At 40.1% G+C, this 55,240-nt stretch overlaps 2 protein-coding genes across 3 annotated transcripts; both read left to right on the forward strand.

The window, feature by feature from the left end:
* Window positions 1-17,296: 17,296 nt before the first annotated feature.
* On the forward strand, window positions 17,297-35,601 carry SPO11 (SPO11, initiator of meiotic double stranded breaks). Of its 2 annotated transcripts, XM_026042081.1 has the most exons (15): window positions 17,297-17,338; window positions 17,428-17,455; window positions 23,224-23,350; window positions 25,383-25,496; window positions 27,633-27,721; window positions 27,951-28,017; window positions 28,245-28,353; window positions 28,807-28,893; window positions 30,720-30,756; window positions 30,979-31,088; window positions 32,026-32,125; window positions 33,275-33,312; window positions 34,361-34,437; window positions 34,641-34,752; window positions 35,443-35,601. In XM_026042081.1, exons 3-15 carry the CDS (start codon window positions 23,226-23,228, stop codon window positions 35,560-35,562), a joined length of 1,185 nt encoding a protein of 394 aa, XP_025897866.1. In that variant the 5' UTR covers window positions 17,297-17,338; window positions 17,428-17,455; window positions 23,224-23,225; the 3' UTR covers window positions 35,563-35,601. The 2 variants fall into 2 exon arrangements, with proteins under 2 accessions (XP_025897866.1, XP_025897865.1); XM_026042080.1 differs by lacking the exons at window positions 17,297-17,338; window positions 17,428-17,455 and having other exon boundaries at window positions 23,205-23,350.
* Window positions 35,602-36,892: 1,291 nt separating this feature from the next.
* RAE1 (ribonucleic acid export 1) lies at window positions 36,893-44,140 on the forward strand. The gene is made up of 11 exons (XM_026042140.1): window positions 36,893-36,982; window positions 37,056-37,160; window positions 37,993-38,085; window positions 39,050-39,136; window positions 39,919-40,005; window positions 40,263-40,334; window positions 40,774-40,881; window positions 41,566-41,672; window positions 41,754-41,829; window positions 42,349-42,543; window positions 42,865-44,140. The coding sequence occupies exons 1-11, from the start codon at window positions 36,893-36,895 to the stop codon at window positions 42,949-42,951; spliced, it is 1,107 nt and encodes a 368-aa protein (XP_025897925.1). The 3' UTR covers window positions 42,952-44,140.
* The last annotated feature ends 11,100 nt before the right edge of the window (window positions 44,141-55,240 follow it).

Here is a 55,240-nt window from a genome sequence, read left to right on the forward strand (position 1 = left end):
GGGCGCAGCCCGCGGCGGGGGAGGCGCGGCGGGAGCGGGGCCGCCTGCGCTTCCCTTTGCGTGGCTCGGGACCCTGGCAGCATCTCCCTCTCGCACCTTCCCCTTTTCTTCCACTTTCCTCCCCCTCTTCTCCACTTTTGCTGCCACTTTGTGGCACGCTCTCTTGCACTCGCAACTGTATAACAGCGGTGATTTTTTTGATTTTTTTTTTTAACTCTCTGCCCGTATCGCCAGTATCCCAAGCAGCAGAGGCCCCATCCCCGTGCTTCCACGTGGATACCCACTCAGTCCAAACCCAAAGCCATCCCAGACCAGGGACACAAGAGAGGGGGGCGCAGGGCGGGAGGGATTATGCGGACGCTGAGTCCAGCCCCACGTAACTGCAGCCCCCGTGTCCATACRTAGGTGTTCATTGACATTGAGACTTCCATACACACAGGAGGAAGGGACGAGAAGAGGGGAGGTCCGTCCTGTGTCTTTAGTAGATTTTTCCTCTGATGTTTTCACACCAGCACCTGATCCTCCATGTGTTCTGGAAAGTAATGTTTAGTGCTTTTTTAGCTCTTTGTACCTAAAATCCTTGTGTAAAAAGCAGGTGGGCTACAAGAGCTGCACGGGGTGATGTTAGTTGTGTGCACCTCCTAATAACAGGGAGACTGAGGCAGAGCGCTGAAATGAATCCCATAACTACTGAGAAATTGGTGGAACCAGCATTGAACTCGGAGCCCGCTCCTAAGGTTTGTTGGTGACCGGATCAAGCTCCAAGAGGATGGAGAAGAGGGAGATGTGCGGCCGCATCCAAGTTCGGAAGCACCAGGAGTTGCCACATTCCCTGGGTATTCAATGGGGGTGCCGAAATCCCCCCGGTGGAGGCCTTCCCACTTCTCCCCGCAGAAAGAGTAGTTGCAGTTTTGGATGTTTAGTTGCCTGAGTAGTTGTGTTTCGGATGCTCAGCTAATTCCAAGCTCCCTGACATCCTTCGTACTTCCTGAGGATCAGCACCAACCTGCTCCCGAGTAGGGAGGCATTTGCCTAAATTTCTCTCACCTTGGGTGCGGCCGCTGATCTGAATCCAGGCTGCTCCTGAAAAAGGTGGTTTTTCCTCCTCTGGCCCCAGTGCTGCCTCTTCTCTGTGACACTGATATCAGGACTTGTATCCACATGCATATCAGCAAGGTGAATCTGCTTTTAAACATGCGCGTGTATCTTCCTTCTTTTCCGTGTTTGTGTTTCCAGAGTTAGTTTTAGGCTGGATCAGCTCCACCAGAAGGGATGTAGCTGGAGCAAGGGAGGCTGCAAGAAGGGAGTACCTGGGCTGGGCCACCACAGGGCAATGGGGGTGGCTTCATTTGGCTTCATCACGGATAGTGAGGTTCAAAAGCCCCAAAGGCTGGACYGGGGGAGCCCTGAGCAAGTGCAGCAGGGGGATCAGCTGCCTGAATTACTGGTACCTGCATGTTGCAGCTGTAGGGCTCATTGCAGAAACCGCAGAAGGAAAGAAAACCTTGAAACTCTCTGATTGTACTCTTTTTTTCTTCCCCAAAAAGGGTCTTGTTCTATTTATTTCATTTTTGTTTGGTTAAGTGGTCTGGTTTTGGCCAAGATTAAGATACTTACTGATTTAATAAAGGATTTCTTTCACAGGAGAATGCTGTACCTGTATGCTGTGCTTTCAGTGGAATAGYTGAGGGAGTTTAATCTGTTTTAGCAGTGTTTTCTGTGGTGCTGTTTTTCCATCCTTAACATTTTTGAGGTTGTAACAGGTACAGGATTAAATAAATGTGTCATGGTTGGTAAGAGGGGTACCTTAGCCTGCATGTATTCTTCAAACACCCTGTTCCAAAAACACRTCTATGTGTGTGAGATGAGAAAGGGGAATCTTTTTTTGGGTGCCAGTTTTGTGGCTATGGATTTCAGCCTACTTTGGTACGCACCAAAGAGCAGCATTTACTCTGCTGCATACAGTAAGGGATGCTGCTGCTCACACTACTCGGATACCCAGATCTGAGCTTGAATTTCAAATATCCTCTAACTAACTGGATTGTCTTCTTTTTTTTTTCTTTTTTTCTTCTTTTTTTTTTTTTAATAAATATATTTAAGGAACTCCTTTCCTGCATTCTGCATAATGCAGGTCCTGCTTCCCGGAAGGTCAGCCCCACACCCGTTACTGAAGTATCGACACCCACATGTCACCATCCTCTTTTTCCTGCTCCTTCCCGGATCAGTTAAGAAACCAGTTTGTCCTCCTGCTCCTCTCTGCTCCTCTGATCTCTCTTTCTCTTCTTGAGCARGAAAACCATATGCTTGTGATGAAGTAATCCCTGTTTGTTGGCACTTGCTGCTTCAGATAATTTCTATAAAAACAAACTCCCATTGGAAATGCTTTTCTTGAGTTTCTGTGAGAGCCACATTACCCATTGAGCAATTTTTTGTTCTCTTTGAGCTTTGCGTGTATGCACTTATCTGATTTTTGTACCAACTACCACCATTGTTTTTGTCTGTGTTGAAATCGTGTTTGAAAGTGGGCGTTTTGGAAATAAAGGAGTAATTTTTAAACATGAAGTGCACAAAATGTGCAGGCATGTGCACTTGCTGAACTTGTATGTGCTGTTACCATCATCATTTACTTGTATTAGACAAGGGGCAGAGTTTGGTCATTTGCATTCAGATTTATCACGTGGGCAGTAAAAAGTCCAGCTTTTGTGTTTACAGTCTCATGATTGCTTTGAAAAATCAGACATGAAACATTTTTTCCTCCTTTTTGTTGAATCAGTTCCAAACTTCTTGTCTTCCTGCTTTGATGTCCTATTCGTCACTTTTAACATTTTTTTTTTAATTCTGCTTTGTTTTTTCTTTCGTCTTAAACAAATTCCCCCTGCAAATTCATAGCCCACTTTTTTCTTCTTCCAAAAATCCATACTAAAAGAGCACGTGCTTGGGGGATTTTCACTGTTCTTCTGGGCTCTGCACACGCACTTCTGGGCTCTGCACTTATATAACTAAATAATGGCAGTATTATTTGTATAAGAATGCATAATTACCTTGCATATTTTATTACCTCATATTGGCTTATCCTCATCTAAAGTTCCTATTCATCTCTTCAGCATTATTACTGAGAACAGATTCAGCTACATGAAAGTAATCGCATTATGGATAAGCTATTACATTAATTCTAATCCAAGAATTTGAACAGATCTGGGCTGGACTGTGCTGGCTATGTTATAAAACTGAAATACTGATTCTCATTGCTACTGGTCAGAGGAGAGACAGATAGGAAGCTGGTTTCCAGGTATAAAATGATATTATATTTTCTGGAGATGGTAGTAATAACTAAACATAATATATCATCTTTGGCTTTATGAATTGGGACTGTAGCGCAGAAACTAATGTTCAAGGAGTACACGAGGTGAGCCAAGCCAAGGTCTTAACTTACAAAGCTAGATCTCCATAGGCATTTTTTAATTATTATTATTTACTCCAGGCAGCATTAGGACCATATTCATATCATTTAAGCATATATGGTATACTGGGCAAAATTCGGTATTATACATGCCCTACATACAGTATGAATATATGCATATGTTATCTATGTATGTTTTTACATAATTGTATGATGTTATGAGTGTGTACAGCATGTGTACAGCAACATACTTCAGTAATATATGCATATTTTAATTGTATATAGATAATATGTTTCTGTAGCATAGAAATACAGATATGAATAATATGTAACACAACTTTTAGGTCCATCTATCACCAAAGCAGCCTGAACAAAACTCAGTTTTAATTTTGCCAAATTATTTTTTTCTGCATACATTTGATTTTTTTTAAGGCACTGGCATAAACCCAGCATTTGTCTTCACAGGTAGTGTTGTAATCTGAACATCTGAAATTTTGGGCACATATTTGTGACAAAGTATGCCAAGAACGCAGCCTGAGGTCATATTGTTAGGAGAAGACTTAAGGCATGTTGTGGCCCTGAAAGTCTGCTTAGCTATAATGTTTTCTTAAAATAAACAGCTGTCTTTCCTTTCACACACCATCATCTCCAATCCACTATCCGGCTTCTTTCATTAACTTATATTTRTATCTTCTGGAATAATTTTTTAGTCCTCTGCTCTTTATATTCACTGAAGATAAAGGTAATATACATACATTTTTTGCATTGTTATGTATGAAATGCACATAAAACATATCCATTGTTTTAAAAATGAACAATTTTAACCAATTCTGACCTGGAAAATTAAACAGCACAAATTTTGGATAGTTTTGCTTTCTCTCTTCAGGCAGGTGCAGAGTAATACCTCAAAAGAACCATTATTTTGTGCTTTTATTCCAATGTGTACATAAATGCTTGCATAACCCGCGCACAGCTGCTGTACAAACTGCTCATGCCACAAGTATTAGTAATCCTAGCAGGGGAGGTTGCATGGAAAATCGGGGTGTGTATGCTGAACCATATGTACCATGCCCCTGAATCATAAAACCTCTGCTGCTGGAGCACAGCAGTCTTTGGAGACTGTGGATTTTACGGGTCTGGAGGAAAGCTGGATCGCGTACAACAGCTGCACCCCGCAGCTTCGCTCCTGTTGGGGCTTATCTTACTCCTCTACAGAAGTAAGCAGGAAGCAGAATTTGGTCCAACATTATCTTCCTGCAGCCTCAGCTTCTACTTTTATTTATATTTCATTTCCATAGGAACAATCGCTTCAATAGTTTATTTTGAATACATATTCAAGCCACTCAGATTGGAAGGAAGTTCTGGGCTGCCGGGTCGGAGCACTGTGGGGTTGCAGAGATCCAATGCGCATTTTTTTCTTGGATTCTGGCTCCAAAGTAACTTGCTTTCCATTGGTGATGATTTACAGGAGTGCTTCGGAATTGCTCAGAAGATGGAAGTTGAAGATTCACTTGATTGAGTGAGCCCCAGCTACAAACATCCCTTCCAGGGACTCTCAGAGGAGTAGACCTCAATTTGGCCCCAATTCTCCATGGTTTGCAGGATGTTCCAGCTCCCCGTCTGACAGAGGGAGAAGATTTGTCGCTTTGCAAGGGGCTGCATGAAGCAATCTCTCTTTAGCAGCAGAAAATCCTTAATCACAAGCTTAATGTTGGAAGATTTTAAAATAATGTGAAGGGACTGTTTCTTCTGCTGGTGTAAGGAGGCATGGCACAGTCTGGGTGCACAGAGGTGTGCTTATTTACCCCAGTGGTCAGACACAGGAGTGGGTATTGCTGCTAGGACAGTTCACTGCATTGTCACAGGATGCTTTATGTACAAGTGCAATACTCCAATGGTTTACCCTTATAAAACTGGGACTGCTAAGTTTTTAGTAAAAAAAAAAAAACAAACTTTTTACTTACTGAGTAGGGCTTAGCGTGCACTATACTGTCTTCGCAAACTGCGTCTTTTCAGCAGTCATCCAAAGTCTTTTTTTACAGTTGTCTGAACCCCATAGGCAAATATATACTGTTAGACTATTAAGATAATTTTTCAGTTAAGACATCGTGAAACTGCAAGCGGGACAATAGAAACAAAACCCCTTTTGTTCTGACTAAACTGTTCCTAATGACCCCCTCTATAAACAGTGGCACCAGCGGAGGTCTCAACAAGGCTCTTCATTGAGTCCCCTTTCAAAAGGACAAGCGGAGCAGAACATGGGGCAGAAACTCTCAGGGAGTTACTGCACTTCACTCCGCTTTGGTGGTCTGGCCACAAGAGACAATCTGTTGTTTTTGTTGTTCAAGGCACCCAAAACTAATAATTTAAAAGCATGAAGTTCCACAATTAGCATCCTATAAAGAGTTCTAAATATTTGGGTTGTCAGGAAAAGAACATAAGGAAACTGGTTGTTTGTTTACTTATATCAAGGGGCTATAAAACAGGTTCTTATGAATTCCATATAAGTGCTTGAACGTTTCAGGGGAAGATAAGTACCTGTTAAGCTCACATGCAAATAGGAGCACAAAGTCCAGAGAAGGTAAAATATTTACATTCCAGTAAGATCCTTGCATTTTTTAAGAGGATAAAGAATATTCTTTGGGAACAGCATGTGCTTATCATGAGCAGGGGAAATCTCTGTAGCAGAATTCCCAGGTTTTTGTTATTTAGCTTCTAGGGAAATTGAAGCTATGGTGACAAACAAGCAAAGACCCAACTCCTGTTCTGTAGGCTGTTTCATATAGATAACTGTACCATAAACAGTGTGTTTTCATGCACTTGAGGGCTTTGGAGATTATGAATCACTTCCTGATTAGTTCTGTCTCTGTTTCTGTGTCCTGAATACATCTGAACAATAGAGCAGAAGATCTTCCATTAAAACAAAAACCTATTTAGAGAGCATCTTCATTGTATGCAATTAGGAAGCGATGATAGGTCAGACAGCAAAAGCTTTTAATTTGGATGATTTGGGAATTACACTGGGTGCATTTGTAAGTAGAAGTGCCAGTTTCTTCTGAAAGAAATTGGAGTTTATGTTCTACAATCTGATTTACCAGGAATATTTCGAATTTGTATAGAGCTTGGACTATCTGCATCACCTAGAAACAAGTACAAGAGATCATAGAAGGAAAAGAGGAAAGAATATCCATTAAGGCAGAAAGCACATATTCTGTGTAAAGGCTAAATCGTGGGGACAAATTCTTCCTACAAGATTCAGAGCACCTTGGAGCCCCGTGCTGAGCTGAGGGCACTTTCCCAGCTGTGGGAACTGCTCAGCTGTTCCCAGCTTTTGTTGATGAGATCGGAGGGGGGGCACTTGCTTCCCTAAAAGAACTGGAGAGGGGAAGATTTCAGAGTCTGTCTTGGGACAAGGAGGAGTCTTTGGGAATTTGGGTAAGAGGAGAAAGGTGGACTAGAGTCTCATGGCAGGATACTGGGAACACTGGTGCAAGGAAGTTTTTACTGGTTAGCAAGGCTAAAGGGAGAAACAGGAGTGAGGAAGGGACTGAGCGATTTGTGAGTTGTGTGGAATTGCTCTAGGCCTGGAGGCAAGAGTGAGAAGCTGAACATTTACTATTTGCTRTATTTGGTGTGTGTAGAAGAGCCTTGGACATCAAGGGAGCTAATAAATTGCAGAGTCTAATTTGGCTCCCTTCTTCAAGCCCTGTTGGAGACTATGCTTGTGTTGAAGGATGATTCTGAGTAAGAACGACTGTAGCTTGACCTGACTTTTGGGGAAAACAGCTGTTTTTCCCTGTGGTGAGGCATTGTTCCATCAGTAGGAGCTCATGTATTCCATAAATGCCATCTTATTTTYCTTTTGTGCATGTCAGCTTTGCATAGAGTGTTGTAGGCCTAGATTTTAGGGCTAAATGTAACTGTGTCATGCAACAGCATGACAAAATTCATGTTGTCCTCTCTTTCCKCAAAAATTTGTATTTGTGGATTGTTTTACTAAAAACAATTTTTAACGGAAAGAAAAAAAAAGGTAACTGACAGAAAAATACCGTACTTGATTAAAAATTATTATTTTTAGCTCAGAGACTCTCAGGTTGGGAAATCTAAACAGGTAAGCTGAAAAAAATACTTTGTTTTCTGAATCCATCCATAGAAACTTTGTAGGAATTAATCTTTGAGAACTAACAAACAGATGGAGTTGTAACTGTGCTTAGTGCCACGAAAATCCTGTTTTATTTAGTGATTTGGTTAGTAACTATTGTTTTTCTGTGTGGGGGCCAAAAGAAAGATGTTAAACTGAGCATAGAGAAAACCTTATAAGCAGTAGTGTCAAAGAGAATTTTTTTCCTTAGTTTTCAAGTGACAACGTTAGGATAATGAGGAAGATGGAATAACATGCAGTTTGTATGAGCTCTGACGGATGCAGAACTGCTTGCTCTTGACAGCAGTGAGTCTGGTTATAGGTGAATCTCTTGAGCCAAGGTAGTCTTAAACCGCAACATCGTATGATGAGAGAGAATTACAGAAATTCTTTRAAGAGATTCTGAGATTCTCTCATTTTAATAATATTATTCCAGTGCATACAAAAGCTTATTGCAATTGTTCAATCTTTTATTAAGAACAGCAAATACAGGTATATTGGTATAAAGCAGAGATCTTTATTTTTTTTTTTTTTTCTAATGTGTGGATTTTGGGGGCAGGCAGTTTTTTAAATCACATCCAAGCCATCTGTCCTAYTTACCTTTTTCAGATCCCTGTAAAAACTTTTCATGGGCTCTGAAGGCTTGTGAAGCACATCTTAAAAATTGGTCATATAGGACAATATAAAATGCACAATCAAATTAACTTTTCCCATGCAAGCTCTAAATGTCTCTCACTCTTTTAAAGGCTTGAAGCTTGAGCAAAGTTATAAGGGGGGAAAAATGAACTTAGGAGTTAAGGGTGGTGCAAAAATCTAGTGTATATAAAACCAAAAATCAACGGTTCTGACATTTGTTTTAGATTTGTCGAAGAATGATTTTTTTTTTTTTTTTTAAACAAAACATGAATAGAAAGAATGAGGCATCCCAGAATAGCCAAAATCCAGTGGCTAGGGTATTTACTTGGGCTAAATCCAAATAGAGTTTCATTATGTTTGGAGCAGATATTTGACATGATACTTTCAGTGTTATTTTCGTCAAATTCGAATTTGGGCTCTGAAGAGTATTGAGAYTCCAGCTTGCTTGGAGTGCTGTACGCTATCGGGGACTTAGTCAGCAGGCTGTTTGGTCAGTCAATCTCTCATTGACCTAGGGAGATTTAATTTGAAAATTAATACATTCATTTTTAAAGTTAAATTTTAAAATAAATAGGCTATAGAGAGGTTTTATTCTGTTTATACTGTTGGATAAGGAGCTATCCTTAACTCCTCTCTCTCTTATCCCCACAACCACAGATCTTACAACTGCATCCTTTCATGTTTATCCTTGCCTTGTTCATTCTTTTGTGCTGGACACTCTCCTTCAGTTCCCATTCCTCCATGCTCCTGCTGGTCTCCCACCGTGTTGTATTCCTTCCTTCCTTCTTCCTTCCTTCTTTCCTTTCTTCCTACTGCCTCTTCATGCCATGGATCCCACAGCCAACGTGCTGCCCTAGCACTGCACACCCTTGGGTGTTATTGACTAACTGAGATGTGAAGGAGCCCTGGAGCAACCTGAGGGTGCTGCTCAAGGTGCAGAGTCTGTCCCAAGGGCCTCYGCTCTCCCAGCCTCCACTCTCAGGTCGGTTCTCAGCACTGTTGGTTTTCAAGGAAGTTTTCATTTGTGMAACTGTGTATTGGGAAGTTGATTACAGGGTAAATGGCCCTGAAAACAGCTGTCCCTTTGCCGTAGATGAAGCCAGCCCATTTCAGCATACCTTCTAATAAAGCCTTATTATAGGTTACCTATGCAGCCGGTGCCTTGTTTCACCAGAAGAACAAAAGGGAAATGTATTTTGCATCAGATGTTAAATGTGGTTTGCCTGCTTCCCTGAACAGCTAAATCATATTGGACAAAGCTGGGGGGAGTTCAGTTTGATACCATGTGTGGCTCAACTCCCTTTCATTTCCCTGTGCAGGTTCAGGATCTGTAGAACTGCATTCTTTACCTTTGAAAAAGCCCAAGTGTCTACTGGTCAAAATGACAGCTTTGCAGAGACAGCAAAGCTATGTAAGCTATCTCCAGCTCAGGATGTAGTGTAGCTGTGCTAATTAGCCTACCGAGAAATAAAATAGTCTAATTACCTGCTGAGAAGCAGAATTTATTAGCTCTGATGAGACGTTCTCATTCTGCCCCTAATACCCCATCTAGCTTGTTTTGAACTCGCACAGGTAGCTCTGAGCAGGTGCTGGACACTCTTTCCTGTAATTTAGGAAGCGCTAGATGATGCTCCAGTTCAGATGAAATATACAGACAAGCCTTTACCAACTTCTGGTCAATGGAGATCCTATCATACCTTTTAGTCTGGTTCCCTAGGGAAACTACTTGCACAATTGTGCTATTTGTCTGACCCAGTTTTCAATGTGCTGACTGCATTTGTCACAGTTTACATAGGCATTTCAGAGATACTGCATCCTTACCAGTTTTSAAGAATTAGCACCTCAGTAGAAGAAGGAATTCTTGCTCGTGCTGCTGTTGAGAAAATTCAGCAATTGCTCATTGGGTAACAATAAACTATCCATTGGGTTTGCATGTAGTTCTACGATATTCCTCAGCAAATGCAATGATTTAGTCAACTGACAAATTACAGAAGTTACAGAGGTGATGCGGGGGAAGATGTCAGGACATGGTGGAGTAGACATCAGAACAAGAGATGCTGAATGCTCTTGGTGAGGAGGAGTCTGCAGGGAGGAGGAGAGCCTGGAGGAATTGCAGGGTGGCTGTTGGAGAGGGCGTCAGGAGAGCTGGGGCTGTTTGAACAGGGACGTGTAAGAGAAGTGATCTAAATCCTTAAAGATTCAAGCTCCATTAGTTCCACTTCTCAGGGAACAACTTATTAGGAAAGTGCAGAGGTGTTAATTTTGGTATTTTGGATGCATTTGAATTCAGACTTTAAACCTGTACAACACCACGCATCACTTGTGGTTATAACTTGCTCCTCCTTGCTGCTTTGTAGCATGAATCTGCTGATATTTGACCTGAAAAGATCACTATTCCAGCTTGATTTGCTGTGCATTTAATAAAATTGTGGCTGTTGTGGCCATAACTTATGAGCTCCATGTCATTCATTCGCCAGTGGCGTAACCAGCAAGTCGACATTCCAGCAACATCAGTTCAAAGGGAGGTATGAGAGCCTCAAATGTATGCCAGAGCATTGCCACTTTTATTACTCCTGTCCTCCTGCACTCCTCTGCTAGGAAGATGCATTCTCTGGCTGTGGAAGCAAAGAGTACAAAGCCTCCTTCGACCTTGTAGTGCAAAATGTAAAAAGTGATGTTATCTCCAGAAAGTGGACTTGAGATTCTATCAGCACACATTTAGCATAAAGCATTTCCTATGGTAATGCCTCTCACTTTCCCAGACTTTTACAGGCTCCAAGTGGCACACAGGCTGCAGACTTCTTTGTAATGTTAATGAATCATCTTAATGGACTGTTTTAGCAGAAACATTCATCACCTTTTGTACCACAATGATTTTTTTTGTTATACTTAAACGGTTAAGTAGGCAATAAATGCCTATCAGACCAACCACTAAGGTCTAGTAATCCACCTCACTATAAATCACCAGTGGATTATTATTGTCCTGTTTAATTAACACTCTTAAGGGATTCTATGTTGGATAGACTTTCACCTTGCACTAAGCAGGCATTAACATTTCAAAAAAGAATAAGTGTGTTTATGTGAAAAGTGTTAATCAGCATGACCTGCAACTGGTAGTGGTGGGTTGGATGAAATATGTGTATGTGCATATGTCTCTGTGTGTGGGTGGTAGTTTCGTGCTTTGGTTTTCCAAGGCAAGCCAGGTCAGACCACTTGTTGAAGTCGTTGGGAGTGAGAGTTTCAGTGTCATCCATATTAGGTCATAAAGGTATTTGGGTGTATTTAGTCGTATACAGAGGATGAAAGATTTTTTTTTTTGATTCCAAGAGACAAGAATATGACTTTGTGGGCACACGTGTTGTGGTGGTTTGGGGGTGTTCCTGGGCTAGTTCAGTCTGAAGTGTTTTTAGACATCCTGATCAAACTCTCTTCTCTTTCTGCAACAAAAGGTGAGAGGGAAAGCCTGATCCTGTTGCTCTGCTATGAACTCTCCAGCCTTTGCAGCCAGAGCAAGAGTGAGCAAAGCAGCAAGAGTCCCTGGGGAAGGCAGGGGGTCTGCAGGCTCCTGCACTCTCTGTAGAGCCATCCCTGCAGTTCTCTTGCAAGCGAAATTCCCCCCTGGGACACAGGCTTGATACTCGGTCACTCTCAATATGCAAACGTTTTTGTGCCTTGTAAGCCCCAAAGGCATTTTCCTCTTCTTGGCAGAATATAAAGATGGCAGTTTTCTTTCTCCTGTAGTACAGTTTAATGCATTTACTAATAATTTCCTCATCTTTTGTCAAGAGGTAAATAAACATGAAAAAGGCTCTTGTTATTACAGCGTTTCCTAACCATGAAATCTTATCCAGCTTTCTTTGATTTTTTTGTTACGTTCGTAATACTAGTAGTGCATTTACCAGATATGCATTCTGTCGATATTACCTAATGTTAGCAACAGTATATATGAGTTTAATGAAGTGCTGTATTTCCGTTTTACAGACGTAGCAACTAAAGCATAAATGTTCAGCGATCTTCTGAGGTCTTTAAAAGCCTCAGCTGGTAACGCAGCGCAAGAAAGGCTGGTTCTGGTCTGCRCAGAAACCTCTTGGCATTTTGGTTAGATTGTTTCCTACTACGGACTCCTGCAAACTGAAGAACAAATAAAGCCACTAAGTGGGACATAGGCGCACTAAATCTTTTCAATTAAGAGCCTGAATCTCTTAATACAGATTTTTCTTGAAACAAAACTCTAGTTATGCAAAATTAAATCTGTTCTCTGGGACTGCATGGTTTTATTGGTTTAAGAAAAAYCTTCTGTCTCATAAATGGAAATGCAGTATTTAATGTAGTCTCTTAATCAGATGTAAAATGTGGCATTAGCATTTTCACTGGTATTTCTGTTTCAGCTGCATGCTTATCTTCTAGTTTTTATTCTGTGCTGATTCTTAATTGAAAAGGTGCAAACTAATTCACAATTGAACTGTGGGAAATAGCAAAAAATTCCAAAGGAGTTTGAACAAGACATGTGTTTGGGGTTTTTTTTGTTTGTTTGTTTGTTTGTTTTTTAAAAACACATATGTCCTTATAGACTGAAGAACAGCAATGATAGAAAAAAATGAAGTGCAAGAATATTGTGGTATGTGTGCATTGATCATACCATAGCATTTGCAGATCAGTTAAGAGAGATGCACAAAACCCACRCGGAGTTTCAAGTGTGGGCATGTCCTGAGAAGAATCTCGGTCATTCCCTGTAGACACACCCTGCTAATTAAATCCATCATTGCCTTGCAGTAAGCCCCAGGGTTCAATCTTTTCTGGAGCACTGTTACTATCCAACATTTTAGCTCATACAGTGGGCAGCCAAGATTTCATGTCTGTGCGTGTAGTAGGACTCCTAGCCAATACTTCCTACAGATTCTCCTCTTCCATATCCCAATCTGGAGGCATAATATAGATTTTTTGTTTTTTCTTTTTTTTTCCCTAAGATACAGATGCAACTTCAACATTCTTTTCAGATTATGTTGTTCGGTCTAAAGCAGTAACCTGTATGAGGGTGGGAAGTTAAAGCCTAATAAAATCAGGAATTCGTGCTCCATGTAGCTAGCTGGCTATGAGAAACTGCACAGAATGGATATTGAATGACTTCTACAGCCCAGTAAGGCTTTATCAGAACAGGTCATCAACCAGTACGCTGCACAAACCTGTTCCACAGCTTCCCCATTGATTAAGTATCTGGAGACATTTGCACGTAGATCAAATTCTCCATAATCTATTTTGTCTGAATCGCACACAAATTCTTTTTCTAGCTAGGGCAAGAATTCCCTCCAGTGGCAAGCAATGAAAGGATGGTGCAGGTCCTTATGCTTTGGGTCCCTGTGCTTTGAATTTCCTCGGAGCAGAGACCCAGGCGCTGAGATCAACGGGACCGCAGAGAGCATAAGRGAGGTAAAACCTGGTGATGCTGCCCAAACATTAAGAATTTTTGTTGTTGTTGTTTTTCAGTCTGATTATAAAGCTGACCCATGTAAGGGAGGGAAAGGATGGAGGGTAGTGTCCAGCTTCCAGCCCAGTTTGGAAAGCCAAAATCCCACCTGGGGCTCTATGCTGGGATCACCCCAAACAAGGTAGAAGGTCTCAGGTGGAATTGTCATCTAAAAGACTCTGCTGCTGCGGTCGTGTTCCCAGTTTCTCATCCTGCTCTCTGCTCTGGGTAGCATCTTGCAAACGTCCTGAGCATCGTGTCCCTGTTTCCTTATGCCTGTCTTTTTGGTTTTTGCTGTTTTTCTGTGCTGCACTTCTTTGCCTCTTTTCTACCATTCATAGATGATCATAGGGGAGGTGCTGGGAGGACATGCTAAAAAAGATCCTTTTTAAAAAAACAATAATTTCTCTCTGTTTGAAAGAGCATTTAACAGAATACATGCAGTTTACCACTGAACTGCAGTCTGTGTGTTTCAATACAGAACTAAAGAGATAATTAGATCAATGCTGCAAGTGATGAAAGAAATTAAGAATGCTTGTAATAAGCACAAGAAACAGCCTGTCTAGATTGTTCAAGTAATTGGTACTAGTTAATTAGGATGTTCTGTATAAAAGTGTCATATCCCAAATGTCCCAAATGCACATTAGTATATTTGGGGCTTTTATTTTGTTGTTTGTTTTGTTATTTTCCTCAGTTCCACTTGAATAATTTGCTAAGGATGACCAAACAATTCAAACAATTTAGTGAATTAATTAAGATTGAAAAAAAAAAAACTTAAGGAGATGATGGCCAATATTATATTTCAAATGAAATATTTCTGTTTTGCACTTCTACAAAATCCTCACCAAAAATAGAATTCTGTTTCCTAATAATTGCTTATGAAGACTTTTAAGTAATAACACATCTTATATTATATAAGTGCTTATATATATACACATATATAAAACTTAGGTACAATAAAAATACATGTAATATTGAAGCACAGAGGATATTTGAAGGAGTAGGAAATCAGAGAACAGTAATTTCTGATTTTATATTCAGTTCTTCAATTCTGATTAATCCAAGGGGGTCGTTGTTTTTGCAGTGACTGTTTTTGTTGTTACATACTTTTTTTTTTTTTTTCTCAAGGAGTGTGAAAAGTGTTTATTGTGGATGCCTTCCTCCTAACACCAGTGAAAACCAGCACAAAAAGAGCTGAGTACTTCATCCTTTTTTTTACTGTCTTCTTTAGATCGTCCTGCATTGCCTGTCTGCAACCCAAGCTTTCCCACTGTAATTTGCTTTAATGAAGCTGAATTCAGCCCAGGACAATGCAGTTACTCCGATCCCTGTTTCTCGGGCAGCACGGCTGCAAAAAAAAGAAAGGATAATATGTCACTTTTTTATTTTCATAGCTGAATAACCCCTGCAGCGGCACCCTGGGAAGGATAAACAGTGAGTCTTAAGTCAGTACAGAAATGGCCTTAATCATCTTGCGGGAAATGATACGGGAGCCACCAAAGACGACTCCTTACACGTACGTAACACCACGCGGCCTCAGTGTATTTATAAGCAAGAGCCTTACCTAGGAAGGCAGCTGGCAGAAAATACTCTTTTGTAACTATGGTAAAAACATCCATTTGGGCTGCACAGAAATATTTCCCAAATATCAAAATATCAACTACATTTTCAGGTTTCGTAACTATCAAAACTTTAAATGGTTATGGATAATCATTTCTCAAGAGCTTAAATAGTTTTATTCCAATGTATTAACATGCCTGATTCCAGTATATTGGTTAACATATTAATTATGACTATAAATAAGTGTCATTATAAAACACTGAAACAAATGTATTATTTCAAAGTAAAACTTCTCTCTCAGTTTAAATTGTCTCCAGCCAAAGGCTGAATGAACTGGAACAAAGACCTAGAATCTGTTGTTGTTATTCATGCTAATTTTCTATTACCATGAGGTAAGATTCATGACTATATATTCTGCAAGAATTTATCATATGAAACAGGCAATATTTTAATTTATGAAATGAGAAATTTTCCACTAGGGGCAGAGATTGTACTATTCTATTAATTTTGGSCTCCATAAGTATTGGATTTTAACGTAACTTTTTTTTTTCGAATTATACAAAATTTTTGACTAAGTTCATCTGAGTTCAGTGTCTTTTGGACTTGAGCTGTCTTGTTTTTGCCTCCCAACAAGGAGCGTTAGTACAATATGCATGTGAAATGTTCCCAAGAGATCCATGCTGCAGAAATCAAAGATGGGCACAGAGTGTTATGAAAAAACTTTCMTTCTGTCATCTTTCGGAGTTGGAAGGTCATCACCTAGTTTTTCAAAATACTTTTCAAGAGAGAGGGAAGGGAAAAAAAAAAAGATAATCAATATTTTCTTATGTAATTCTGCCTGTTTTTTCAGCTGTTTTCTCCTGTTCTGTTCTTTCTTCCAAATAGTAGCCTGAGAGCTGTCTGCTCTGGCTTTCCAACCTCTATTTATCATTTTCATTCTGCTAATCACTCATCTGGTTCTTTCCAGTGGAACAGTGGCATTGAGGTAATAATTCTGTAATGGGTTGCTGCACCAGAAACCGCATTTCCCTTTTCCCAGGGCTTGCAGGGAATCCTGCTGCCACCGCCGCTTTCTCCCCAGGGAGATTATACAAAACTGTTCGTGCRGCCAATTCATTCCCGCTCTGCAAGGGGGCGATCTGATTCCCATCAGCTCCCATGAGCAGATCCACATTTCCCAGAAAACATCTGCACTTCTTCGGACAGTGAGTATTGCTTCCATACTCCAGGCCTATATTTCAATAGTGCATCTGTAATCCAAATAGATGCACAAATTCGTAAAGGGATTTGGATCCTTGCAGACAACTTGTGTGGTGCAATTTCCTTCCTCCTATTAAATATTCAGATTATCGTGATGGCTCTGTGTATGTGAGCCTGAGCATTTATTTCCCGGCAGAAACTAATTGTCTTATTTTTGCCTTTCTCAGTGTTGTTTTTCCATTATATATTCCTATTTATTTTATGATGTAAAATTCCAGTCATAAGATGCTAAAAGAATGTATCCAAGAGGCAACATTATGTTTTGAGAGTACCCTCCTTACGTGGCATGATATAACTTGTCTGGGGAACTCAATTTTCTGGAAGTAAATTTTTATGTCGGCAAGAGCAGTCTCTCTAGAATAAATATGCTTTACTGGAATTAACTATTTTTAATAGATTTTATTATTATTTTAAATCAAAGTGAAAGTGAAGATTTTCATATTAGCTAGCCATCATACTATGCCTGAAACATCTAGAAATGTGATTTACTCCGTTCTCCTCTTCTGCTTGAATCTTTTAAGAGAGAAGAGCCAATATAGTGTAATAGCAGCTGTTCAGCAACACCTATTATTTGCTTACATTACATCACTAATATGAGGCACCCGGTCGTTAAAATGGGAGTTAGGAATTGGCTCTCCCCCTTCGCTGCTTAGCGTGCTATAATTTTGCTGAGGATGTGATCTCATCCCGCTCTCCGCACTAAAAGCAATCTGCATTGGTTGATGAGCATGTTACTGTGCCGGCTGGTGAAGCATCAAACTTTATTAAATGGCTGGAAGAAAAACTTCAGCTTAGTTCATGGAGAAAGCTTAATTTAATTTTATTTTTTTCTTGTAGAACTAACGTGCGTACCTAGAAGAGATGCTGCTGACAACAGGTGGCTATTTATTGTAGCCTGCTTTCTGCTTGTAGTTCTATTTGATTCAATGAACTGTCTTATATTTTTCTGCATTTTTGTCTTTACAGGCTGTTAATTTGTGGCTGTTTGGTAATCGTGAGTACAATTCTACTTTTCAAAATCATAGTCAGCACTGCTACCTATGCTGTGTGTGTTTTTTTTCCCCAAATTCAAAATTTGTACACATACCTCAAATGAGCTAACACTAGAAAAGAGTGTTTTGGGGTTTTGTTTGTTTGTTAAGGTATAGCATTGCTATATATTTCTTTCTAACAACTTGAATGATGTTATAAGACTGATTACTGAGACATGAGAGCTGTCAGTCAGACTACAACAAATACTGTCATTAATATTTTTGCATGACTTAATTAGACATATTAATGTTTTAGTTYGACTAATGATTTAGTTCATCCTGTAAGGAACATAGCTTTGATGACGCAGAGGTATTTATAGAATCTTGCTGATCACAGTAAATTATAATAATATGTCTTATGATAGTAAGCTCAATAAAGGATATTAATGAGTTAAATGAAGATGGAAACTCCCCTGTCTGCTCTAGAATTTTGCCATTTTGCAGTGTGTTTAGATATGCATGGAGCTAGTGCATTTATTTATGAAGGAAAACTGTCCACAGTAGTTATTTCTGAATAATAGTTCCTTGTATGGGTATCTGAGTCCAGAACATCTATGGGTCAGACAAACTCTTGCAGAATAACTTTTGTTCTGCAATAGCAATTCCACTCTCTTTCTCAGTATAGAGAACTTTTCATCCACAGCTTCAAACTCTTGTTTGTGCCAGAAGGCTTTAAACAGTGCAAATTTATTCTATTCAGTTCTTTAAGGCCTCCATAAAGCACTGGATCCCTTTGAGATCCAGGAGATCTGCCAGGGAGAGTATTTGTTTTAATCTTCCCAGACTCTAGTTTTATTGACCAAACAATTAACACCTTTTTGGAACTCTGAGTTGAGTGATGTCCTCAGGGCTTTCCTGGACAGTCCCTGCTACAGCCCAGTCCTAAAACAGGAGACAAAGCTGCTTGAAAGAAGACCCATAAATCCAGAATCACCATCTAGTAGTTCTCATTGCCAACAGCAGAGCAAAACGTCACTCCTTCCCCATGCCCAAACACTGAAGATGAGTTGCAGCAGTGTCATCCATCTGACTTGCTCAGGTTGACTCAAAATGTGGAGAAAAGAGGGATGACAGATGTGCAGAAGGACTTCCCGAGAATGCTGAAGGCAGAAGGCTGGTTAACCAACTCGCTGCAACCACTGCTACTAATAAAGGAGCTCCTTTTGGGAGTTTTGGGTAGAATTTGTTTTGGGTAGAATTCACGTTCATGTTTGAAAAAGCAGTTTTGTCTTTGTTTCCCATTTATAAATAAATAGATGTCTTGTTTTGCCATTTCTTTAAAAGACACCCCTTTTACTGAGGCCCCTCTAAAACAAAGGTCGTCCTTTATCCAATACTATAYTTTATCCAATACTATACCAAAGTGCCCTTGGTGCTTTTTGTGGTGTGGACCAATTAACATTAGTAATTTAATTAAAATCTCCCAATCCATTTTAAATGATGACATAAAGCTGATTTTAATCTAGGTTTCCAAAAATAAAGTGGAAGCCTTTATCAAGTGCCCCACTCTGTTCATAATTTTATAGCTTGCAGCCACAAAATGTTAGAACAGTGACTGTCAGAGCAGTGCTGGAACAGACTCACACATCATCCTTCTACTTGRCCTTCCCCAGGCAGGATTAAATAGTTAATAATAAAAGCCTAAATTTCACCCTGAATTTTTACTGTAYACACAGTAAGACCAGGTGACCTGTAGGAGTTGTCAAAGGCAGGGGACAGAATTGGCTGCAAATCCRTTCATAGTCTTGTAGCTATTCAGGTTTGAAAGATTTTTATTATTTATTATATTTTTATATTATATTCCATTTTCCTAGCAATGGAAAAGGTGGTATCTGGTAAATGTTAAGTACCTGTCTCTTTTGAGAAGATTTGGGAGTAAAGCATAGCAGGTAGTGCCTTATTTGCCAGATTTCTTGCATTATTTTGCTGCAATGGGATTTGGATATCCATGTAAATAGACAGCAGAGGCTGAGTTTGACCCTCTGTCCATCATACAGAATATTTTTTTTACTATTTACATGTGAGAGAACTATCTGCTGTTAAGCACAGAGACAGTTGCTTTGTTTTCAGCATTGTTACTTAGATGGAGGCTTGGCTGTTTCAAAATACTTTCTGTCTTCATGTTCCTCACAACTTCGTCTTCAAAGAACAAGAGTAGCAGAATGCCGCACTTTCTGTTCTAAATTCCTATTGGAATTTTCTTAATTTTTTTTCCAAGCATTAGAGCTGCTATAACGGATTTTATTATTATAGGTAGGGTATGTGCCTRCAGTGCTTGTTATTAAACTGCTGCTAGTAAGAGGAGCTGATACAGYATCTGGGACTACAGAGGGAGAATCTGGCTTCAAGAATGTCCTAACTTAGCATGAGAACAGTTCAGGATCTGAACATGACTGTGCCAGAGGTTGCGTGAAGGCTCTTCTTCCTTTTTTATTTGATTTATTTATTTTTAAAGGCCTGTTGGATCTAGCTGACAGATAAAAGACAATGAAAAGAGATGATAACAAAGGRAAAAAAAAAAAGAGAAAGCTCTACTCTCATAGCGACCTGGTTCCTTCTAAAATAAATAAATATCTTGCAGGTGTTTCTGTTTGACATTAATTGGAAAGAGGTCCACCATTATGCCCACGAGGTTATTAAAAGAATTACTGACAGGCTGTTTGGAGAGAAGTACTTAGCAGGGTAATCATGAAAAGTTAATGTATGACACTAATTACATAGCAAAAGATTTTTTTTCTCCATTTTATAAGGTATGTAACAAAGAAAAGGAAAATGTATGCACAAGCTTTTATGTATTGAATGCGCCATTTGATGCAGTTTAAAATCTTGGCACAAAGATAAATGCAGTTTTGTTTTCTATAGCACTTTTATTATACAATGTGTGATGATAAGAACAGAGATCAAGACAGTCTCTTCTTCAGCATTTGCAGAACYGACTTTGAATTCAGCATCAGACGTGTTATATTTTATAACAAATACTCTTCCTTCAAAAGTAGATATCCTGATAAGAAGCAATTTTAAGAGAACTCTTGGGTATCAGGCTTTTCTTGAAGCAAAGATTTGAAAGTGTTTCATTATGTCATATGCAGTTTTATTAGGAATTAGTACAATCATAGCCTAAAATTCCATATTTTCGAAGTATTAATCTTTTTCTTTCTCCTGCCATCTGTGGTGCCCTCTACTGCACAATTTTGCATAAGCAAGACAAATGCAGAGGTCACTGCATCAGCTACAGGACTTTTTTCACTAGCATCTAATAATGGCTCATTATTTGTTTTCCCAATAATTTTTCATCCAATAAGCATAACATATAGTGTGAGTATTTGCAATTGATATTAATGTTTCCAATCAGGTGAGGTTTACAAAGAGGAAGAGAGTAAACAGAGGATTTCCCAACACGACCTGCTATTTCGTTTACAGATTGTAGTTTACCTACTGATTGTATTCTGGTTTCTAGTTTATGTCTTTATATATACACATATTATATATWTATTTACATGCATATATGTAATGTTAAGGTTGAAACATGGAAATTTTTGTTATTGATGCTTGTTTTTCAATCTCAACTAACTCYAGAATAAGCATTAGGCATTTGGTTATGCTTTTTCTAGTTGCTGTTTGCTGCTATGATGAAGAAACAAGTCATTAAAATAACTTGTAACAAGTTGATATATATATTTGTACTTGCATTTTGTTGCTAGGGGCATGATATAATTTTGTCAGTTGTGTATCAAAGAAAAATCTGTTGGTTTTTTTTTGATGTTGAATTGTTGGAAAGAGCTACAGGGTTTTTGCGTAAATATTTCCAGAGTGATCTCAAGGTACCTAAAGGCCAAAGATTGAAGATGAAAGGTCTGAAAATTTCAATTTATTAATTCTCCTTTCTTTTCTTTGCCTCTGTTAATTGAAGCACCTTCTGTTCATATCATCATAGCCTGAGGCTGTCCTTGAATAAATCAGTGCATGATTCTTTTAATTACCTATCCAAGCTGGATTTGGACTGCTTCCCCTTGCGAGTACCAAAGAAACATTCGCTAGTAGTTGCTAATGCAACAGCAGGGAAAAACAACTGCCTCCAACTTCCTAGCACTACATCATCTAACTTTGCTAACAACAAGCCTAAGCATCGCCGCATTTCAAATGCTGTTGGCTGCCAGTGAGATACAACGCAGCTTCCAGTATTACTGCCTGCTGTGCATAGAAAAACATTATCAACAGTGCACTTGAAAAAAAAATAAGTTAAATTATATTATTTAAAATTGATTTAAAAGCTTTAAAATTCCTCTAGGAAGGACAGGCCTTTGAGATGCTGATCTCCCAAGTAATTTGATGTCAAAATGAGTACTTTTAGATGGTCTTTTTGGATTTTCAACGCCRAAGTAAATCATAGTAAATTCTCAGTATATCCTAACTGCAAAGGTGAGAGTATAAATTCTTAGACTCTGCTGTTTTTGACCTTCGAGCTTCCCCTGAAATGAGTGCTGATCTTGGTGCCCAACAACTGAAGCAACAGAGAAGATCTACTAGTTGGCACCATGGGGACTCTCATGGGACTGTTTCTACTCACAAGTAGAAATTGACCACAGAGTGTGTTGCTCTSGAGGCCTTCAGAAAATCTAGAGTTCTTGTAGGAAAACATAAGCCTAAAAAAACAGGTATGAAACCCTCCAAAATGTTAGTCACATGAGTTTAGTCAAATATTCACTATCAGCTTATCTGTAGCTGTGTATCATTCATTTTGAAGTGATGCTTTCTGGCTGATGATACGATATGAGTCATTAACGTCCTGATTCTGTCATGGGTCTTGCAATATTCAGCATTTTTTTTTCTTAAATCTAACCCTCTTTGGAATCCAGTGATTCATGGCTGTTGGAAGTTTGGGTTTGCTCATAGCGCAAGATTTTAACAGCCTGTTGAGGTAAACAGCATGAACTTGGTCATGTTTTTGATAAATCTTCCAAATACTGAAGGCAAATTATAAAAATTGTGTTAAATATTTAATCGCATTGGAGAAAGCTCATTTTTCAACTTGTGGCTTTGTACTGCAGCTTTCACCTTTTTCAACTTATGTCCCCATTTTGTCCTGGGCATTGAGATTGGTCAGGAAAGGGCATTTGCCATTAAAAGATGCAAAAATCTCTCAGAGCAAGAAAAGCATGGAGGCATTTGGCCACTTTCTAGCCAGGTTGCCTGCATTTATTCCAGTGATCTCCAAGGATCTTGATGTAACTGAGTTCGTGTTTAAAAAGCTGCTCATTGTGGTTCCAGCAATGCCCATTTTTAAAGTCTTGTTGGCTGCCACCCTGGTCAGTCAGTCAAGGCGGGAAAGGAGCCTCGTCCGTTAGGGAGGGTGGGGTGAGCACCTGTCAGTCAGTCAGGGCGGGAGATGCCATTGGCTGGTCAGTCAGGGCGGGAGATGCCATTGGCTGGTCAGTCAGGGTGGGAGATGCCATTGGCTGGTCAGTCAGGGCGGGAAACAGGCGTCGTCCGTTAGGGAGGGCGGGGCGAGCGCCTGTCAGTCAGGGAGGGTGTGAAAACCCTTTGCTCAACCTTGTGGTTTTTATGGGAAAGTTTTCTGCTTTTGCAGAAAAGTTCCTGGCTTTTCCTCTCCAATTGACCCTGCTGAGGGAGCTCAAAGAATGAGTTTTAAATCCAGCACCCAGAATAGCCTTTGGTAATCTCTTTGATAGTCTCTTTTGTTTCTTCTTTAAAATGGCTTTGTCCCTTCCAGGGATGCTGGAGGGCTCTGCACCGAACTCCTCAGAGGACCCTGGGCCATGCTCTGCCACAGTACCTGCCAGCAGCGAGACTGGCTCCCGGGAGGCAAGTCCATCTTGTCACAGGAGCCACGTGCCCAGGTAGCATGTGTGAAAAATGGCACCTCCCCAGTCTTCCTGTGGAAGGCAAGAAATACAGAAAAAAAAGTAGGAAAAAATACTGAATTTCATATTGATTCACCTACAAAAGCCCAAARCTTCTAGTTGCCCTTTATAAAAACTTTTAGTACAGAGTATATCATCCTCAGAGGCTTGGAAAGAGCCTTTTAAGCCCATTAAGAGCCTCAGTGGCATCTTAATAGAAATTTTAAATGAAAAAAGGTGATAAAAATAATATAGCTCAAGAAGTTCTTGGTCTTTCTCACAGGTCTAAGATCTGGGTGTTCGTAGCAGTTTCCAGGTCTGGTTCTCAGAGTGCATTGGTTTAGTGTGTTCCAGATCTTTATTCGTAACTGTTTCTCTTGCATATGTTTTGTTCCTTGCTAAAGGTACTATCAAACTAATCTTCTTTCATGCTATTAATGTTGACGATCACTTCATGTGCAATACAGGGACCAGGATCTATCCATGCTGCAACCTGTCAGAAATGAGCTGCAACGCTGTGAGATCCACAGCACCCGCCCGTTCTCGGCTCCGATTTCACTGTTAGYCAAAGCAGAATGAATTTTAAGCAGGAATACTTGGCCAGCACTATATACTTATTAAAATTCTGATAATCTCTGCGAGGGGAGCTGGAACATCAGCTAGCTGTACAGAGAGAACTGCTGTCCTCTTTCCCCTATTTTGTCGCATTTACAAATTCTATTGATCAAGAAATCAGGAAATTGGGAATGCAAAAGAACCCCAGTTTTCCTAATCCTGCAGCAAAATTCCAAGTGTGTATGGAATATGAAGCATAGACATAACGAACAAAATCATGTGATGAAATAAAGTATATATGAGTAGCAAAACTGTCATATTTTGTATTTCCTACCTACCTGTCCATTCCTTTATTCATTCACTTATGCATATTTTTATTTTTCTGAACTGGTAAATTTGAGATTTGCACTATAGTCACTTTGATTATCTATTTTACTCTCTTTTCTGTATTTTATGTTATCTTATGTGCTAACCCCGTTATTTCCACTTAATAGACTTTTTTAGTATTATTTTATTTGAGGAATTAGACCATGAGTCTGAAAATCAGGGAATCTTGAACACGATTATGAAGCAATTATAGAAAGAAAAAGTTGTGACTAGGTTAAAATTATTATTGCTGGTTTTGTAGTGCTACATTAATTAATTTTATGTGAATGGGTGCTAGTATTTGTTCTTAGCATATTAGTTAATTGTAAAATTGGGCTTTGCTGCTAAATCTTTTGGCTGAAAAAGGGCAATACTTTTATCTATTCCTTTAATTTCTACTTAACCTTACAATGGTATATAGCGCCCTTACATGTTTAAGGAGAGATGAAGTACTGGCATCAGATTGCTTATGAAAATAAAAAGCATCTGTCATAACACTCTACAGCCAGTACTATTTTGCTGTAGAGGATCTGCTGCAAGATTAGTTCGCCTTTTTATTTTTTATATATTTATTTATTTTAAGTGAAAGATATAGATATTATTAGTGAAGCTAAGCCTTCATATAATTAAAACCCTCAACAGTTTGTTTGAGGTGGCAGATCAAGAGGTTAATGTGGAGTGGTACAACAGGAAGTATTTGTACTCTTCAACATTTAAAAAAAAAATTACAGCATTTAAAAACAAGTTAGCTGAAATCAGAGCCAAAGCCAATATTACGTCACTTAAAGTAAAACATTAATCATTAGTARCAAACCAGCCAGTTGATCCCAAAGTTCAGCTGGTTAAAAACTTGATGGTTTCAAGAGTGAATAGAAATGTACTTTTAAACTATGCACTCTGTGTTTTATCAGAAATAGAAAGTCAAAGATTTCAGTGAAACTAAATAAAATAAGCCTCAAAAACAAAATTCCTGCATATTTTTAAAACACCCATCTTCTTGAAACAGTTTTGAATTTAAAGATATTCTATGTAGTGTTGAGAATAGATTAATAAAACTCAAACTATATTTAATTATAATGACCAGTCTCATGCATTTGCTTTCTTTCAGTTCTGAAGTTCTTGAAGCAATAGAAAATGTTGTTCTAAATGTACTTACAAGCTTGGGCAAACAAAAAGCACCTGTGCTCACAGTAGCTAACAGATCAGATTGGAGGAATATAGAGTAAGTGTTTATGAATTTTAAAGCCTGCATTATATTTATAGAAATGAGGTGGATATATAGTTGATCGTATAACTTCCAAAAGTTACTCTTGCCTACATTCTATTAAAACTAACAAATAATTTATTTCCTGAAAAGTAGCGGACAAATAAAAAGGGATATTTAGTATCCACTGTGTGTGAACAGCTATAGCATCCTCATGACGTTGTTTCCTCAAAGGATAATGATGAGGTTCTCTTCTTCAAAAAAGATGATCCTCTCAATGCTTTATCTCCTACCTCCATGTTGTGCCTGTAAGTTGTTCTAAGTTCATTTCCAACCCAAAAAAGTAACCCAAATTTCTGAATGTTAGCTGACTTTTAGATTTTTTGCTAGTTTATCTAGACAGGTTCCTTTGTAACACGGTGATTTGTCGAAGGTGCCTGTGGAACAATATTTTTCTGAGGAGGGGAAAATGCCTCAATCTGACAGATTAATTGCTTTCTATAATACCAATGCAAAAAGAGCAAGAAAGACACAAATCCCTTTCTCATCCTGCAAGAGCTTTGCATATCAGAGAGTTAAAGGATATTTAGATCACTAAGATTGCAGAGGTGTTTAACTGGCCACATTACAAACAATTGAGGTTGAGAAGGCATAACAAACCTTCCACACACAGCACTTTGGTGGAATCTTTATTTAATAAGAATAATAACTTTCTGTCAGTCAAAAAACCTGAAGGGCCCGAAGGTAATCAGTTAACTGAAAGGCCTGCATGGTCCAGTGGATTTAATGGTTTATGTCCTGATAGTTTGACAAAAATGTTTCACTCAGATGTCAGTAAAATTGAAATACTATAACAAAGTCTTGCAATTTTTGGCAGTGTTGGAGGAACTGGCATTCCCAACTAGAAAAACATGTGAGGTGTTATTTGCCATCAGTTCACATAGGAAGCAAAATGGTCAAATTAAAGCAAGTTAACATCACAGTATGTTAAAAATAAGACTCATCAATCAAATTTGAAAATGTTAACAAGTATTTATAATGGTGAAATGTAATCTCAGATATGCATCTCCACTGAACAATAACCAACACTTCTCTTTAACATGGCAGTGTAAGAAGTAGAAGTTGACAATAAAAACAAAGAAGCAGATAAAAACAAAATTTCAAAATGTACTAGGAAGAAAAGAAAATATAGYGTGTGGGGCATGCACCTTTTTTTCTTTTTCAGCAAGCTTTTTCAAACCTAATGCACAGCTCAGATCTACAGGGCAGGACCTAGTAGGATGAGGGAATAATTTCATGTTTGAAGTGGTTCTTGGAAACATTTGTAGATGCCCAGAGAGATAGTTACCTGAGAATGCGACCTGTGAAATTCCAATCCTAAAGCAGTTCGACTGGTTTTCATTGTCCAGCTGTGTCTTTTGTTTGCCAGATTTCTCAGTTGTGGAGACAAAGCTATTGAGGAAATTATTCTGTGAGGGTAAAGACGATTCTAGGAAGTACTGCTGAGGGATTTATATAAAGCTAGATTGAACTTTTTCTTTTATTTTCTTTTTTTTTTTTTTTTTAATTTTTTTAATGACGTGTCCATAGGAATCACATTGATGAAACTTAGACTCCTAAACATATTGTTTCCTAACAGGAGTGCTCCCCATTTATCATAGCAAAGAAATCCAGCAAACTCTCTTCTTCACAGAAATTTAATCTTGCGAAGTTACAATGTAGGGAATGTGCAAGTGAAAAACAGAGATACCGTTTCCTGCACAAACACAAGAGAGTTCCGTTAAAGTAGAAATGAGGAGGGCACAGCGTGCTGTTTGTTGCTTTCATCTCACATATGCCTGTGCAGTGTGGTGTGTTCTGCCACCCAAAGGATGCATGAAGCAAAAGCTTTGAAAAAGAAAGAAAKTTAGAAATACCATGCTGTCTTATGTAACATTAGGGACATTACCACGGATACTTTTTGAAAGTATCACACAGCGGTAGCCAGGAACTCCACTGAAGTTGAGGGGACCCTATACTAATTCTGAAAAAAAAATAATAGCATATTTGGTGAGAGAAAAGGCATCTTATTCTGAATTATCCTGAAGAGAATGATGTACAATATCCTCACTTCATACATTTACAGTTTTATTGTATTTATTTGCAATGTATCAGATTTAAAGATTCTGTTGGTCTACAGATGATACCATGTTGTACCATCAAAAAAATAAGAAGTGACTGCTCTACATCAGCACCAAAATTTGGTAAGTTAAAACAATCCAAAAGCAGAAGTATTAAGTTTGTATTTACATTTTTTATGTTCTGTTCATGTTCTATGAGACACAAGCATAGGTCAAATAGATATAAATTATTGCATTCACATTTCTGAAAACAAGGTTGATCAATCAGAGCTAGCTGTTAAACAGCTTAAGACTACTTTTTATTTGGTGAACATGGACCAATTAATATATTTTCTAAATGTATTTTTTTCAGCTTTGATGCTCAAAATTTTGTCTATGATCTATAAGATGGTGCAGAGCAATACTTATGCAACTAAAAGGTAATACTGCATTTCTGTAATTTCAAATGATATTATATTTTAAGAATGTTGTTGTGAAAGACAAGTAGCTTGGATATATACCTGTAGAATAACATATTTCTGTACATTAAATATAGCTTTAAATTGGTCTGCTTATCCTTGCCCTCAGTAAAATGTTTTTCTTCACATTCTCAAGCCTACAGCTTTTTCAGTATTATAAGTACAAATGCACTATTTTATCTTCATAGAGATATATATTACACAGATACACTACTGTTTGGCAGCCAGACTGTTGTGGACAATATAATCAATGACATTTCTTGCATGCTCAGGATACCTCGGAGAAGTCTGCATATAGTAAGTAGTATATTAATAACATTTTTTTTTTGTTCTTTTGAACTTATATAAAGTATAATCAAAGCTGAAGCTTCCAAGGAGTTTGGGAACTAAATCCTTTACCTAAACTAACTCTTTTTAGCCAACTCATTTAGCTAAAATCACTAGACATTTTGCTATTAAACTAGTGAAGGCATAGTTTAAACTTCAGGGTGCAACACATTCATTCAGTTTAAGTGATTCGCCAAATTTAAATTTATTTATATCTCATACCTTATAAGAATTCTTTTGTATCTATAGATACTATTAACATAATTTATTGTAAATATTCCTTCATATCCATGAAGAGAATAGCTTTGTTCAGTGTTAAAAATGTCCATGATAGTCAATAATTGCTTATTACTGGTCAGAACTCTTTCCAGAAGTTTCTTGTTTTACTGTGCAATATAACAACAACTTATTATTTTTTTTCAGCTGTCTACAAGTAAAGGTTCTGTTGCTGGTAATTTAAGTTATACTGAGGAAGATGGTACAAAAGTGAATTGTACCTGTAGTGCAACAGTATGTATTATAAATAGCAACAGTAATTCATAGTTTCTGCCTTTGTAGTGTACTTTTTTATCAGGTTTAGACAGGTTTTTAAACATATTAATTATACAGACCAGTGCTTGTGGCACACCAGGACCTCATGGGAAAAATGAGAGACAAATATTATTGCTAAGCTCTTTGGTGGACTAGCCTGCCACCACCCTGTGGGTCTGCATACGCTTAATTTTAACCTGGCTCTTCATATTCTAACCCTTTCTATTACAGCGTTCAGACAAAGGAAGGCTCTGAACTGCAGAATCTTAGGCCCTCTCATCATATTTAATTTCAGTCCCGGTAGATTGATTTCCTGAAGAGTGAGAAAATAAGTCTAATTGCTTGAGTTAACATACTCATCTGGTCTCAAGGTGCTACTCCTGCTGGAGTGGACAGACTCATCTAGTAGTAACAGAGTAAATGAGACTGAATTCTGTATTTAGAAAAATGTATATATATATATATCTTTCTGGAGTCAAATATCTCCTCATTTACACAAGTTTAATGCTGATATTCTCTCTGTGGGCCCAGCATTTCACCATGAACAGTATCTAACTGTTAATAAGACTGTTARGTCTTGGAAAGAGCTTTTTATACCRCTTTTAGAGGAATTACAGACATTAGAAGAGCTTGCATTGCCAATTAATGGTACCAAAGGTGGAAAGGAACTACAGAGAAGTTAATAACATTTTCAAAGGCAATCAAGACCTAGAAGTGGATTGAAGAGATGAAATTCAGCTAATCTAATCCTAAAAGTTTTCTCTTTAGGCATATAGAATATGAAAATGTTATTAACTTCTCTGTAGTTCCTTTCCACCTTTGGTACCATTAATTGGAAAGGAACTACAGAGAAGTTAATAACATTTTCAAAGGCAATCAAGACCTAAAAGTGGATTGAAGAGATGAAATTCAGCTAATCTAATCCTAAAAGTTTTCTCTTTAGGCATATAGAATATGAAAGTGGGGACAGAATGCAGAGTGTTGTCATTGTTTCCTGGAAAATGTGTSCATTAGAAGCTTAGGCGGGTAATTTCAAAATGGAAAGACAACCTCAGCTACCTTTTTTTTTTTTTTTTGCTTTTGTTTAAGCACAGCTGAATGATCTCTACTATTAATATTATTAATGCTATTCCACAGCTCTTTGTATTTTTATTTGTTGAGTTGTTCCACTCTGGCACTTGAGGTGACCTAGCAGTCAGAAGCAAAACCAGACCACACACTTCAATATACACATACTCTCTTGCCAAGTTCTTCCTCCATTTCCTGTTTTTGCATCCATATGTTTGCCAGATTGAGCCAATCTTAATACGAGATGTAAAGTAAGCATTACTGTATCTTAAAATAATTGCTATAAAACAGTCATAAAATCAGGTTATAGGTTAATAAAAGAAAGGATTAACAGTCTTTCAAAAAAAATGGTTAGATTTTTTAAACATATTGAATTAGCAATCTTCACACTCAGATGAGTACTTTCTGGATAAAACAGAAAATTAACTGAGACAATGTTATCTCTGTAGTGGCCATGTGAGGAGCAATCTTCTCTGATAGCAGCACAAGGACATTTTTCAAAATTTTTCATCTTTCATCTTTTAATAACTGCAGAACTTCAATACAACTATATAATAAAGCAGGATATAAATGATTGAATATGCTCAGAAAGCAGTGAAAATGTCAAGAATGATCTTGTACATAAAGATGAATGGCTATTTCAGGATATAATTGTGTCCTTCATTACCTAAAGTTGTTATTTTAAAATAGATCTTTTTCTCTATTTAAAATGATTAATTTCATTTTTGTTGTTTTAGGCAGTCGCTGTGCCGTCTAATGTTGAAGGAATTAAAAGTATCCTTTGAGCAAGAACTCTCATWGTAGACTGAAAAAATAAAGTATAAACAAAGAATATTCCAAGTTAAACAATGATTTGGTAACTTTTTCTTTGCTCGTTGGCTCTGAAATTGAGTCATGAGCACTGCCTTTGGCTCTAGAAAATGTATGATAGAGCATTCAGATTTAATTGATTTGTGTGGTAGATTATTTTACATGCAGCTAGCCTTAACATATAAGATTTAATCTCACATGCAAAATTTATACTAATTGTAGAAAAAGATGCAACTTTTCAGAGACTCTTGGATGATGATTTCTGCAATAAATTGACTCCATGTATAATGGTTACGGTACGCACTGCATCCATCACAGTACGGTCATTTACACTGTATATTGTCTAGCCAGACTTAGCAATTTAAATGATACTTTAGTTTGCCATGGTRCACAGACTTAGACAAAAGATTATAATAAAATTATTAAGAAATATGTCTTATAGTATTTTTCATTCTATTCCTAGTAAAATTCTACCAATATAAATAAAARATACACATCCTTAAATCTTATTTCTTCCAAAGATCTCCTTAGAGAGTGTTAGCTTATCAACTTCATTTACTGTTGCAAAGTAGCTGCCTTACTCTTTCTCAGAAAGACTTCAGAACTATTGAGTCTCTTTTCATTCTTCAGGATCCTAGCTTTAGCAAGGTTGTAAGACAATGAATTGTTCCATTTTGGATTGTATTGAAAGAGCAGTGGAGCCTGGAGAACTAATAGGAATGTGTAAATTGAGTATGTGCATTCACATGTCCTGGGGCAGATATTGCCCACAGTCAGGAAAGCCTTATCTTCAACCTAAGAGATATAAAAATGTACATTATGCAATATATAGGGCATGTATCAAGCACCAGTTACAGTCAGCCATATCAAGAGGTTTTTTATATTATTTCATCAGTGCCATAAATATTKTAAGTGGAAAAAAAATTGCCTTATTCCAATATCAGAGTCCATCTATATGTCAACTGCCAGATTTTGCAAATTGACTCCTTACACAGAGGAAAGACCTTCTAAGGTCCCTGTAATCCTGGACATCTGCCATGCTGCTTCCCAGCCCTTGTTCTTCCTTCCCTCTTCATGGAGCCAAAATGAAGATTTCCTTGCTAAATAGCTGCAGGAAAATTATTTCTGCCAGTGTTTTGTTTATTTCCTTGCTTTTAAATGACAGATGTAAACACATGTGTCACCAGATGTTGTTTTAATTAATTTAAATATGTCTGTTCTTTATTTCCGTAGGGAAGAGGCGTGCCAGATCTCAATACACGACTTTTGGTCAGGAAGCTGTGGGATACATTTCAAATTCCTATTTTCACCCTTATGGATGCAGATCCACATGGTAAATCTTCAGAATTTCAATGACATAGAAAGAAAWTTWWTTWAAAWWWTTTTTTTTACTTTTCTGAGRAGGCCTTGGTATACAATGGGCTAATGCAAGAAAATCACAAGGTTACTAGTTTGTRCAATTTGAGACATCTGCACTGTTTTAACAGTAATGTGAACCCTGTGCCTTTAAAAAAAAAAAGAAAAAGAAAATGTCACAGAGCATCTTATGATCCATAGTATAAATCCACTCATTTTAATGGGAATTAGAAACTGGGCCAATTTGGGGAGCCTCGGGATATCTTAGCTACATTCTACATTTGGTTGATTTTTACTGTCCTTTAAGGATATTTCTATCATCTGATATTTCATAGGGACACTGTGAGGCAAACGTGAAATTATTTTTAATATTAAAACACGTATGAATAATACTTTAAGTTTATAAGAAGAAGAAGAATGAAAAATAATTAACTTGCAGTCTTGAGCTATCATACCTACTAAGGTTAATTCTGAAGAAAGCAGCAAGATCCAAAGGATCTGTTGGGCATGTGTTGTTGATCTGAACGTGTTCACTGTGTTCAATATCTTTCAGCTGCTCCACATGTGCAGACCCACCCAAAAGCCACATGTACAGCCACTCTTTCTGCATAAAACAAGCCCATTACATTCTGTCTGTGCTAGATTCACTGTGCATGAGTTATTCTATTACATCAGCAGTAAATCTGAGATTTCCCTGAAAAATCAGATTCACATGGAGAAATTCTCTATATACACTGAATACCTCCTGGAAATGAAGGCGATTACTACACAATACAAAGCAGCTGCCCCAGGCAGTTCTGTTGAGAGATATGGATTACAGTGGACAAAGAAAGACCCTTTCCTTGACAGTTGTTGAACAACACGTAAAAAAGCTGATTACTCTTGTTTCTGAAATGATTATGCACAAGCAGTGTGAAACATTTAACTATATAAAGGTGTCATATTAAGCACAAATTTTGATTGTGTTATTTTGACATGCTTTAAAGATAATTGTAAACCATTAAGGACCTTATTAATTATAATGCCATAACTGTTATGTCATAGACCTGAGTTGTTAACGAAGTCTTCTTAAACACACCCAGCACATAGATAACCAAACTCTTGACTTTTGGTATTTGTAAATTAGGTGTAGAAATAATGTGCATCTACAAATATGGATCTGTGGTGAGTATATTTTTTCCATTTCAAGTATATATTTTTGTAATCCAGTTTTGAAGCTGTGATATGCAAACTCTTATATATAGTATTTGGGAAGTCCAAAAAGAAAAGTGTTCTCCATTTTGCTTTGTAGTACACACAGCCCCTGCTCTAGAAGACAAATGAAGACTGGAGGAACTGGGGAGAAGGGAGACATAACTTGTGAGATGGGTGAACTGCCCAATAAAAAATCATGTTACATTAGCAAAGATTTTGTTTGGGGGATGAGAATCTGTCTGTGGATACATGGGTTAGTGCAGAACATGATGGAGGAAGAGGCCAAGAGAAGAGGAAGGTGTCTTATGTTACACGCTAAAAAACAGGTACAGGAAGACAATGCAGAAGGTCTAAGGTGAAGGCAGAGAGAAGGAGCAGATAGGTGAACTGTTCCATAAGGCAGAGGAGAAAGAACATCCAAAGTAAGAAAAACTTTGAGAAAACAATCAGACATTGATGTCAGAGTTCAAATAAATACTTCAATGTCATATAAGAAAGCCAAATTTCCCAAGTTGTTGAGGTGTTCAGCTTAATGCTGTTAGAAAAGAGTGTGGGTTAATAGAATATCATCTTCCAGGACTGAATGAAACTGTTGGATTCCTTACTTATAGTGCAATTATTTCATAACATAATGTATAATTTAACTGTAGTAYTTAGCCATTGTAAATGACAAGTTTTCATGGATTCTGAAAACAGCCACCCAAATTCAAGGAAAAAAAACCCATATCTATGCAGTATTCCTCAATACAACATCACCATTTTCTCTCAGAAACATGKAGTCAAACTTTTTGAAGCATGGGTAGTATTCTGAGGAAATACCACTAACTCCTTATTCTTTTACACTTTTCCTTTAGGTATCTGCTGTAGCCATGATACTGGGCTAGATAAACCTTTGGTCTGGCAATTTTTATATGGTGTGGTACTTCCTAGCATAAAATATGAAAAATTCCCAAGCAGTTTTTAATTGTTATTGCTGTGTCTTAACTTCTGTCTGGTAAGGTGATCTTTCTTATTTTAGTCAATGTCTTTTGAAGCCCATCATCTCACTGTTCCATCTATAAAGTGGCTTGGTCTCCTTCCATCTGATCTCAACAGGTTAGTTATTGTGCCCCAAAATAAAGTACCTCCCTTCTCCTTCATAGACAGCATATGCAAGTAACAGTGAATCTGACTTAATGTACAGAAAGATGGCTGATGATCAAATCTATTACTGTTACCATACATTATTTTGTTCTGTTAGAAGTTGGAAACTGTATTTTTCAAGTAGATAGGATTTAATAATTGTGTTTTCTTTTCAGATTAAATATATGCAAAGATGCCCTGATTCCATTTACAAAACAAGATCAAAAGAAATTAGCAAGTATACAAAAGAGGCCTTACATAACTCGTCAACCAGTGCTGAAAAGAGAAGTATGTATAAACCGATCATCTCCTATTTCTTAATCCCCACAGGCCAAATCCTATCACCTGCAACCCTCCTCCTCACTATGATGACTTAGTAGAGCAGAAGGTTCTGCCTCTCTAGAAGGCAGCAAAATTGAGAAAGTCCATTAAGAGTCCATGTCTCTGATCAATGGRTCTCGATGGGCCACAGTTCAGAACTGCCAGTGCTTTAAGCTGATTTGATGATCATATGTGCTGTGCATGGGATTTTACTGCTTTCCTAAATACTGTGGAATATACTACATCTTTCAAAGGAGAACATGTAAAACATTTGTTTACTCTGTATTTAATGTTCATTTTGATCTTAACTAGAGCTTTTAAACCATAGATCTCACTTTAGGCATATATTGTCTGTAATGATTAGGAAGGAAGAAAAGGTGTTGTGCACTTTCCCTCTCCTGTTTTTACTCACTTTATTAACTGCTTACAAATTTGAGAAAATGTATTCCCAATATATTTGGGAAAACATATGAACATAGAACAAAAGCCAGTCTCAGATCCATGACAGTGATTTTGCAGCACCATTTCCAGTAATATTCTTTTTACTCTATGGCTCTCTATACACATCTGAAAAATCATCTCTCTTGTTTAAACAATTAATTATAGAATCTTCAATCAGGCTGTCACTGCATCACAGGTTAATTTGTTCTCTTTTAGCTGGAAATTATGGCAGCATCTAAAATGAAGGCTGAAATTCAAGTTTTAACTTCTCTTTCGTCAGATTATCTTTCCAGAGTCTATTTGCCAAACAAATTGCAATTTGGAGGATGGATATGAAAGCCTGTTTGCAAATTAATGTTTACTTGATGCTGATTTATTTTGTAACAAGTGTGTAAAAATAGTTGGGTTTTTTTTGTGTGCTGAGTGCTCTTAAAAAATCTGCAGAGGGGTTCAGTTTATAGTTTGTTTTATCAAGGTATCTAGTATGCGATTTTGATAGTCTCTCCTTTCAAAAAGAAGAAATAACAACTTCGTTTATTTGCTTTGGTTTTGTTTCTTCCATTCAATGGCTACTGCACTGTGGCAGTGGGAAATACATTTAAAAAAAGGATATTTCAGTATGTTCTTTGCAGAGAGAAAGTGTTAAGTTCTATTTGCAGCTTAAAAATATGTCCAGGGCTGGCTGCCCCTCTGTCCCAAAGCACAACCGAGCGATGCTGTTGTACCATCCTCTTTGCAGAGTAAAGGCCTTTGCTGACAATCCAGTGCGTGTGTCTGCTGTTGGAAACCCTGAGTCCGACCTGTGGTGTTCGGTGTTCACTGCTGATTCAGCCTGGGCTGGCGCTGCTCTTCTGCACATCTCCAGCAGCCGTAAATGTCCCGACACCCAAATCACKACCTGGCCTTGCTTCAGTGATCAAGGGAGCAGCGAGGTGTGCTGGGTTAGAAGCTAATGGGCAATCCTGCCAATAGCGCGCAGCACAACCGACCCGCGCACTGCCGCTCGCCGTCTCTCAAGCAGCAAGGACCAGGAAACAGGGACTGAAGTGCACACTACACACATTTCACATGCAAGCAAACTGAAAAATACATCATTAGCACTTTCCAGAGTTGATATAATCCCCACGGCCATCAGCAAACGCTGTGTCCAACGCTTTTTAGCGGCAGTTGCACTAGTACTGCATTCAACCGCCGCTCAACTGCCCCCGCTCCGCTCCGCCCCACGGCGCAGGCGCTATCCGCGCGCGCCTGCGCACGGCGGCCCGGCCTGCCCCGCCGCGCCGCGCCTGCGCAGAGCGGCCCGGCCTGCCCCGCTGCGCCGCGCCCGCCGCCCGGGTGAGTGGCGCGCGCTGCCCGCTGCCCGCGCGCGGCCCGTGGCGGCTTCCAGCGGCCGCCGCTCCCCGCGCGACCCGCTCCGCGGCGCCCGGAACCCCCGCGATGGCGGTTGCGGGCGGCGGCGGCGCCCGAGGCGGGTTCCGGCCCGGGGCGCCCGGCCCGACCTCGCTGCCCGCGGCCAGGCCGGGCCCGGCGCCGAGGCGGGTGTCGGGGCCGAGCCCCGCGGGTGGGCGGGTGTCCCGCCCGCGCGTGGATGCGGCCCCCGCGCTCCCCTCGGGGGCAGGGGGCCGTGCGGGCGCTCAGGAGCCTTTCTGGCTTTTGCAGAGGCAAGATGAGCCTGTTCGGGTCGACCTCGGGCTTCGGGACGGGAGGCACCAGCATGTTCGGCAGCACCACGGCGGACAACCACAACCCCATGAAGGTGGGTGCCCGGCGGGGAGCGCGGCCGCCCGGCCTGCCCCGGCCTCACCGCGGCTGCCCTCTGCCCCTGCTAGGACATCGAGGTGACGTCGCCGCCTGACGACAGCATTTCTTGCCTGGCTTTCAGCCCACCGACCTTGCCCGGTAACTTCCTCATCGCGGGATCCTGGGCCAATGATGTAAGTAGTCGCCGTGGGACCCGCACAAGGACCAGCTGGGGGTGTTGGTGCCTCAGCTGCAAGGGGGGACCCTAGAAACTTGCAGCAGGCCGCCTGCGAATCCTTCCCTTTGCACACTGCAGAGTTTGGCTTTCAGTGCCAGGCGTTAAGGAGTTTGACCTGGCTTGAGCTACTTTTGCTGAGAAATCTGGTTATGATCTTCAGAACAGTCATTCCTGTGCAGTGKTTCTTAGCCTCCAGCTCGGGAGACATAGTCAATAGTTTTCCTGTTAGATTTTTCTTACTGCATTTCTTTTCTCCTACTGTCTGTTTCTAGCTTCGTTTTTGGGGAGGATTAAACTAATACAGTTATGCACATGGTTTCTAGTGGAGGAGCCTTAAAGACACTCGTTCCTAGTGGAGGAGGCATAAAGACACTGGTGAATCTTTGCTAGTTTTACWGCATAGTCTCAAAAGGTTTAATGCCCACCAGCCTATTGAAATTCCAGTTTGGGTAGAATGAGATCCTCATCAAAAGAACCGGAGAGGGGRAAGCCGATTCCACCTTGGCGCGTGCTCTGCTCCTTGGGGACCGGCACAGGTTCCGCTGAGACCCTAGGGCCCCTGCGGGTGCTGCGGGATTGTGAGCACTTCTTTAGGAAGAGCTGAAGTTGTTCTGGGTTTGAGGGTGTCAGGCTCTGTAGATGAAGGGGACACAAAGGAAATGAGGATTATTAGTCTTGTAGAGAGTGTTTCTTGTTTAGAGTCATTGGGTTCATTAGATTCAGTCAGGTTAGAATCATACAGTTTTTCGTATGAATGTGCTAACATCTGTGTGTGTCTCTTGTTGCAGGTTCGCTGCTGGGARGTTCAGGATAACGGGCAGACGATTCCCAAGGCTCAGCAGATGCACACGGGGCCTGTGCTGGATGGGTGCTGGAGTGATGTACGTTCTCATATAAAAACAAACAAACTCTTCACCCAGAAACCTAAGCAAATCAGCACGTGGTTTCCAGTCACACCGGAGTGTGTAGATGCATCCCGTGGTTATTTTATAGGCCCGTACTGTATCTCTATGCTAAGGAAGCCTTAATAGAAGAGGCCAACATGGCCAGATGTGGTCAGACATGGTTGAAAGTCTGTTTCACCAACAGACATGGTGAAAGTCTGTTTAAAAGTAAGAATGTATTTAAAACTAACTGAGGAATAGTACAGATTCTTCTTCGGGTTTTAAAGTAAACTCAGAAAAGACCTTGAGACAAGGACCCTGAATCTAAAACAGAAATGCATTTTAAGCTTTTTTCTGATACGTTGTTGATTATTTTTCAATATGTGATTTTTTTTTTTCCAAAGATTTTACCAAACCTAGGAGATTTTGCAGAAGGGTCTTTACAGCARGTGTGCATTCTCAGTACATGGGCATGACTTAGTCATGCTTTTACTAGCAAAATATTTCAGAACTGTTATCAGTACTAAATGTTTACATAATTCAAAGTACACGGGGAAGAAAAAGGCAGTGGTAAAACTTACTACTGTGGGTTTTTTTTCCTTCTAAATTTATAGCTAAAGAGTGTTTTTCAGTATATTTAAACAAAGTAAGCGTGAACACATCAGGGTTATCTTTGCCATACGATTTGGATTGGTTGTAGGTGAAAAGGTGTAAGGAAATGATAAGTTTATAAACATGTTTTTTTTTCTCCTGCAAGCTTATGGTGGCATCACTTAAATGCAAAACTGTAGTAGATAATTGTAAAGAAGTTACAATGCTTAGATTACTTTTTTGTACTACAGCCCATGTACAAAACTATCATTTTTTATTACTTTGCTGTTTATATTACTAGAAATGAACAAGATGAACAGTTTCTAATAGATAGTACATGTTAATTAATGGRATTTTTAATTTTTTATAGGATGGGAGTAAAGTATTCACAGCTTCCTGTGATAAAACTGCCAAAATGTGGGATCTCAACAGTAATCAGGCTATTCAGATTGCACAGGTAAGCGAAACCCCAACATTTGTGTGTGTTTTTTTGTGGTTTTTTTTTTTTGTGATTTTTTTTTTCTTTCACTTTTATTAAGTTGATTACATTTATAAGGTACTTAATGAATTATTTAGTGCTTCCAAAATAGATGAAATGTTTGTATGATGCCTTTTACATTAGTAGATATTGAAGTGTGCAGATATGAGGACACCTGCCGAGTGACTGCACRAGGCTGTGCAGCGTTTCCATGCCCCTTATCTGAGCGTTCAGCCTCTTACTGTTGACTTGTTATTACTGTTATTTCTGCATGTTGATCACTATTGCTATTACTATTATTTGAAKTGGAAAAAAAAACAGATTTTAAAATAATGGTTTTAAAGTCTTGTTGGTTTGCTGAGCATAAACCTGTCTGCTGTAGCTCTTCTCAAAAGAACCTTTTACTAGTTAGTAATAGTTTGTTATTTCTTGGGAAGTCTTGATTTCCAGCATGATGGATCATGTCTTCATAAACAAATAGAAAACCCTGTTGTGCAAGATTCCTATTTCTGCTGTGACCGTCTCCCTCTGTAGGGTGACCTGGCAGGATTTTTTTTCATCAGAAGTCATTTATTTTTCTCAGTGGGTGTTTTTACAATGCTAAACACCGCAATAAGATAACGGATYCACAACACTGATCCTAACTGCCAGACTAAACGAATCACTTTTTTGAGTAAATGAATATAAAAATAAAGCTTAAGCAAAAAATATGGACTATTATTTTAGTAACTGTAGATGTGTTTGTCCTGTCTCCTCTTCAGCACGATGCTCCTGTTAAGACTATCCATTGGATTAAAGCACCAAATTATAGCTGTGTGATGACAGGAAGCTGGGACAAAACTTTGAAGGTATGACGTTCACTTGAAGAAAAGGGTGCTAATATCTGTACRTAAAAATATTTATATAACATAAACATATGTTCTTAAATATGCTAATACAAGGAACAGATTAGCAAAGTAGCCTGATGTACTCAGTTTCTGGACAAGAGTGAAACAACTTGTTAAACTTGTTACTCACTTTCTCTTTGCTGAAGGAACTTGTATGGTTATTCCAAGCATAACTTTCCTTTTTTTTTGTTTTGTTTTTTTTTTTTTGTCCCTATCAGTTCTGGGATACCCGTTTGCCAACCCCTATGATGACACTGCAGCTCCCTGAGAGATGTTACTGTGCTGATGTGGTAAGCCTGCAAAAATGGTAAAGGAGCATCAGCTACTTGGGCTGGAGTATTAATAAACTTAACAGTCTTTGTTCAGAGCTTCTCTAGGTTAGCACTAAATACAGACTGTTAATAATTTTTCCCTGGGCAGCCTTCACAATAAGATATAAACTGATTTTCTTGATCTGTCYTATGGAGAATAGGTGTTTGCATCATGCAGAGCACCCCTAATATTCTTTTCTGTGCAATTTCTGGATCAGAAAACATGTCTGCAGCTGGCATGTTTTGTTTTTCCTCTTTGTTCTCCTTCTTCTCCCCCTTTTCTGTCTTCACTCCCTGCTCCCAAGAACAGTCTAATTCCTATATAATTTCTTGCTGAGTTTGTGTGAAATAATGAATAGAATTCTCTGTCGTGCTGTTAACTCAATTTTCTTCCAACGTATTTTGCAACCTCATCCAGGTTCATCCTATGGCTGCTGTGGCCACTGCAGAAAGGGGATTGATAGTTTATCAGTTAGAGAATCAGCCTTCTGAATTTAGAAGAATAGAATCTCCTCTTAAACACCAGGTAAATACACCTGTAATAAATGTATTTATACAGACTGTCAAAATTTTGGACTTATCATTTTTTTTTAATAAAAACAAATGCTTTAAAGGCTGATTTCTTTATCTTGTTGTGGCACATATGCCAGTTTGATTTTCATTACAGTCGGATATGAAAATAAAATTCCCTTTCCTGCAATTCTGCCTGTGTTGCCTATGGTGGGACCCCGTGAAATGAGACTTTTGGAGTAACTGGAGTTTAACAAAAGAGCCTTGGGGTTTACCTTCTTCCTTCTAAATATGACTGTGGTCATATTTAATAATTTTGTTATATGTGCGACATTACCATTGAACTTCATCATACCCTGCAGACCGGTTGTGTGCAGGGGCTTTGCCAGAGTTAGGGAGAAAGATAGCCTGCTATAAAGCTTAATTTCAATTCTAGGTTTGTTTCTGCAAGTTGTTAGTAATTCTGCAAATGGTTATAGTCTGCACATACAATGTACAGTACTTTTCTCAAGGATTTAAGAATGTAAATATTACAGCTGAAATTCTCAAGAAAATTTGGCCYATCTTAACTTTGTGTATGTTTCTGTTAGCATATGTTCGAATATGTGGTGTTTTGTKTCTCTATTCACATCAGCCAGCATTCAAAAAATCTGACCCTCAAGCTATTGTCTAAAATGCTCTGTATTCTTCTCAAATTTAGCATCGCTGTGTTGCTATTTTTAAAGACAAAGTGAACAAACCTACTGGATTTGCCCTTGGAAGTATTGAAGGAAGAGTAGCTATTCATTACATCAATCCTCCAAATCCGTAAGTATTAATAATTAAGATATTATTTATTTATTGCCTGCTTTACAAGGAGGGAAAGTAAAAAGATWTGTTATTTTTCAGTGCAAAAGATAATTTCACTTTTAAATGTCATCGCTCCAATGGAACAAACACATCAGTACCTCAGGATATCTATGCTGTGAGTATTCATCACATTTCCCTGGGTTTTGTTACACAGTGCAGTTAGAGGCTACAGATGCCCTGTATGCTCTTCTAATGTAAAATTTGTTGTGATTTTTTTTTTCTCCTTGACCTTTTATTTTGCCTGAAGTTGTTATATACTTGTGCTTAAAGAGCCGTAGTATGAGTTGAAATGAATGAAAACTTTCCATTTCTTTCAAAATAAACACTACATCAACTAGTTATAAAATCATAGGGTGGGTGGTGTTTACTATGTCTTTTTATTTTATCCCACTTATTAACCTGGTGTATAACGGAATACGTCCTTGACTTTTTGTGTGATGGGATTATGCCATTGAATTCCTAGCTACTGCAGAAAAATCTGTTAAAACATTAAAAAAAAARAAAAAGCCATCTCTAGGTAGTTGCAGAAAATCTTCTCTCTGTATTTTCTCTCTTGCTATTGACTGGACATGTTAAGTGTTCCCATTGCCTGTATATGCAGGGGGTTTGCATGTCATTCTGCATGATTTTGCAGGTAAATGGAATAGCATTTCATCCTGTCCACGGTACTCTTGCAACAGTAGGATCTGATGGTAGGTTCAGCTTTTGGGATAAAGATGCACGAACAAAGCTAAAAACGTCAGAACAACTTGACCAGCCAATATCTGCCTGTTGTTTCAACCATAACGGGAATATATTTGCATATGCTTCCAGCTACGACTGGTCAAAGGTAAGAAGGGTTTATACCCACATTTTTACTGATATCTGACCAAAAAAAAAAAAAAAAAACTGTCCTTTTCCTGTGAGGCTTTCAGTGTCCTTTATAAATACTACGAGAGTTTCCTAATGTCATAGGCACACAAAAAAACCTTCCCGTAAAATGCAGCACTGAAGTGTTTGAGTGCCATATGCTGAATTGCTCTTATCATTCAGTGAAGCTTGCTGGTAATATTTATTGATCTATGTTTCTTTATAACTATGTTTTTATACTTTATGATMATATGATTTCCTCTTTGAGCAGGCTAAGTACATAGGACTTTTCTTTTTTTAGGGTCATGAATTTTACAATCCGCAGAAGAAAAACTACATTTTCCTGCGGAATGCAGCAGAAGAGTTAAAGCCTAGGAATAAGAAGTAATGAGCATGAGTCTGGCTTGTGTTGCTGTACTGTTTTCCTGCCATTCCTGCCCCAACTCCCATGCTCTTCTGCCATTTGTGCCCTGTCGCGCCACGGTTCAGTCAACTTTGGATCGCTAATATTTAGCAGGAACTGTATAAATTACATTAAACATTCTGACTTGCTGGAGAATATCTTTCCAATTAGACATGCTGAGTGTAAAAAAGAAAAGCTAATATTCACACGACTTAACCCCTGTATGTTCCACAGCAATAATATTATTGCCGCAACATCTCTACATGTGGGTTAAGTATTCCTGCTTAGAAGTGCAAGGATTTCTATCTATGGATTTATTTTATTAGTACCTTGTTTAAAAATGTTCATCGTAATAGTTCTGGAGAAGTTGTATAAATACTGTATTTTTTTTTGTAAGTGCGTGAAGAATTGCAAATAGTTCTTCTCGAAGGAGGCTTGATATTATTATTATTATTATTATTCAAGTTTTTTTTTTTTTCATTGGTTGCTGATTTTTAAGATAGAAGTATTGTCTACGGTATGCCAGGCAGAAACACCGTGCAGATTGTTTTCCCTCTTTTTCTGGATGAATTTGGTAGGTATGTAGGTGGCCAAGAATAGTGACAGAAACTCAAGACCAAGAAGATGGGCACTGTGCAAACCCCCCTTTCCTCCCTCCTTGCACTCCAGCAGCGCAGGTGAGCTCTGAGCCACCCACTACTTGTTCTAGTCCAAAGGAGAACTGCCACTTGTGCCAAGTAGTATAGTCAGTAATGTGAGCGATGCGTTAAAGGTCGTGTTTTGATCAACACCAAAACAACATATGCAAAATCTTTGTGGCCTAAACTGCTTTAAAAATGATTTTTTTAAAGCTGGTTCTTTTAAGATTGTCTTATTTCTTTTTGTCCCTTAATAGGGATTTCTGGAGTGAAAATTTTTCATTTTTGCATTAGCTAGGCAGTAAGGTGAGTTTCATCCCTCTTAAAAATGCTGTGAAGCAAAGGTAAAACAGTGTGGGTCTTTCTGACTTGAATCTACCACTATTTAGTTCTAACTAGCCCATGTACACATGCCAAAGTTTTCTTTTTAGAAGTGAGTGCTTATTACTCCTGTTAACTATTATTTGTTTGATAATGATAAAATAAAAGTGGAGGGCAGCATGTATAGAAATACCTGTCATATTGTAAAAATTCTCTGTAAAACTGTATGTTGTAACACTTACGATTATGGATTCATGCTACATTTCAAATAAAATTTTTACTAAATCCTTTTCTATATTCAGTAGCTCTATTTTAATAATATAGGCAAGGTTTAGTACTTCATTTGTAACAGCAGCTCCATGTCCTTTCACTGCAATTCAGATGAATTTTTTTAGAAACAAAATACTTTTCCCCTCAACGGCATAGGCTGGAAATCTAACTCATTTTCCAGTTGCAAATTCATTAGGAATCATCCCTGTGGTTTTGCTGCAGAGAATTAAGAGGAGTCATGTTAAATGTAAAAGCCTTTTGTTTCATGAAGATTAATAATTTGAGCAGCCAAACACCTGACGATTTGTCTTCAGTGTGAATGAGTCATGCTCTCTGCAGAGTCTCTGGTTTCATRGTTCCTTAACTTCAAGCTCTTCTTTTCCGAGTTTGTGGGTTCTTGCTTGGTGTGTTTGAGGCAAGTTCTTGAAAGAAGCTACTGCTCTTTGAGGAGCTCCTTACTGGGTTTTGTTCCTCAAGAGGGATTCCTTCCTGCTACTTGTGTATTCTGTCTGCTTTTGGTTTTCCCATTCACAGGCTAGTCATTTTACTGAAGCTAGGAAAGAGCTCCCAGCTGTTGCAGCACTCGCTGGTCGTTTGCTCCAACAGTCCTTTTGTTTCTGTTGAATGTCACTTTTAAGACTGTGCTTGCTGCACTGCAGTCCTTGGCTGTACGTGCATTTTTCCAGTCTTCCCTGGCTAAAGAATGCCAGCAAGCACCGAGCAGGCTCAGCGGGAAGCGTGGGCCTGCTCTGAWGACAAAAAAAGCAAATTCTCCTCTCCTTTATGCAAAACTGCCACTGGTATAAACAGGGAGCAATGAGTGTTGTCTCTCTTGCTTAAAAAAAAATCTTTTTTTTTAATACCTAACATAGATAAAATGACAAGAAAACAAGATTCACTCTGGCTGCTCAGCTACCTTTCTACTGCATCCAATGGACTTGCACCTACTTAGGTAGGTACTGAGTTTGGCCAAAATACATTTTTGTTACAGAGCCAGCACCGAATCAGTTCCTTTTGTGTGGTGCTAGAGTTTTATATTAATAAATTGGTGCTTACTTGGCTGTGGAAATCACTTTATCTGTCAGGGAGGGTTCAGAATTATTTAGTCATTGCATTAATTGTTCAGCCTAATTTTAGCAGGGCATATTTTCCATTACATTCCTGTGCACATCAGATATGTACAGCTGGGAGGACAGAGTCAAACTTTGAACTGATTTGTTTTCCATTACCTAAGTTAGGAGAATGCATTGGCAATTTACTCTTCCCTGGAATTATTGTGAGGTTCTCATCTAAAATATACACAGCTGCATCCCTTCAAGCACCAGCCACACAGAGTGAGCTGATTCGTGTGCAGTTCAGTGTGTGGCACGTTCTGCAGCCGTAATAGCTTGCACTTACCTGTCCAAAAAAGCTGGGTAAAGTACAGTGTTGCATTCTGCTTCACCTAAAGCCAGCGATTGGAATGCTGGATTATAAAGGAGCAAGTTTTTACTTGGTTAGCTTCGTTTCATTCTTTTTTTTTGCAAGTTTGCTGTTCATGCTCATAGTTTGATTGCAGAAAAACAATCCTTGGAAGAAAGAGCACCTGCATTTATGATGACTGCTACAGTAGTGACATTTTATAAAATTTTTCATATGATCTGTCTTATCCTTCTTGTTGATAATCTCACATCAGTTAATTAAGTGTCAATAAACTGGTGGTGTCCGCGGGCCCAAGGCTTCCACCAACGAAAGCCAAGCCGGGTTTGCACATCTGCAAGCACCGCGGCAGTGCCTCTTAACTTGCTCTCTGTCACCTGAAATGCAGTAGCTCGAGTGCTGAGCAGTGTCCGAATCTAGGAAAATAGGTCAGTTTGGGTCATTCTTATGTGAGATATGGGTTGGAGATAGGGGTGGGGTTAGGTTGCTGTGGGAAATGTCAGTAAGAGCATTGCCCTCTTCCATTCACTTGTGCTTAAGCGCAAGCTGCAGCCGAGGTGTTTGGGCAGCTGTGCGTTACAAGGCTTCATGTCAAACCCGTCTCAAAAGGCCCATCTGGCCTTAGAAACGATAGCAGACCTTTATTTGCTCTTCTCCTGTCGTTGCTATTCATGGAGATGGACCTGGGCTGAGCACATTTTTGCATTCCTAGAGTTATTAGCTAAATATGACGTTGGGTTTGGTGTAATGCCAGTTTACCTCTCATCTTCCTCCAAAACTTCTGGTTTCCTGATTTTTAAATACCAAATTTCTGTGCTTTGTAGCTATATTTTACAATTGTTGTGTGCAGAGAGGAAGGGGAAGGGGTTTTCACAGCCGCCACTGCAGAAAGCTGGTTAAGCATGAAGGGAAGATACATCTTTCAGGTAGATTCTGAACCCATGACACAGCCAGCTGAAGAAAAAAGACTTTTTTTGTTGTCATTTTTCTTAAGTGGACTGCTCTGTGGTTATTCATCTATCAATATATGTGGCTGGTGCTTCCTGTTGATACATTTGTTGGTTTAAGAGTTTTTGTTAGAGCTAGGTGAATCATCTGTTAATGAGGGCAGAAATGTCACTGTTTTCCCAGGTGAACTTCTGCACAAGCTATCAACTATAGATCTTTTCATGTGGATACTTATTTCAAAAGGCATCAGTATTTTCTAAAGAGCTTCAGTTTAATAAGCTTCTCTAGGACATTTACCCCAGCTTGTTCAACTAACACACCAGGCAAGAGCCATCACTAGGCCACTGGTGCTGCAGCACAAGGGACAAATGGAATAGATGAGACTAAAAACAAGCTAGGGTTGGACTTGTCTGTTCTGGCRGCAGCAGCGATGCTGTGGGGGGGCCGCGTGCCCCCCTGCTGCAGCTCTCTGCGGAGGGCAGGAGGTGGCAGCATTGGTGGCTCCTCGCAGCTCTCGCTGCAGCCGTGGCTGCCGCGCACACTGGGCTGCACTGAAGCTCTCTGTAATTAGGCCGTGCAGAGCCCATGACCTGCACTTATGCTGCAATAAAGGCCATGATACCTCTTAATCCAATGCTGCCTTTTTATTTTAAGCATTTCTAAAATCCCAGGGAAAACAGCATTTTTCTTGCATTAAACAGTCACGAAATACAGTGTGCAAGATGATGCATGCACATAGGAATATATTTTAATCCAAGAGCTGCAGGAATGTATGTGACAGCTCTCTGTGTATAAACCAGATCCTTTTTAGAGCTATGAGATGCTCTTTCAGCTGCCCGGACACCTATCCGAGCGAGTGCCGAGTCAGGGTGTATGCAGGGTATCAGCTAGGCAMGTTCTTAACTTAGCTTTCAAAGCCACATCTTACTAATTTAACCAGCTTTGTTTGGTTGTCTTCTCCCTGATTTTCGTGCTTCCAACACAAAAGCAGGTTTGAAGCCTGCAGGAAAGCTTGCAGCCACTTTGAGTTCAGAAACTGCCTCGGTGTGTGACACCTTCCACGTGCAGCCGGCGCTGGTGGCACCTGCAGGGGTGAGGGACTGAAGTGGCAGCCGTCCCATCGCCGCGTCCATCCCCGTGAGCGGCCAGCAGAAGCCACCCCAGCAGGACCAGCTCCCGGGCACCCATTTCAGCTCCATGGGACTCATTCCTCAAGTGCCAAGCACAGCTGTGTGTATTTGTGCACTTTGCTCACTTGTGAAATAGGAATAATGCTGCACAGGATAAAGGAGGTTATGAGTGTTTAGGAGTTACCTAGAGCAATATGAGATTCAGTTAATCTCACAAAGGGCCCGTGTGTCCCTGGGGCACTTTCCCCATGGCAGAGTCATTTCCAATGTTTGTGCTCCATCAGCTCTGCAAACACTTTTTGTTACAGCACATAAAAGATACAATACCTGTCAACATTAGCTTTGTAAAGAAAGAAGTTTTCTTCTGTTGACTAATTATCCAGTGAATACATTCAGCTTGAGGAGACACTTTAATAATTTAGCAGCCATGTGCTAGGTAATATAGGAGCTTTTGTCTTACTGGCCGCTTAGATCTTGACACGAGGGAAACCCAATCTCTGGCTTTATGCATTCAAGGAAGTGTTTCATATGGCCCSGTATCAAGTGCCACTGAAGAGCAGGCCTAGATAAAAGATTAGGGAAATGGGCTAGTTCTGCATAGGGAGACTTTACCCTTCACTGCCCAGTTCATCCTTTAGGCAGCAACTGCTTCAGAATGTGAGCCATATATAAGTTAAGATCWATTTATCCATTGCTGTGATAATTAAAAGAAATCTGAAAACTGTTAAGTATCTGGATAGGTTAAGTCTTTATCTCCTTCCTGCTTGTATCTCTACATGGTATTATTAAAGGCATCGCAATTTGATGCGAAATGCTTTCAGTCTTTATTGTTTTTAAATGTAAATCATTAGTAAAGCCTCGGTTAGCTGAGCCCAATGGGGAGAATGATGATGTTCAGTTACTGAGAAAACTATGTAAAGAAAACTAAAGTGACAAGCAGGTTTTCTTCCAACCCTGAGAATACYCCTAGGTATTTAAGCACTGTTCATGCCCTCTTCTTGTAGAGATAGGAGCTCAAATAATCTTTTCTGAGCCATTCCTCTCTGCTAGCCTAGCATATAACAACAAAGCAACTAAGCTGCAGCCACGAGAAAGGCATTTTGTTTAGACCATAATTATTGTACTTGGTGAAGTGCAGAATACGGTAGCACAAACTGGAATCAACCTAAGAGCTGTGCCTCCTATAGGAGACAGTTTGTTCGCATATGACTAAAACCAGAATTAAAATATAATCTTGTTTTATTTCCTTTGGAAGGGCAGCTCTTTGCCGTGTTCCTGCTGCACCTCCGAGTTGGGTTTGTATGGACTCAGAAGGACAGACAGCACTTACAGGTAGCTGCTTCTGACTCTTTTGGAGGTCTCTTGCTGTTTAATATTCATTCCTGGTTTAGACTAGCGGAGATACAGACTGTAATTAGTTGTTTATGAATAAATGTTTAATGTATAGAACAGCACCTATGTATTTGTAAAGAACAACTCTCGTTGAAAGCTGTCAGACTTCAAACATTGCTATGTGGCCTTTCAGAGCTCCATTCACTGGGTTGCAATAGCTCCTCACAAAGCACAAAAAAGGGAGATAAAGGGAACAGCTTAGCAAAGCTTTTCCCATTGAACTTTTCYGCTGTCCAGCTTTTGGTGAACCACGGGGGCCGGGCAACGCAGTCTGAGTCATTCCCCACTGCTGACCTGGGTCTTTCACCACAATGGCCCATGTCACCCCGTTTGTCACCTGAGCACCTTTCTTTGGTGGTCCTGCCAGCAGCAGCGGGAAATTAAAGACAAGGTGCTATATTGAGCTAAGCTCAGCTGTTTTAACATGGCATGGCCCAGGGATGCAGCGGCTACCTGCTGACCTTGCAGGCACCTGGGAACCTCCTCACTGCTCTGTGGTGCCTCCTTATCTTCCTGGACGGTGATGTCGAAGCTGGCCCTTCTCATAAGGACACAGTAGGGCTGGGTTTTCATCTTACAGACTGATGATAATTTTGTTTGAGCTCAGACTGACCTCGGTACCTCAGGCTGGCAAAAAGAGACCCCGTGCTCCAGGAACGGGAATGAAATTCCTGATGCAGAACCACCCTCAGTACCTCTACATCTCATTCCTGAGCTAGAATTTATTTAAAAAATACAGAGTAACCAATCTATCAATCCTTTTTTTTTTCTCTTTCTCTATCTTCCTGTATGTGATATATCCTATGCTTATCATCTTATGCCCTTCTCTATGTGCTTGGCACTAATCTTGAACATGATGCATTGGGTGGTTAATGTGATTTAGCAGGAAGTGGCCTGCATACATTTCAGTGCCGATGGCAGCATCGCCCTTGCTAATTATCTGTTTATCAATTATCTGATTATCAATTATCTGTTGAGCTACTCATGGCTTCTCCCCCTCAGCAGCAACTGCGGTGCTTCTGCTGCAGATGCGGGTGTTGCAGTGCTAGGAGCTGTGCAGCAGCTGAGCAAGTTGTCTGGAAAGGGCCACTTAGGACCTGGCAATTTGTACAGCAACTGGGGTGATATTGCCCAAGATCCTGTCCAGGTAAGAGGTTTGCTTCTCTAAAGTCCTCTCCAAGCTCTGTGGACACTGGGGAGCTTTGTACGGATTCTCCACATGGTGTTTTCGTGTCAGCTTGCARGTGTTCATATTCCACGGAGAGCCACCAGCTTGCGAGGAGACTTTGCTGACTAGCGTTCTGAGGAGATGACGTGACGAGATGGCTCTACGAGATTCACTTGGGGAATGTCAACAATTTCAATAAGCTAAGGAGCCGTCTTGCACAGGCTCTGGGTCCAGAACTTGGGTCAGCAATGACTTTCCCTGGTCAACAGCCCTCCTGCTGAGTCCTGAACACCAGCTTGAATCACAAAGGCTGGCCACTAGCTCGGCAAGACAAAGTTGACTTTTCTCTTCTCAGATGGGCACTTACAAGCAAAAAAAATCCCARCTGGACCGGCCACCTTCCCTTTCTTGCCAATTGCACCATTTTGGCCAAGGATCCATTATCAAAACAGGTAATGGCTACAAATGGCACACTCCAGGTGTGCTATCAATAAAGAAGAGAGCAAAACACTCCTCATTAGAGCGATTCTCCTTCCTGGTACCTGGGGCATGAGGGATGTGCTGACACAGCTCCTTAGTTTAGGGACATTATTTCTCCTATGCCTCTGTTTATGTCCAACCCCGCATGCAAGGCTGGCGTTGCTGTTTTGCCTTGCCACGTCAAGCTCTCCTGAGCAGTTATGAGCCCTGTGATTTCTCCCATTACCATAGATCTTATGTCTAGGGAATCCTGTTATCCATTACCATGATTCTATCTATCCTTCATCTTGGCAGAGACACACAAGTTCCTCTCCTCCYATTTTATGTCCCTGAGCAAGATGAATGGTTTGGAGACTGGAATTAATCTTTTAATGACATTTCCTGTCACTGCTCGGTCTCTAATACGTGTTTGTGGGCCAGTGGAGCGAGAGAGTCAGACACCCCATTTGTAGGCACTCGCACCTCTCAGTCAAAGTTACCTTTCAATATCTGTGTGGTGTCAGGTTGTTCTACTGCAAGTTATTTATGTCATTAAAAGCTCATTCTGTGACCGCTAGAGCTAATGGCCTGATTTCTGCTGGGCTTGTGTCCTGTGGCTGATAATGGACGAGGTGACCTGAGGCTTCGGAATTGAACTTCAAAACTTTTTTGTAGCTGGGTCATTATTGCGGATATTTATCCTGTGGAGTTTTCTATTCTTTTGCAATGTAAGAACTCACACTGTAGCTCCTCTTAGAGTTAGGATACTYGTTTCTCTCTTCAGGGGTTTATTTCTACAAAATTTATAGCAATTTAAATGCCTTTAAAACCACAACCTGAAGTTAAATTTGGTCAAAATATATAACCAAATCAAAAATTACTAGCACATAAAAAAGCCCAAGCAATTATGATCTTATTATGCAATTATGAGCTTCTTACTCATCTTTGTCAATATGCAGTAGAGACTCTTCCTTTATTTACAGGAGGAAGAGCCTGTTGTTGGCATGTATTATCTACCTCTTGTTGGTGAGAGGCTTTTCATAAAGCATGGGTATCCCAGTGGCAGAAAGCTTCTCAGACAGGATCATCTGTGTTTTTGTGTGAATACAAATCTGATCCAAATGAACGGGATTTGGATCCAAGGCCAGTGCTCTTATATCTCCTCAGCACATAGGAAATGCTGGTTGGCTGTGGTTGACACTGGTGGGGTCCTGCCTAGCAGGATGCCGTGAATAGAGAGGCAATAGGTTCCCATTAAATTTACAGACTGTGTGTTTCTAACAATGAACATTCTCTAGCAGGCATAAGATGTCAAGGTAACTTGTGCAGATAAAAAAGGAAATTTAACTTATTCAGCATTCCCATGTTCTGAAATATCCCAGGAGAAGAAATAATCCTATTGGAAGATTCCTACTAAAGCAAAAGCCTATTCGAAGTGCACTCCTGATTAGGAACATCCTCTACTGATGTATTTTGCTGAAAGTGGCTGAAGAAAGAAGGATTTTTATTTTTTAATTCCTCTTAACAGCAGCAGCTCAGAGGTAGGKGATAGTCATGGTGTGTTCAGGGCACCAAAGCAGAAAATCTGAGACAAAGAGCCCACATGCAGAATTTCCTGCTCTAACCTAAACCAAATGCCATCGAATGCAGCTTCCCTCAAGGTCTCCCAGCTATGCTACTGTTTGCTGCATATCTGGTGGCCAGCATCCAGACTGAGCATTAGTAAAACTAACAAACCAAAGCATTCCCACAGTTAAGTCCCTTGCTCTTCAGCTCCCTTGCTTAGCTGCAAAGCATCCATGAGGGACATTTCTTCCACTGTTGTTGCAATAGCCAGCGAGTGGATGTCATGACAAAACCCAAGGGCACTGCCCTACACCGATGAGGTCTTGGCTAAACAGCAGCAGAAATTGAAAAAGGTCAGAGCTCCACAGTAGCCCTGACCTGCTTTAAAAATAAAGCCCATCAATTTTGTAAGAAAACAGGGAAGTTTTCCAATGCCTTTCCAATCAGACCTGGGATGTTGCAACACAGTTCTCTCAAAGACACCAAGGAAAGAAGGGGAAGTGCTCAGAGAAATGTACCAGGAGAGCACCACAGGGCTTCACCTGCCTTCTTTCTGCTCTTCCCATCTTGCTGTCCAGGGTGAAGCAAAACTAGCACATACTCCTCCTGCCCTGCCATGGCTGTGGGGCTGGGAAGTATTGACTAAGCTGAGGTTTAAAGCCCTTTGTTGATGTTTTTCTGCTCTACCTGTAAAAGAGCTTCCATGCTTGCCCATGGAAAAGAGGAGGAACTGGGATTCCTCCGTCGAGAGAGATGGGGCTGATGTTTGAAGAGGAAAATGTATGTTTTTCTTGCCSTGATCTATGCAAACACTGAGAGCAGAGATGCTTCTAGTAGCTTCTGAGAACCTCTGAGAACCTTCCTTTCTTGCAGAGGAGCACGAGTCTGTTTGGATGATCTGAATCTTTGCCGTCATTTGGAGAAGAAAGAAGCTCTGTAACAGGATAGTAACGAAAAGCCAACTGGACTGTGACCAGCGTGGGTATCACGGGAAGAGGCTAACGCGTAGCTTGTGTGGGAAATAAGGCAGCCAGAAGGATGATTATGACTCAGTGGTAATGAGGCCCTGGCCTGGTGGCCGTATCCTGACCCAAAGGAGCTTTCCAGGGTGCCAGAAGGCTCCAGAGATGCACACGTGGCTTCAGAGGCTGGTAACGTTCAAGGATGCCCAGCAGTATGAAGGAGAGCTCCATCTATCCCCCATAGTCATCAGCACAAATGCGACCTAGTCTTAAAGTGCAGTACACTGGGAATGAAAAGCTCCATTGCTTCCTTTGCCTTTTTTTTCCTGTTTATGAAGTATAGGGTGCTTAGAGCTATAGAAGCAATGCAAGAAAAATATTAATGAATAACCAAGCAGGGCAGACATTAATGCATTCCTTTCCCTTGAAACACCCGGCTTTGCTCTGTGCACTCTGTGAAAGAAAAATGTCTGCKCAGTCTGAATCTGTCGTTGAGAAGCCAAAATAGATCGAGATTTAGAAACTCTGCTGGCCCATATTGCTGAAACATTACCACTGCATTTATCACGGGGCAAAAATAATCTTTTTCTCTATCTCTCTGCCAAATGATAACCCTGTAGTGGCAAGATAACCTTAAGGCAAGACAGTGGTTCTGGCTTATAAATCTCTGGGTTATAAATCTCTGGGTTGTAAATGAAAAGTGATTTCAGTCAGGACTCTATAGACATTCGGGAGGAGAAATTATTGCTGCATTATTGCATCTTTGGGGATCAGAGATCAAGAATTTTTAAACAAGTTTAAACAATGTTCGTCATTAAGCCACTGTTGCTCACAAATTTCCACTAATGTGTGGTGCCGTGCAATTTTATGGCCTTTGACTCTTCTCTTTGCTCCTGGGAAGCAAATAGCTCCACATTTCCTAGTAACTTAGCAGTCCTGATCAGCGCTACCTCAGCTGGCGACGCTGTTCTGCACGGATGCACTTTGGGGCACTGAGCAGTTTTCCAGCTTTTGTTTTCCTGCAATTAGGAACAGAGAGCTGCCCGAGCTGGGATACTGCAGCTCTGCTCCTGGATTTGATCCGCAGCTCTTGCAGGTCAGGGATGAAAGCAGAGGTTTTGGACCTCTGGTTACTCAGTGTTCGAGCCCCCAGCTATGGCTCCTCGTTTACTTATCAAAGCCTGTCCCTTCCTCCCGCCTTGGCCTTCTCATGCACCTTTGCGGTCCAACRTGCCGTGAGAGCTGGCACGCGGCTCGACGCGTTTGCCATTGTGTCCGAATACTTGCAGTTGGGGTGATTGTGCAACTGGAAAGAGGGAGCGGGGGGAGGAAAGCCCTCTCGGAGGCGGTTTCCTTTGGCGGGAGACCTCGCCCGCCTCGCGGTGCCCGCAGTTTGTGGATGCTGCTCCCAGCCCGCTGGACTTGCAGTCTGGGCCTGGCTGGGGGCCATGGGCCTCTGGAGCGCCCGGCTGGGGTGAGCTGCAGGCTACAGGCACCCTGATGCCTGCAGGGAACTGGGGTCTTACTGCTTGCAGGGGTCCCGGTGTCTGCAGGGGTCCCAGTTACTGCAGGGGATGGAGGTCCCAGTGCCTGCAGGGAACTGGGGTCCCACTTGCAGGGGTCCTGGTGCCTGCAGGGGTCCCAGTTACTGCAGGGGATGGAGGTCGTGGTGCCTGCAGCCTGCAGGGAAGGGGGGTCCCCCATATTTGCAAGGGAAGGGGAGCATATTTGCTCCTGCAGGGAAGGAGGAGCCTGTGCTTGCAAGGAACAAGGATCCTGGTGCTTGCAGGGGTCCTGGTGCTGCGGGGGAAAGGGGATTCCCCCTGCCTGCGGGGGAARTGGGGAGGCACTGAAATCACTTTTCATTCATGTTTTCCATAACCCGGAGATTCATAAGCCAGGGGTCCCGGTGCCTGCACAGTAAGGGGGAGCCCGATATCCACAAGGATCCATCCCAGTGCCTGCCGGGGTCCTGGTGTCTGCAGGGGAAGGGGCTCCCAG

Source organism: Nothoprocta perdicaria, unplaced genomic scaffold (genome assembly GCF_003342845.1).
Source record: "Nothoprocta perdicaria isolate Ctin4 unplaced genomic scaffold, notPer1 scaffold_3, whole genome shotgun sequence".
Classification (NCBI taxonomy): Eukaryota; Metazoa; Chordata; class Aves; order Tinamiformes; family Tinamidae; genus Nothoprocta; species Nothoprocta perdicaria.

Coding starts and splice junctions, on each gene's coding strand:
- SPO11 (XM_026042080.1), top strand. CDS start 23,205: ATGGCTTTGTCCCTTCCAGGGATGCTGGAGGGCTCTGCACCGAACTCC. Junction 28,894..30,719: donor ATTGTACCTGTAGTGCAACA/GTATGTATTATA, acceptor TTGTTGTTTTAG/GCAGTCGCTGTGCCGTCTAA. Junction 32,126..33,274: donor TATGGATGCAGATCCACATG/GTAAATCTTCAG, acceptor TTTGTAAATTAG/GTGTAGAAATAATGTGCATC.